General features: G+C 36.9%; 1 protein-coding gene across 4 annotated transcripts; it reads left to right on the top strand.

Moving 5' to 3' along the window:
- The first annotated feature begins 3,365 nt into the window (after positions 1 to 3,365).
- Positions 3,366 to 51,122, top strand: SLC19A3 (solute carrier family 19 member 3). 4 transcript variants are annotated; one of them, XM_003766132.3, is made up of 7 exons: positions 24,678 to 24,909; positions 26,954 to 27,111; positions 31,743 to 32,577; positions 39,389 to 39,581; positions 43,459 to 43,600; positions 48,197 to 48,378; positions 49,840 to 51,122. In XM_003766132.3, exons 2-6 carry the CDS (start codon positions 26,965 to 26,967, stop codon positions 48,362 to 48,364), a joined length of 1,485 nt encoding a protein of 494 aa, XP_003766180.1. In that variant the 5' UTR covers positions 24,678 to 24,909; positions 26,954 to 26,964; the 3' UTR covers positions 48,365 to 48,378; positions 49,840 to 51,122. The 4 variants fall into 4 exon arrangements, with proteins under 4 accessions (XP_031813759.1, XP_031813758.1, XP_003766180.1 ...); XM_031957899.1 differs by lacking the exons at positions 24,678 to 24,909; positions 49,840 to 51,122 and adding an exon at positions 3,366 to 3,745 and having other exon boundaries at positions 48,197 to 48,443; XM_031957898.1 differs by lacking the exons at positions 24,678 to 24,909; positions 49,840 to 51,122 and adding an exon at positions 23,460 to 23,590 and having other exon boundaries at positions 48,197 to 48,443.
- Positions 51,123 to 72,089: the final 20,967 nt, after the last annotated feature.

A 72,089-nucleotide genomic window follows, 5' to 3' on the forward strand; every position in this document is an offset into this window, starting at 1 on the left:
TACCACGACCAACCATGATTTCTGAATACCCATAATGAAGCATAACAGAGAGGTGATAGAGTCAGAATGCAAATGTAGATAGAGAGATGTGTGTGTATGTATGTGTGTGTATGTGTGTGTGTGTGTGTGTGTGTGTCTGTGAGTGTATTTGTGTAAAATGTTTGGACATGGCCAACGCAGGAATTTTTTTGGCTTGGCTATAATTATTTTTTTACAAGGACCCTCTCACTTTCCAGAAAGGAAAATAAAAGGGAGAGAAAATGGGAGAGGAGGTTTTTTAATTTTTTTAATTAATTAAACTTCAAAAAGAAATGTTATCTCTTAACCACAGGAAAAAAATTTATATGATAAGATTCTCTTCACATTTTTAATAGATGAACAATAAAATGGGAAGAAGAAATAAGGGCTTCTTAAATTAATTTCTTTTTAACTCAACAAAAAAAATATATATATATATATAATAATTTAGCTAGGCTGTGTTAGGCCTCTTCTCAAAGACTTTCTAGCTTGATAGAACCTGTGAGAGCTTGTGTTCTTTTGGCACAATCTTTGAGAGACCTGGGGCAATTCCATGCCATGGCCAGGTAGGGGAATAGAAATTCAAAAGATTTGTAGTAGATAGTAATAAATCTTTTGTAAACTTCCTTCTTTTTTTTCTTTTTTTCCCCTTCCTTTCTTTTTTCTCTTTTCTCTCCTTTTTTTTTTTTTTTTTTTGCTTTTTTCTCTCTATCCTTGTCTCTTTCTTCCTCCTTCCCTTCCCTTCCTTCCTTTCCTTTTCTCTGATTTGAAAGTTCATGTTCTTTGCAATGTGAAGATGAGAAAGGTGTACAAGGAAGTTTATGTGTTTACACCTTTAGAATATATATTTATTCTTCCTGAAAATATCTTGCTTCACCCCCCCAAAACAAAAACATAACACCAAAAAGCAATGTCAGTTATGTTGCTGAGGGAAGTATATTTGAAAATATAGACATATTGTCATCATTACTGTGAATTCAGGACTTCTGTTTAATGAACATGAATGAATGAAAAAGCATTTGTTACATATCTTGACATATTTAACTATATTGGATTACTTGCCATCTAGGAGAAGAGGTGGAGGGAAGGAGGAAAGGTTTTGCAAGAGTCAATGTTGAAAAATTATTCATGCATGTGTTTTGAAAAGCTTTAACAACAACAACAAAAAAAGAAAAAGCATTTGTTAGTTACTTACTATGTGCTAAAAGTACTTTGCTAAAAGGGTTTCCTTACTGTGAAAGCCCTAGATATTTCTTTAAATCAGAGCCCTCTACTTATGTTTAAAGTATGATACTGAATTAATTGTAATCTCTAAATCATAGAAGGGAGACTGCAAGTATTTACTCTTCTAGAGGCTCCATTCTGTCATTCTCCAGTTGCTATGGAAAACTCCATTCAAAACAAAGTTCAAAAGACATAATGGTTGTAGAAAGAGCAGAATTCTCTCTAGCCTTAAGGGGCCACTCAGGGCTCCAAAATGTGGCATCAGAAGCTGGGATTCCTCACAATCATATCATACCTTAGACTGACAAGGAGAAATACAAAAAACACTTAGTCCTTTTATGGCTAGGGATACAGAGAAAAGTCCCCTTAGGCTCATAAGATGATACATATAGATCTGGAAGGAAATTTAGAAAGCATCTAGTACAACCATTTTATTTTATTGATAAGAAAGATGAGGCCCAGAGGAATAAAGCGCTCCTATGTGCAAAGTCATACAGGGAGTAAGTGAAAATAAAGAATTCAACCAACTCCTCTGACATCCAATTCAGCATTTGTCCCACTGCGCCATCTTATTGTCAAGTCATTAACACTCAGAAATGTTACCTTGGAACAAATTATCAGGAAACCAACAGACTGATGTGCCCTATCACTATGAAAACTTGCCTGTGAAATATTAACATCTTATCTCTTTCAATAGTTTCTCATATTCAGGAAGTAGCAAGGATGCTTTTTTTTTTTTTTTTTTGACATTTCAGAATGCAGGAAGATTAGCATTTCAGAAATGTAGTTCTCCTTGATGGACAATATTTATTTTTGTTTTTCTTTTGTTTTGTTGAGCCCATCTCTTCAGTCTAGATGCTATGGGTAGGGTAGGGTAATAAGACTACCCAAAACTTACCAGACATCAGTTTCTGAATTTGAACCTTTTGCTTGTGCTGAAAATATGGAAGGTGAACATATTGGATATTAGACACAACTCCTCCTCTATTCATATATGACTACCTTGTTATTTAAAACTAAAGAATGACAAGATAGTTCAATGCAATATTTTCTGGGCACAAAAATCAAGAAAATGGTTTCAGTCTTACCTTTGCCAATTCACTAGAGACAGAGATGTGACTAAGGCTTTCAGTGCCTAAGGAAAATTCATTTGGAGAGGCACAGAAGGCAATCTCCTCCAGTTATATATGTGTTGTTAATGTCCTTCAGAAAGTTTGACTGCAGCCCCATCCCCAACCCACTGGAGAAAGTCAGAGAGAGGGGGAAATGAGACAATAAACAAGAAGAATGTAGTGGGGGGAAGATGGACCCAGTAGTTAGATGGGACCCACTGAAAATAGAACTGCATGTCACTATAGAGAAAATTTTCAGTCACCCTGTCATATATATATATATATATATATATATATATATATAGTATGTATGTATATCCATAGACAGGAACAAAATATTCTATTGGCTTCCTACTAAAATATTTTCTTCTTTCCTCTCTGGTATCTTTTGCTCTCAAATTATCTTCCATGAATCCTGTGTAAATCTTTTATGTATATAATTGTTTAGTGTTATTTCCTCCATTGGAATGTAAATTTCTTGATGGCAGGGACAAATTTTGTCTTTCTCTGTATCCCAGTGAGGCTGGTATCTTTGCTCAGACCATTCTTTCTTAAATCCAACTCACTTGTATGTCAAGGTATCACATCTCTACTGTAAGAGAACAAAGGATAAACAACAACCATCCTAATATTAATGCAATGTCTAGTCCACAGTAAGTAGTTAATAAATGCTCATTAACTATTTCAAAGGGATATTATAAAAACCAATAAGTTTATCAGGAGCTAATTGTAAGAGTAGAAATCAACTCTGAATATATTTCAAATGTATCATATATCTGTATACATGTGTATGTGTGTAAATTCAAGTCCACATTGCTATTTCTTGGGGACCAGACCATTCACACTGGCTCACTCTTAAGGAGAATGAAAAACATTGGCCAGGAGCCAGCTGGAAAGCCTTCTGGGCAGTATTTCAGAAAAAAAAAAAAAAAGTTGAAAGCCAAGTACCAGGAAAAAACAGACATGTTAATAATTGGATCAAAGAGGAGGACAAAGTTTTGAACTCCAATACCAAGAGTAAGACATTGGTGAGGTGAGGGAAAAGGGAACCAAGGAAGAGAAGAGAGCAGGAAGAATTTCAAGGGCCCCAGTCCTTAAGGTTAACTGTGGTAGAAATACAGACATTTGACATTTCAGACAAAAAGAAAGCTTGGGACCACTACAAAGCAATCACCTCATAGCTGCTGGCTGGAGAGTTCCTATGTCAGGGAAGAGATCAGGACAAGATTACTATGAGATGAAGGGGAACAAGCAGTAAAGCCTGTGGCCAGATGCATTGAGGAAACACCAGAAAAATTAACGCTGGACCATGTCGGATTACAAAAGAAGCCCTGATGTAAATATGGGAATTTTTTTTTTATGAGAAGAAAAGTAATTTTCTCAAAGAAAAGGTAGGAGATTTGTTTCTAGGACATGTCAGTTATATTTCAGTCTTGCATTTCAAACTGGGCAGGGTTTTCCTTATCTACAAAGCTTCCTTCTATATTCACACTATTCCAAAGAGAAGACAATCCAAAAACTTTTCAAACTTGGGGACTCTCTTAATACGTGTGATCATACATCACATCAGTGACACTTGTATATTGTTTTTGGTGTGTGTGTGTGTGTGTGTGTGTGTGTGTGTGTTTCAAGGAAATAAGACATTTGTGCCCCAGGCACTGATTTGCTCAGATAATTTAGGAGGCAGATATTGGGTTTAGTTTATAGATGGAAAAGTGAAACCTATATCTAACATAATGGTGCCATCTTTGTGGCTAGGCAGAGGCGGAGCTCAGAACTTAGCATACTGGCTAGTGATTTTTTTTTTTTTTGGTCTCTCAGCACTCACCCTGCGAAGGTTGTTCAAAGTTCATAAGGTGAACAGTACTGAAACTTTAGCTGACACAAGTGCATTTGTGCTTCCATTGACTCCATTCAATATCAAGCTTGATATTGTCTTTATCCTTGACTCCCAAAGTTGTAACTAGCAATTTTCATTCCTAGGGCAAGAAACAGAAATATGGAAAATAATAAAAGAAACCACAGTACAGAAAATAATAAAATCACAATACGGAAACATGTGGAAAATAATAAAAGCAACTACAATATGGAAAATAATGAAAAAAATCAGAGGAAAGGGGAGAGAATTAATTACAATAAAAGTTTATAGAAGAATATATATGGCAGTTGACTATTCTTAAAACTAGTCACAAAAAATAATTTTGCTAGTAAATACATATACTACATTCTCACTATTTTATATTTTACTATCTTTGGCCCGAGCCCAAATCACCCCAACCTAGTTACAATCAACATCACTAAGTTTCTTCTCTTTTGGTCAATGAGAATTTTAGTTCTACTGTTCCTACCATGTTAATTTTTCCTTGAAAGCCCATCCATAGATAGAGCTAAGTGCTAGATTGACAGAAATCTTCCTACAACAGGGATCAGAAGGCTCTGAAGGGGAAACTGAGGCAGGTGACCTTGCACAGTCCTCTGTCATTTAAATGTAATTCACTTGCATGCCATAGCATCACCTCCCTGAAGTCATGGTTTTCTTTGAGAACAAAGGACAAACAACTACAACCTTATCTCTGCAGTAAAGAAAATCTAAATGAAAATTAGTGATTTCATCTTTGTTAATCCTCCTCTCATGCCAAAGCTTTATTCAAATGAAGGCAATGAAGCAGATGGCAAGGAAGAAAGAAGGAACTTTCAATAGTAGGAAGGAACCCAGTTCACCTCTTTTCTGGGTTTCAGTTTCCTCATATGTGAATTGAAGGTGTTTGATTGACTAGAAAATCCTTAAGATTTCTTCTTCTGTAAGACTACAGAAAATCCTGTAATCCTACAGGAAAATAGACAGAAATAACAGCATAAAATCAGTAAGCAACAGAATCAGCTTTTGCTTGTAGCCAGAACGCTCACAATAAATACACAGAGAAGCTGAATGCTCTGAATTTATATGTTTAGTGAGCAGCTATTAGGAGCATGATACTGCTGCTAGTGCGGAGGTCTCCAGAAGGAGGGATAACACCAGATATGCAATGAGCATCATCAGTAAGAAAGTTCTCCTTCCATTCTTCAGGGGCTTTTAATGGGAGCATCTGAACATACAAAGCCAAGAGAGAGGGGGCAGCAACTTCTTAGAATTGGAAAGTCCTGGATACTGAACACGGCAGAGTCCCCAAAGCAACTTTGAAACAGTGTACAAGCTGCTCCTCCCACAGACTTCATGCCAGAAGAATGAACAGCCGCTACTTAATGTTTACAAAAGTATCCTTGGCAGGAAGGGTAGATACACGCCAAGTTATTCTGCATTTATTAGGGATAGTAGCAAAAGAAGAACTATTTGCACAGTAGGACATCTTAGAAGCTAGAAAGAGGGATATCAGTAACAAAAGATGAGAAAATTTTCTTTTATAATATATATGCTTTATGTTGTATTATGTGGCAGCTAGTGGATAGACCACTAAAGTCAGGAAGACTCATCTACATGAGTTCAAATTTGATCTCAGACACTTATCAAGTTGTGCCCCTAGGCAAGGCACTTTACCCTGTTTGCCTCAGTTTCCTCATTTGCATAATGAGCTGGAGAAAGAAATGGCAAAGCACTCCAGCATCTTTGCCAGAAAATCCTAAATGGGAGTTGAGAAGAGTTAGACATGACTAAAAAAAAAAATGACTGAATAACAGAAAAATTATGTTAGATAGATGTATGTAATATATATTCAGAGATGTGAAGTCAATATAATATAGATTGATGCAATCAACAAATGGCTGGATTTAAAATCAGATGTATGTAATATCTATGCAGGGATGTGAAGTCAATGTAATATAAACTGGGAGGGGGGGAGGTCAATAAATGGCTGGATTTGAAATCAGGAAATATGAGATCAGATACTAGTTATATGACCATTGGCAAGTCATTTATGATCTAACAGAATCTCAAACTTCTCAGAAAGTGATACTCAGAAAATTTACCTCACAAGGCTATTGCAAGTTCTGAATAAGATAATCTGTATACATTTTTTAAAATTGCTTTCATTTATATAATGCTTTGCTAAAGTTAGCAAAACACTTTATACATGTTAACTCATTTGATCTTCAGAACAATCCTAGGAAGTAGGTACTAGTATTAACCCCATTTTACAAATAGAGAAACTAAAAGTTAGGTGATTTGCTTAGTGTCTATTTTGTTGGTTTTTTCATAAAATCAAATCTTAGTTTTATTTATTAGTTCAATAATTTTCTTAGTTTCAATTTTATTAATTTCTCCTTTGAGTTTCAGAAGTTCTGATTTATTATTTAATTAGGGGTTTTTAATTTGTTCTTTTTCTAGCTTTTTTAGTTGCATGCCCAATTCATTTATCTCCTTTTTCTCTATTTTAATCATGTAAGCTATTTAGAGATATAAAACTTCCCCTGAGAACTGCTTGACTGTATCCCATAGGTTTTGGTATGTTGTCTCATAATTGTTATTCTCTTGGATGAAATTATGGACTGTTTCTGTGATTTGTTGTTTGACCCACTCATTTTGTAGAATTAGATCATTTAATTTCCAATTGGTTTTTAGTCTATCTTTCCCTGCTCCTTTATTGAATATAACTTTTATTGCATTGTGGTCTAAAAAGAAACTATTTACTATTTCTGCATTTCTGCATTTGATTGTGAGGTTTTTATGTCATGATCACTTTTTGTGTAGATGCCATGTACTGCCAAGAAAAAAGGTGTATTTTTTTCTGTCCTTATTCAGTTTTCTTTAGAGGTTTACCATATCTAGGTTTTCTAGGATTCTATTAGCCTCCCTAATTTCTTTTCTGTTTATTTTGTGATGTCTGACTGTGAGAAGGGAAAGTTGAGATCCCCCATTGTTGTTTAGTGTCTAGCAAGTATCTGAGATAGGATTTGAATTCACATCTTTTTAACTACAAGTTCAGCATTATCTATCTACTCCATCACTTAGTGCTCTTAAAGCATTCATTGTCAGTTGTTATTAGCCACAGTATAGAGGCATAATGGGAGAGTGAATAAAGAACTGATTATCAAAATTTTACTAAAATTTTCAGTTGAGTGTGTACATGTGTGTGTGCAAAAGAAAGAGAGAGAGAATGTACACGTATGCACACACACATCTAGATAGATAGATGGATAGATACATATACATTTATTTACAGAGTATATATACTTATGTGTGCATATGAATGACTGCATATAAACAAGCAAATATATGTATATATCTAAACTTTATTTATTGATAGGTGGGCATATCTTAGGTGGCTAGACCAGAAGAATTTGACAGGTATTGGTAGATTATTGCAGACTGAGAGAACCAGATGCTCATCTCATACTACCAGCCAACAGACAAGTAACAAAGGGAACTTACCATCTGTTCAAACTAGATGGCTAGAAATCTACATAGGATGAAGTTAAAATTTGTTGTTGTTGTTGTTGTGTCCAACTCTTTATAACCCCATTTGAGGTATTTGGGGCAAAAGTGGAGAGGTTTCCCAGTTCCTTCTCCACCTCATTTTATAAATGAAAAACTGAAGCAAACAGGATGAGGTGACTTGCCCAGGGTCACACAGCTAGTAAGCATCTGAGACCGGATTTGAATTCAAGTCTTCCTCATTTTAGGCCTGGCATTTTATCTATTGTACCACCTAGCTGCCCCATTGAAGTCAAAATGAACTTCATTAAAGTGGAAATAACCTGTCTTAAAGGACTATAGTTTTTATTTCGATTCCTATGTGTCTTAGGAGTTAGGGGAGAGGGAGAAAGTATTGTGGGGAAAGCATATCTTGGGAATCTTCCTTGAAAGAATTAGCCTGATACTTTTGTTGTCACTATTGGGATGAGCATCCCAAAGTAGTTTTAGCAGATACTATTCATTCAAGACCAGCTAATTACATGACAATTTAGAATAAACAGTTATAAAGAGTTAAGAACAAAGAGATGAAGTAGACTTTTGTTTGACTGGATCAGTCACTGGATCTGTAACATGAAACTAGGCAGTAGAAGGACCTGAGTAGGGCCTGAGAAGTCAACATTCTGAAAGATTAAAAGTCAGACAGTTGAAGGTGTAAAATTCTCTAAAATTTGCAATAACAAAGCAAGGATGCAAAGAATCCAGGAGCTTCTGATGCCTTTAGCAATTTGGACCTATCAGTTCAACTCTGACCATGTAGATTTCAGTGAACCAATTCAATTCAACAAAGATTTAGTAAATCACAGTGGTAGACAGAATACAAGACATTACAAAGTTTAAATTAAAAATGGTCCCTGAAGACATTTGATAAAGTCATTTCTAGTATTTTTATGGATTACATAAATATGTAGAGCTCAGAAGTGGTTAAATAATCAGACCCAAGGGTAGTTATTAAAGGCTTAATGTCTACTTAGGGTGAAGTAGATTTCTGCTTCAGGGTTCTCTCTTAATTATTTTTATCAAAGGTTTTGATGAAGACCTTGATAACATGCTTAACAAATTTAAAGGTAACACCAAACTGGGAGGGCAACAGACCTGTTGGATGTCAATCAGGATGGGAAAAAACCTGTCTTCCCAGGGTAGACTAAACAGACAAATGTAACTAACTGAGATTTAGTAGGAAAAATGAAAAAAATGCCATACTTGTTAAAACAAAAAATTAAATTAACAAGTGCAAGATAGGGAAGACATTCTAAGGCAAAAGTTCATGTGAAAAATAAAATATCTGGTCATTTTTAATTAAAAAACTATACATACATATATATATACACACATATACACACAGAGATAGATATACATACAAAGATATACATATATATATATGTATATATAGATATATTGATATCTAACTACCCTCCCCATGCTTGTGAGCCTGGTTTTGAATCCAACTATAAGACATTATAATTAAGCTTATTGAAAATCATCTTTCATTTACCCAATGTTCTTATCTAAGATTCTTTTGGATTTGATGTCTTGGATTCTCCCCCATCTTTGTGCCATCTACAAATTTGATAAGGACACTATCTATGCTTTTTTTCAAGATAACTAAAAAAAAAAGGGGGGGGAACAGGACAGTACTTGGTGGACTATATATATATATATATATATATAGAGAGAGAGAGAGAGAGAGAAAGGGAAGGAGGGAGAGAAAGAGAGCATTATGGATTAGAATAGGGCTTCTTAAATTTTTTCCACTCATGACCCTTTTTTGCCTGAGAAATTTTTATATGACCTGAGGTTTTAAGAATAGAAAATAGATATACAAGTCAAACATTTATTGATAACAAATAATAATTTTGTGACCCTCATGTTCAGTTACACAACCCCAGATGGAATTATGATCCACAATTTAAAAAGCTTTGGGTTACCTTTTAGTGTAATTTAGTGGATTAATAGTAAAAATATATGATGCTCTGTGGCTTATGATGGGTTATGGTTTAATAGCCAGATCCAAAGAGAAATAATTGGAATTCTCTGTTGTGAATAGCTTGGTATAGTATATTATATAGTATATAGTATATGGTATTGTATATAGTATATATAGTATAGACTAAAATCAGAGGATTAGGATTCAAATCTCACTTCTGATTCTGGGAGAGTCACTTAACATCCCTGAGCCTTGGTTGCCTCCTTTTTAAATTCAGGCATTGGACTAGATGATTCTGAGGTACCATTCAATTCAAAATCTGATTTTATTAATGAACATCTCCACTAAAATGTCCACCAAGTACTGTTCTGTTCCCCCCCCCCTTTTTTTAGTTATCTTGAAAAAAAGCATAGATAGTGTCCTTATCAAATTTGTAGATGGCACAAAGATGGGGGAGAATCCAAGACATCAAATCCAAAAGAATCTTAGATAAGAACATTGGGTAAATGAAAGATGATTTTCAATAAGCTTAATTATAATGTCTTATAGTTGAATTCAAAACCAGGCTCACAAGCATGGGGAGGGTAGTTAGATATCAATTTGTCTTTAAAAGGTCTAAGGGGATTATTGGATTGAATGTCCCATTTGAGCTAATAATGTGATGCAGTGGTCAAAAACATTAATAAGATCTTGAACTGCATTGAAAAAAAACATAATTATCAGGAATAGGGAGATAATAGGCTTGCTGTATTCAGATATGGTGAGGGGGGGGAGAGAGAGAGTTGATAGACAAATGAACAAAGAATGAATGAACAAATAAATAAATATGTTTAGTTTTGAGTGACATATTTTAAGAAGGATATTGATGAACTAGAGGACATGTAAAGAAGACTGACCTAGAACAATACAATTCAAGCCAAATATGGATCAGTTCAAAGAACTCAGATTATTTTGCCTAGAAAAGAAAATTCTTTTACTTTAAGGGACATAGAAGCTATCTTCAGTCACTCAAAAGGCTATCATATGGAAGGAAGACTACATCTAGACTATTTGTCCCAGAGTATCTATCTACATTGGAAGGAAGTTACAAAACTCCCTGAAAATCGGAGCTAGCCAGAAACAGAATGAGCCAGAAACAATCTCATTTGGATTCCTTTGAAAAAAGGCTGTATCATCACTTGTAATCTTGGACGTTCTTGTTCAGGTATGGATTGGGTAAAATAGCTGTTAACCTCTTTTCCAATTATGATATTCTGCAATATCATGGCTATAAGTCAATAGTGCAAGATACTTAAATGGATCTGTGATCTTATAAATTTGGAAGGTCATGCCAATGATACAGACTGCAACTAATCCTTTGTCTTCCCATCTGTGTGGTGCTTATGTCCTTGCCTGAGTTCACCAAAGGACATCTGCCTACTGTGCTAAATGTTTTAAGAATCACACAGCTTTTAGAAGATCTGTACAATATAAGGACTAAAACAGCAAGTGAATTTTAGGCTATATAAAAGCACAGCACCTAGAAGCCAAAAGTGATAGTACCATTGTACTCTTCTCTAGTCATATCATTACTGAAATATTGTGTTCAATCCTGGGGACGATATTTTTGAGGAAAGCTGGAGAACAGAGGGTGACCAAAATGATGGTGAAGGGAACTTGTCACACCAGGAATGTAGCTATAAGAACTAGAGATATTTAGCTAGTAAAAGAAAATAAGGGAAATGTGATAATCATCCTCAAGCATTTGAAGAGGATTATGACTTAGATTTCTTTTGATTGGTCCTATTCCATTGGTCTCAACTATTACCAATGAATGGAAGATTCTGAGAAATCAATTTAGGCTTATAGGAAGGAAAAGCTTCCTAGCAATGAGAGCTATCCCCAAGAAGAATGAACTACATAGGAAGACTGGGTCCCCCCCACCCTTTACTACACGGACAATTCTTTAAACAAAATGGTCTAGATGACTATTTGTTGGGAAATTGTAGATAGAATTCTTTTTCAAGGGATTATGTTGTGTTGTTCTTTCTGTATAAAGGGCCCTGAGCTTGGAGTAATGATTTGTAGTAACAAAAAATCTAAATTTGACTCCTAAAGATGCCAATCACTGGCTGTGTATGCTTTCTTGTCCTACAATTTCTTATTTGTGAAATAAAGGGATTAAAAAAATGACCTCTGAGGTCCCTTCCAATTTGGAGACTTTGATTTGAGGAGCTTACTAATTAATAATAATAATAGCATTTATATAATACTTCATGGTTTGCAAACTACATGTTATCTCATTTGATTCTCACAATAAGATCAAATGATCAGACACAAATACACATAACTATGATATGTAATATTATATGATAAATCTCTTTGTGAGGAAGATGAAGGAGGTGCTAAAAATAATTTTTGTTTTAATAACAAACTCCAGGGAGTGGGTGGGGAGATGCATGAAGAACATATTTTTTAAAGTTTAATCTACATTATTAACATTTTATCCATCATTTTCCCAAGTTTAGTCAATCGAAAAAAGAATAAATCAAGTCCCAAAGTGGTGTCCTCAATGATTTCTGAGGTATTAATGATCATACTGAGAATTTAATCATTTGTTCTCTTAAAATCAATATAGGCTACTTCCAGCTCATCAATTCAATTCAGTAAATACTTAGTAAGTATCTTGTATGTCCTAGCATTGTCCTAAGTCCAGGGGAGACAGATAAGAAAAAGAAAGGCAGTTGCTGTCCACCAGGAACTTACAGTCTAGTAAGGAAAGACAATATACAAGATGAAACAGTAAAGATGGAGGGAGTGTCAGGGAATGCTAAGAATCAAAGAGTCAAAACCAAGTAGAGACAATGAAAATCAAAGAGTTAACCTGGAAAGTTCTGAGCCTTCTTTAAAGGAGGGTTCAGAAAGAATTATTGCTCTGCCCTTCAATCAGGGAGGAGAAGTAATTAATTGGAGGTCCTGAGGAGGTATTGAATATCAAAAACTGATATTGCTGCAGAATGATGAGATTTCAAAAGATCAGCTTCTCCTGGAGGTGGCATGAATTTCAAAGAAGAAACTGAGCAGAGCCATAGATGGAAAATTGACAGAGAATTGGGTAAAGACCAACTGAGATTATGGTGTCTTGGACCACAGGCATTTAAATTTGTTGAATTAAATTGAATTGGATCTGAGGAGTTTGTGAAGGGCTTGGTCTAGATACTGACTGGCTTCTGTATAATCACCTCTTGTAGAAGGGGTACCTTCTCTGAAGAGAGAGAGAAATTTAGAAGACTACCTAAATATGCCTTGATCTTAAAGGTTTCAGTCTTCTCCTGGTTTCTAGAATATCTATTTGTGCTTAGTTTTCTCCTCCCCTTTGGTCTGACAGTTTGACAACTAAAAAGGTCACAAAAGGAATGGGAAAAAGAGTCTGGAAGGAACTATTTGTCCCCTGCCCCATATCAGCAGTAGAGAAAGACACCAGTCTCCTACATTGCCCCAACTGCTTCAGTCCTTTCATTTCTTCTTCCTCAGTAAGTCAAACCAGAGGTCTACACAGTAGTATAAGGTGGGTTGTTGCCACCTTATTCTGCCTATGGTCACTGGTTTTTAAATAAAATCATAGAGAAGTAGCCCAAGGAGAATAGAACAAGGGTGAGGAAGGCAAAAATCTCTAAAGGGTAACAGTGGAAATGATTCTCCTTTAAGCAGTATGCATGAAGGTTATTAAATAATAAAAATGGCTAAAGTTCTGAAGGTGGCACAAAGATAGCAGAGTAAAGCAAGAAAACTGCTCAAGCTTTCCCAGGTTCCCTCAAAAATCCTATGAAACCAAGACTTTGAACAGAGTCTGGCAGAATGAAACCACTCTCCAGCTCAAGATAGATTAGAAGGACTTCAAGAAAGGTCAATCTCACCCAGCTTAGATGGCGTCCAGGAAAGTCAGTGAGAGGGTCTTAATCACAGCAGAGCAGTAACTAAGATCCTCTGCCCTGGCTCAGTAGTGGAGCAGACCAGTGAGGCAGCCTCTAGTCCCAGCACAGAAGGCAAATTGCCATCGCAAGAAACCAAATTTTTGCCCCTAGTAGGGCTACCCACTGCTGTGAGCAAGACACCAAACACAAGGGATCCCATGTCCTTAGAGCCAAGGTTCAGAGTGGCACAAGAAGCTTAGAATGATGCCCCTGTACCCTAGGAGCAGAGCTTGACTTTAAAAGTTACAAAGTAGAGAAAAAATAAAGAAAATGATCAAGAAACAGAAAAGAACCTTAACCATGGAAAACTACTATAATGGGGCAGCTAGGTGGATAGAGCACCAGCTCTGAAGTCAGGAGAACCTGAGTTCAAATATGACTCAGACACTTAACACTTCCTAGGTATATGACCCTGGGCAAGTCACTTAACTCCAATTGACGCAGGGGAAAAAAAAAAAAACACTTTTTTTTTTAATGGTTCAAATTTTGCCTATAGGTTTTTGCAGCATTGAGACTGAAAATACATTTCAGCAGAAGACTAACCCAGCTATAAATCAAAGTGAGAAGAGAGGAATAACAGGAGTGGAAACATAGCCAATGTCCACCACTCTGCAGAGATCACAGTCTCAGATGGCACCATCAATTACCTCCTCAAACATTATGGCCACATAATGAACTTGTAGTGAACAGGAAGAGAGATGCATCAAGCACCCAGATATCAGCAGACATAAGAACAAGGAAACATTTTCTGAGAATCCCCTGTGGGTCAGGGAGCATCACTTCTCAGCTATCCATGGGCAAATTATTGGCATTGCCAGCATAGCTAAGGTCTGCAGTAATATTAGTTTATGATTCTTAGTGACTCAGTCATCCATTCTACCTAAGTAAGGATGTCATTGACATTCACACAGCTGGTATTTACTCTCACTGGAAAGGGAGGGAAACTTTTTAATTACTAGTAACTCTGGTATCTTTAGATAGGTTTGATCTGCCCAAGAGTAGGAGTGGATGGTGTAGGCAATGGACTATGTGGTGGGATCTAGGAAGCTACTCCATTGGATACCTGGAATTCCACTATTAATGATTCATTTCTTTGTGTTTGAGAGTAGGAGTGAAGTTTTAAGTCAATAATACCTTAATGAAAATGACTTTAGCTAATACCTTGCTAACTGATAAGAAAGAGGCAAACACTGGAGGGAGGAAAGGAAGGAAGGAAAAGAGAGGAAATAAGCATGTTTTAAGCATCTGGTTACCTGGTTTGGTGCTAAGTGCTTTACAAATATACTTATTTAGGAAGATCGATAGGAAGCTGAGATAAGATAATTGATAATAAAGAGGGAGTTATAAGCCTCAAAAGAAAAACTCTAGGGGATACCAAAGACCACTTCACAATTTAATTCAGTTTGTAGATCATTGGTAATATGCAGGCATTAAATATATATATATATATATATATATATATATATATTTATAAATATATATATTAATAATATCAAAATATGTATGAGGGGATACATAGAAGTGTTAAAATTGATTTTACTGTGAAAATTTGAATTTATATGAAAAAATTGAAACTTGAATAGTATATTTGTATGTGAAGTGGAAGAACATGGTTCATAGAAGCTTCTGTCCAGATAGGCAGAAAGGAAAGATTGTGGTTAATCCAGTTATCTCCTTGCTTTAGAAAAGATGTAATGCAGCACACAATTATACTCCTGCCCCAGTAAATGACAAGGACCATCAAATTTCCTGAGAAAAACTAAGATTTGATTCCTTCGATAGTCTTAGAAGTGATACCTTCTCTTCCCAGAATGAAGGGGCCACAGGAGTGTCAAGATTAAGAAGATGAACAATTAAACCATTACTGGCTATTTCGGCACTTTTACCTGAATGAAGCCTCAGAATATTAAAGAAACTTATATTCAAATATAAGTATAGAAAGTCTTAGTTTTGGGAGAAGAGGTGTTACTTGCAGTTTGGGATTACTTATGCCATTCATTAACAAGGAAAATTAAGAGCAGGCTGTAATTCTCCTAATAGCATCGACTGACCTTGCTTTACATACTTCAAATGCTTTGCCAGGCTTCCATGCCTAGTATCAATTTCTAGTTGGTCCAATAGTGTTTATAATACAATTTCTCAATCTTATACTTGTCTCATGACAGGAAGCTAGACCAGCCATTGATTAACTAGCAAAGGACTGATGGCAGTAAGAAATACTGGCAGATGATTAACTTGGAGCTAGTTAGCTGGCTTGGTCAAAGCATGATACTTAGGACTCCAGCTCCTGGGTCACTTCTCACAGAGGAAGAATCCAAGTTTGATGCTATCTTGGTGGGTTCTTCCTCATTGGAGATCCCCAAGTAAAGACTGCAAGATCACACTGATTATGTCATTGAAAGGATTTTTTTTCAGGTAATGATTGAACTATATAGCCACTGAGGTCTTTTCTCACTCTGAAATGTTTTGATCTTGGCCCTCTATTACCCTATTCCATGCATTTTCATGACTGTTCCCCTTACTCTATCATTTCTTCCTTCTCATCTGGCTTCCCAGTTTCCTTCAGGTCCCAAATAAAATCTTATCTTCTATAAGGAGTTTCCCTCCACCCCGGTTCTTAATTCTATTGCCTTCTCTTTCTCTTCAATATCTCCAATTGAATTTATATATCGCTTTTTTTGTGTAGTCTTCCCTTGCTAATCTGTCAACTCCCTGAGAAAAGGGAGTTCGTATTTTTTTGCATTTCTTTATATTCCCAGAATTTAGCACAATATCTAGAACACAGCAGCTACTTAACAAATTCTCCTTAACTAGACCATTCATGGTGTTCTTCATCCCAAATAACCATCTTACAAATACATGTCCCACTTGATAGCAGGGTCCAGGCTGGAAGAAATTCACCACAATCTGTCACCACAATTGAAAAATAATTCAGAATGTGTGTCTTGTTAATCATTGCCCAAAGACTGCTGTAATTTCTTTCGAATGACAGGACAGAAATTCATCCACTGAGCAGTCTCCTCTCTGTCACTAACCAGCGGTGGGACTTTGGCCAAGTTTCTTCATCTGGGACAATGAAGGAGTTGTTTAGGCGTGAGGGACTATGGCCCCTTCCAACCCTAACATTTTATGATTATAGGGTACAGGGGAAATAATAATGACACTGGAATCGGAGGCCCTAAGTTCAAAAGTTGCCACTGACTCAACTCTGTGAGCTTGAACAAGTCATTTACCTTCTCTAGGCCTCAGTTTCCCCTTCTGCAAAATTAAGTATGCTGCTCTGGCTGACTTTCTTAGGTCCTTCTATTACAATTCTGGGATGAAACAGGGCCGGCCCTGTATTATTCTTGGGGTCACGCTGCCCTCTAGTGTTGCACTTTGAAAGAATCCCTAAAATCTAATCTAAGAGGTCATTTCAATTTAGGATCAAAGAGATAGAAATAGGAAGGAACTTTAGAAAACATCGAATCCAGCCCTTTTCTTTTCCAAATGAGAAAGCTGAGGTCTAAAGAGATAAAATTAATTTATTTTAAACAGGATATTATATTTAGTTTAGGTGCTGAAGAATGAACATTAATTCTAGTCAGAGGCCACCTGTCCCAAAAATCCTTACTAACTAACTATGTGATCTTGGACAAATTACTGAATCTTCCATGGGCCTCAATTTACTCATGTGTATAATGCAGACCTTTAAGCCTATAGCCTTGGCAGTCCCTTTCAGTCCTAAATCTGTGCTCCATTCTGGATAAACTTCCAAGTACTATCCAAATTCTTTTGACACATTTTGAATCAAATCTGTATCAAAATTGGTGTCAAATATTTGCTGATTGTTTTTTTAATACTTTTGTAATTCTTTTGTGAATATAATCTTTTTTAACTGTAAGAGTGATACATATTAGGTTGGGGGGAGGGGACTCAACTTGGAATCAAGAGAGACCTAAATTCTAATCCTGGCTCTAATATTTACTACTGTCCTGAGTCTGAGCAAGTTAACTCTGAGACTCAACCTCCTTATCTCCAAGAAGGAGAAAATAATACCTGTAGTCCCTGTAGATAGTCATGGCAAAGGCATGGAGATAGGAGATGTGTGAGATGGAGCAAGTAGCCCAGTATGGTTATCAGTGTTGAAGGCAGGAGAAGGAGAGAGGCATGGGGAAATAATGGACAAGAGTGGTTGTAGTTGTTCAGTCATTTCAGTCCTGTCCTATTTGGGGTTTTCTTGGCAAAAATATTGGAGAGGTTTCCCATTTCCTTCTCCAGCTCATTTTACAGATAAGGAAACTGAGGCAAATGTGTACAAATAAAAGAGCCAGGAGATGAAGATTTTTAAATGCCAAAGGATTTTATATTTGATACTAGAGACAAGAGGTAACATCTAGAATATCTGGAGCAGGGGCTAACTAAAATCATATTTGGGATTTAAGAAAAATTACTTTTGCAGCTGTATAGATGACTAGAATGGAAGGAGATTTGAGGCCTGAAAACTAAATAAAAGGCCAAGGTCTGAAACATAATAGAAGCCCATGGTAGCTAGGAGACATACACAAAAACTACTGTAGACAGAGAAGTGACAATATCTCTTGTATATGGGGAGATTGAGGGAAAGGACATTGTCAAAGCAGGGTACTAGGACAATGGTGGTATCCGCCATTATAAGAAGGCACTATGAACAAAGGATGAATTGGGGGAGGGGGAAGTAATAAACTTTGTCTTAAATCTGTTCAATTTGATGTGCCTGTAGAACCATGAGATGAGGAGGTAATTAGAGAAATGACATTGGTCTAGAAAAAAAACCAAAGGAAAGATAAGTAGATCAGAAGGTCATTTGCATGGAAATAGTAATTGAATTCGTGGTGATTAGATGACCATGTCTGGGAGAGCCTTGGGGGATAGACTTAGTTGAGGGGAGTGACCCAGTTGATAAACTGATAAAATCGATTGAAAAAGGAGTGATCAGCTAATTTGGAAGGTAAAGCCAGAGAAAACTGTCACAAAACCTCAGAACATCCTGAAAGAAAAGGCCAATTACATCAAAAACTGCTGAGGTCAAGAACCTGATAAGAATAATTATGGCACACAGGTCATTGATTCAGGTATCATGCACCAATCAGCTTTGCTGTTAATAGTCAAAGGTGGCTTCCCCAACCCTACTGGGTCTCCATGTCTATTGTTTGTTATACTTTTTAGGGGCAGCTGAGGGGAATAATACTGTAGTGGTCATGAGTAGCTTTTCTTATGGAGAATATACATGTATGCAAGTGGTTTTCAAAAGGTTTCTGGGAATCCCCACCTCTTCCAATAAAGAAGAGGTTTCAAGGGTAAATTAATGAGATGAAGTTGTGTTCTTGTCAACGGCAGCGAAGGATAAGATGGTGACAACTTCAGAGAACTGAGGGGGTGATGAGACGGGCTAATGAGGCAACAGAGACTGCTCCCTTCCTCTAGAATGACATGATGACTCCATCTGCCTTCCCAAGAATACTTATCTACCTGCTCTACAGGTGGAGGGAAGTTTATGTGAGGCTTGTGTCTGATCTTCCTGGAGGAGGAAGGAAACCCTATTGTTTTTCCCTTTTTAAAAAGGCTCAGACGTGAGTCCCTTTCTTTCTATTCACGATATATGCAGAGAAACTGAATATCCCTACAGGAGAGAGAGAATCTAAAGCAATTCAGATATTCATAGGGTTTCCCTGAATGGAGACAGGATTATTGACAAGGCTTCAAGACTGAACCTTGTAATGGGCTCCAGAATACATTAAGAGCATCAGTGATATTTATATGGCATCTTAAGGTTTGCAAGTTCTTTATATACCTAAGCCCATTTGGACCTCCCAACAAGCCTGCTATTATTGTCTCAATTTTGCAGAAAAGTGAGATAAAAGTTGGTGATTTGCAGTCACATAGCCAGTAAGTGTCTGAGGCAGGAATTCAATGCAGCTCTTCAGACACTCAGCCTCGATTAATTGATTAAAAACTCTCAAAGAAAAAAATAAATAAGGAAAAATGAAAAACTCCCCAAAGAGTTTATTTCCAAATCATCACCATGTTAGTTTTTGATAGTAAGTCGTTGTAACCAGTGCTTGAGAAACTGAATCTAAACATTCAGTGCAGAGCTGAGACAGTCAGAATCAGAGAAGGGCTGAGAGGAAAAGGTAACTTGACTCCAGACATAGCAGGGGCTGAACATGATATATTCCAGTGACTCCTTGGGCAGATAGTTGGTACCATGGATAGAGAGCTGGACCCGCAGTCCGGGAGGCCTGAGTTCTTTGCTTTTCACCATTATGAGTTCACATTTCCATCTTTTTTGTTGTTGTGTCTTGATCTTCCTTCTCCTCCTAGACTGTAAATTTTCTAAGTGGGTGGAATACCTTCTGTTGAGCTTTGCATCTCTGCTGTTGTCTTGGGCATAATAGTCACCTCATGAATTTTTGGTAGATGCTGAGGATATATGAGGTTTCTAAAGAATATGTGGGGGCAGCTAGTTGGTGCAGTGGATAGAGCATCAATCCTGAAGTCAGGAGGACCTGGTTCAAATCTAGCCTCAGACCCTGAACACTTCCTAGCTGTGTGACCCTGGGCAAGTCACTTAACCCCAATAGTGTCAGGAAAAATAAAGTGACTTTATCAATGTGTGGGGCTTCTTGATGTGGAGATTCCTTCTATCAACCCAGAGCTGTGTTGCCCAATTGACCAGTTCAGTTGGGGCCTCTGTCTGGCAGAGATTGTTGTTTGTCCTCTGTTCTTGAAAAGGACCTAATTATAGCTGTACTAGAGGAGATGTCCTTTACTTTAAAAAATAACAAAAGATATTTATTCAAGGATGTTATTCTCTTCCCTGTCTAAAATCTTTTATATCATGTATTCATCAGTTACTGAGTATCTACTGAATGCTCTGCAATATGCCAGGTTCTATAGGAGAGGGAATTTTAGTAATACTTTCCTTCCAGGATCTGAGATGAAGGGAGAAAAGTCTGGAAGTCAAAAGGTTTGACTTCTAGCTGTTGTTCTTGTTAGTTTTGTGATCTGGACAAGTTATTTAATCTCTTTGGAACTTGGTTTCCTTTATTTATAGAATAGGACTAATCATAATAGCTAGGATTTATATAAAATATATATTTGCAAAGTGCTTTTTTTTTTTTTTTTAACAAACATTTCCTTATTTGGGGCAGCTAGGTAATACAGTGGATAGAGCACCAGCACTGAAGTCAGGAGGACCTGAGTTCAAATCTACCCCTAGACACTTAACACTTCCTAGCTGTGTGATCCTGGACAAGTCACTTGACCCCAATTGCCTCAGAAAAAAAAAAAAAATTCCTCATTTTATCCACATTCCTTGGAAGGGAATTGCTATTATTATTTAAATTTATAATATTATATTATTTTTTATATTTTCCAGATGAAGAAATTAAGGCAGACAGCAGTTAAGTGACTTGGCCAATTATACATAGCTAGCAAGTATAAAAAATCAAATTTGAACTCAGAGCCTTCCTAATTCCACATCCAGTTATTTGTTCATTCATGATAACATACATACTCCCTGTCCACATAGGGTTGTGAAGAAAGCACTCTGTAAACTCAAATCACTAGAAACAGGTGATATTATTAGCCACCTTGGGAGTAATTAGGGGGCTTTGTGAATAGAAAGCTAAATTTGAAGATAAGAAAGACCCAAGTTCAAATCCTGCCTGACAATGCCATCTGCCTCAGTTTCTTCAGCTGTAAAATGGAGATAATAATCAAGGCTGTGGTGAGGAGTAAATGAAGCAATATAAAGCACTTTGTAAATCTTAATTTTAGCTGTCATTATTATTCAACTAGAAAGATGAGACACCAATCCAAAACAATATTTGTGGGTAGACCAACCAAGAGGAGACATCACTGTAAGTGAAAATGAAGTAATCAGGGCAGACTTCATGGAGGAGGATTTTTAGGGAGTCACACAACTAGAAAATGTTTGGCGTTGAATTTGAACTCAGGTTTTCCTCACTCCAGCGCCAGGGCTCCATCCACTGCATTGCCTCTGCTCCAAGGAGGTAACAACATTTAGGCAACAAAATGAAGGCATTCTAGCAAGAGAAATGTTATGGTTAAAGGTTCCTAGGTAGAAACCAGCCATCAGGATTTACAGGCAGCAGGAAGCTGACAAGTTTGGGGGGGAGCAGCAATGAGCTCACATGTTGGAAAGCTTTGAATGCCAGACCACAGTTTTTAGAATTTCTGTGCTAAGTCACCGGGAGACTTTGCAGATTTATGAGGGTAGAAGTAAGAATGTTCTTGGAGGATGAGTTGGAAAGGAGGAAGGGAAAGAGTAGAGGCAGGAAAGTCAATTAGAAAACTCTTGCATCATCAAAGCTTGAGGTGACATTCTTGGATCCTGCTTCTTTTTTTAATCTTTTTTCCTGTTAGCTTAATCAGGAATGCCATTTAAGGGGAAGTTTCCTTTGTTTTCAGAATGAATTCCTATCAGCCCAAATCATGGCCACCATCACAGCCTCCCAAGCCCCCGAGGGACTTCATCCTCTCCAGGGTCATGGACCTCCTCACCATCCAACAAAATCAAGAGCCTATTTTAGTCTTCACCAGTTTGGCAATAATTGCCTCATGCTGGCCTGGTACAGGCTCGTGGAGGTCAAAGGCTTCTCATTCCTCCCACAGAAGGCAGAGGTTCATTAGCAGATGGAGACCAGTTAAAGTTGTATGCTATCCCCAACCTGGAAAGAGCAGAAATCCAGAAATATTCACACAGACACAAACTGAAGAACTAGGCTTTATTTTCTCCACTTAGTTACTAGTCTAAAGCAGGAGAAAATGGAAGCCCCCAGATAGAAAGAATTGCAAAACAGAAAGGTTTGCACAACTGAACTGGGCTCCAAAATTCTCTGCCCCGTCCTAAGATTTGTTTAATGACAATTAGTTGCAGTTCTCCAAATATCAGGCAGTTAGAACTGGAGTTGGGAAGCTTCAAATTCAACCTCAGACACTTGTTAGCTGTGTGATCCTGAGCAAATCACTTAAACTATCTGTCTCAGTTTATTCAGCTGAAATTGGGGATGATAATAGTACCTATCTATACAGTTGTTGGGAGGATCAGATGAAATAGTATTTGTAAAGTACTTAGCATAGTGCCTCCACATAGCAGGTACTTAATATTTTTCCTTCTTTCTTTCTTCTCTTCCTTCCTTTCCTTCCTTCTTTTTTTCCTTTTTTTTCTTCCCCTTTCTTTTTTGATTCTTTTTCCCTCCCTTCCTTCTTTCCTCTGTCCCTTCCCTTCTTATTTCCTTCCTTCTTTCTTTCCTCCTTTCCTCCATTCCATACTTCCTTCCTTCCTGCTTTTTTCCTTCCTTTTTCCTCCCTTTCTTCTTCCTCTTTCCCTTCTCTTTCTTTCCTCCCTCCATTCCTTCTTTTCTATATTTCATTCCTTCCTTCTTCCACTCTTTTCTTTTTTTCTCCTTCCCTTTTCTTCTTTCTTTCCTCCCTCCTTTCCTTCTTTTCTGTGTTTTATTCCTTCCTTCTTCCATTCCCTCTTTCTTTCTTTGATTCCTTTCATTCATCTTTTCCCTTTCCTTCACTCCCTTCTGGAGCTCAATGTAAAACGCTGTCAAAATGACATAAGCTTAGAGAAAAGGTTCTAAATGAAGGTATTCACCCTAATGAGGAAGTTTTTTTTTTTTACTACATTCACCTTAGTTTCTGCTAAAACCTAGGAAACAGGATTACATTTTAGTCTTTCATGTTTTTCAAATTCACTTTCGTGGTTTTTAACTGGCTTTTACTTATTCTTCATGATTCATAAGGATAGTCATTCATTTGAACGAGAAGAGATGGGCAGGGCAATGACTAAGTAAAAAATACTGTTCTTCACAAAGAAAGAAGGGATTACTCCATCTAAATTGGGCAAATCGATTCCACAGATTAACTTGGCAGGGATGTATGGAATTCTCAGCTGGTGAGTAGTCTAGTACCAGTCTATCACTTTTACTGGTCCACCATTTTCTGAAACTCCTACTTCTTCCCTTGGGGCAGGACTTTCTACTTTAGCCACTTCTTTGGCTCAGTCTTCCACTCCGGAGGAGTGAAACCAGACTATATGGTAAAAGTGGAGATCTGCCTGACAATTTGAAATAAGATAGATTTGAAATTAAAACTTGAGATTTCTCTAACTGTGGGTAACTTCAGGTCTGCTAGAAGATGCTGTTTCTCTCCCTTGAATTCTATCTGCATAGTTGAAGGAGGCATTATTTCTAGCTTCTCAGAACTTCTCCAAAAACACTTTGAAGACAAAATGGTTTTTTTCTGCTTTCTTTTATTTCTAAAAAAAATTTGCCACTGGACAGAGTGTGAGTAGAACAATGGACCAGGAGTGAGTTGTTCTGTCATTTTAATGAGGGTTTTCTTACAAAGATTCGGTTCTCCATTTCCTTCTCCTGCTCATTTTACAGAATAGGAAACTCGCCTAAGGTCACACAGCTAGTAAATACTCGAGGCCAGATTTGAATTTAAGATAAGTTTTGACCCTGCCCCAGTGTTGTAGCACCCTGTTATTTTTGGAGTAAGGAAGACTTTTTAAATCTAGCTTCAAACATTTATTAGTTTTGTGATCCCTTGAAACGGGCAAATCACTGAATCTGTTTGCTTCAGTTTCTTCACCTATAGAAATAAGGATAATAACAGCACTTACCCCCCCCCCCCCCCCCCCAGGTTATTGTAAGGGTCAAATAAGGTGACTTGTGCAAAGCACAGACATTTGTTTCCCTTCTTCCTTGCCTCGTCCCATTCTATTCTCTATTTCTAAAAAAGAATCCCACAAAGTGACATCTGACAAGATATAAGACCATATGACAGATCACATTCCATATTCGTAACCCTTAGCTCTCTACAGAGAAGAGATAGATGTTTTTCCTTATATAATTCACCAGTTTGTCTGCTCCAGATGTACCTTTGGAAAACAAGGTAAACATAGTTCAGCAAGTTTAAAACTTAACAAAAAATTATTAAACAACTAGAACAATTTTTAAGACTTGACTCTGATTTTCCTTGACCAGAAATTCAACCCATCTGTAGCTAATTGATAGAAACTTCAGTTTGACCCAAGATGATTAGTATAACAAATGCACCTGATTGAATTTAGGGCGTGGCTTGTGCTTTAGGAGAATTACTTTGACTGCTAAATGGGAATAGATTGAAGTGGAGAAAGACTTGTGGCAGCTGGACCAACTAGACAATATCAGAGGAAAGAAGGGGATACGTGCAAGAGAAATTACAAAGGTAAGTTCAGCATGTCTTGGCAACAATTGAAGATGAGAGGAATCTAGGACAATTATAAGCGTAGGTGACTGGGAGGATGGTAGTGCCCTTGATAGTTACACAGAAGTCAGGAAGAAGGGAGGACTTGGGAGGGGAAAGATAATGAATTAGGTTTTGGAGATGTTCATTTTTAAGATTGTCTATAGTGCATCTGGTTTAAGATGTCTAATAGGCAGTTGGAGAAGGGAAGCTGGAGGTCACTAGAGAAGATAAGGGCTTGACAAATTTGAGAGTCATCTTCATGGAGGTGATAGTTGAATGTATGGAAGATAAGATCACTAAGCTAAATAATAGAGAAGAGAGCCGAAGACAGTCTTGTGCAGAGTCCTGTGCTTCAGAGAGTAGGAGGGGAATGAGAAAATAGCAGCATCACAAAAACCTAAATTAAAGCGTGGTGTATAGAAACCTGGAGAGAAGAGAGCATGGAAAAGAAGGTGATTGCATAGAGTGTCAAAGGCTGCAGAGAGCTCAAGAGAGATGAGAACTGAGAAAAAGCTGTTGGGTTTGGCAATTAGGAAACAGTAACTTTGAAGAGAGCAATTTCTGATGAATGATGAGGTCAGAAGCCAGAAAAAAACAAGAGTTAAGGGAAATGAAGAGGAACAATTGTCGTAGACTGTTAGCTTGAAGATATTTAGTCACAAAAACAGGACAGAAAAAGATTTTTTAAAACGATTTTTTTTTAATTGCAAAAATGGATGAAATGAAAGGTCTTTTTGAGGTTGGGACAGAAATCGGCAAATTTATAGGTGGCTGGGAAGCCCTGAGCAGACAAAGAGAGACTGAACATAAAAGAAAATGTAAATAATAAAAGGAGCAATCTACTTCACCTAGGAAAGTTAGCCTTGCAAATGAGAAGGACCACCTTTTTTATGCTAGACAAGAGTAAAGGAGGAAATAGTGACTTAAAATCCTTAGATTAGATATGAGATGAAGAGGAGCCGAGAAAAGGAAGCTCTCAGAAAAAATGTTTATTTTTAGTAAAATAAAAGGCTGGATTCCAGCTCAGAAGATAGGGAGAAGACCCATGGAAGATTTAAGGAAAGATGAAAAAGTTTGAAAGAGATACTATGGTGAGTGAGATGGTTAGTTAATTAGGGAGGTATAGAAGGATTGCTTTGCATTGGTGAGGGCACAGTTCAGATTATGTAAAGATCCACTCCTCATGGAACTAATCAACAGAGTTTCATGATTTTTCCAGATTCATGTGTAGGAACAAAGATAGTAGATGATGGCAGTAATCTGAAGACTAAGGCTTGTCAGGCAAAATTAATAATGTGGATAAGGGGGAGAAGGGACTTGAGAGAGGACAATATTGAAATGAATTAAACTCGCCAAGAAGTCAGGTTGGGGAAAGGAAGAAGGAATAGTTAGAGCAGGAAAGATGACCCGGGAGAAAATTAACGGGTCAGACAGAAAGCTTACACAGTACACCACACTCCCAGGATTTCGAAATCAAGGAGTAAGGCTCCAGTTGCTGCTTTGTTTGAGCATTAGCTTATTATCTTTCTTCTACATGAGTTTTCTGCCCTAGAAACAGTACACACTGAGCATTACACAAAAGATCTATATTTACTCCCTGTGTGACCTTGGTGTCCTATCATTTTAACTACTGTCTGCTTTTTAACTTTTCGAATGAAGAGATTGGATTAGATGATCTGGGTGGCACCTCCTTTTGCAGGATACTTAAAGTTTTATGATGTTATATATAAGGGAATAAAAGGTACTCAGTTTGGTAGTCATCACTCCTCAGAAATCTGCTTCTACTCTAGCTGAGGAAGCCCTCAATGTTGTGAAATTGCTATTTGTTTCTAAAGAGTGAGAAAGAATAATCTCTTTTTTCAATTTCTATCCTTTGATCTTGAGTTGATTCCATTATTGAGGCAAAAGGAAGATGGCAGCTTGGACAAGTAATCCCCAATTTTTGCAAAAAGTAATTTAGCTTTATCCTTAAGGGAGAAACTTCAAGCATCAGTCTCTGTTCATGGTCTTTGCTTTGTTCCAGCCTGAACAACCATGGATTGCTGTAGAACAATGCGTCAGTCCTGGATTTTCCCCACCACCATCCTCTGTATCTATGGATTTTTCTCCATGATGAGACCATCAGAACCATTTCTTGCACCTTACTTAACTGGACCAGATAAAAATCTAACCCTCAGTGAGGTAAGTCAAATGACAAGTTAATTCAGAATCAAGAGCATGTTTGTAATATTGGGGGCCGTGAGAGTTGCATATTTTATATGGACTGAATTTCATCTGCTCTCCAGTTGCAACCAGGAATCATGGCCATTTAACTCAACTTGAAGTAACGCTAACAAATGAGGTGGAAGGATATTTATTGAGGGTAAAATTTAGTATCTTAACTCCTCAACTCCTTCCAAAAGAAGCATTGTCCAAAGAACTCCAACATTGCCATGCCTCTAGGATTTCTTCCACAGTCCTCCAAAAAGTTTACAAGGATAATGTACCAGCTTCCCTTGGATTCTATTACTCTTCACTCCAAAAAAAAAAAAAAAAAAAAAAAAAAAAAGTCACCTTCCACTTATCTAACCTGGATAACAAACACTGGAAAGAATTTTTCCCAAGGAAGAAAAGAAAGGAAGATAAATCTGTTAATCATTTTCTATTATGTAGAAAAAATATGTTAGTTTCTCTACTGTTTTATAAACAGGAAAAGATAAAAAGAAGCATTTCTTTCCTTTAGACCTTAACAACCTTTTTTAGAAGGAAACAAAGAGAAGTTTAAATTCTTCTCAGGGCCCTCAACAGCTACTGATGATATCTTAACTTATGCATTGTTTTTAGGTTGCAGAAAATTCCAAAAAAGAAATGCCATGCTTATCTTCTTAGGATGGTGGATCTAGAACTGGGAGGTAGCTTAAACATAACTTTATCTAGTACAACCCTCCTTTCCCTGTTTTACTGGTGAGGAAATGGAAGCACAGAAAATATAGTTTGTACAGAGTTGCACAAATGGACCTAGGATGCCAACTCTGGAGTGTTAGGATTTCAGCTTTAGCTTAAGCCTTGCAGTAGGTTCTAAAATAATAACAATGATAATAATGACAATAGCTAATATTTCTAGTGTCTACTATTTTCTGGGTATTGTGTTAAATGCTTTACAAATATTATTTGATCCTCACAACAACCCTGAGTGGGAGGTGCTATTATTATCCCCAATTGATGATGGGAAAACTGAGGCAAATGGAGCTAAGTAATTTTTCTAGAATCATATAGCTAGTAGGTTTCTGGGGCCAAATTTGAATTCAGGTCTTCCTGATTCTAAGTCCACCATTCTATCCACTGTACACTTAGCCACTTCTGGTATATTAGCCATTAAAGAGTTACTATTTGTTATTAGGTACTTCAGGTACCTGAAAGGATGTCTCTGCTTTATTAACTTTTAAGAGACTCTTAGGACTTGGAAGGAAAAGGAAAAAGTAAACAGACCTGCCACAGGTTTAAACATAGCTAGGGCACAAAATATGTGAACAGGTACCATAATGTTAGTAGAAAGAACAAAATGCTCAGAATTGAATGCTGCAAAAATAGAATGAAGCTTGATCCTAAAGGAGAGAAACATAAAAAGCACAATCCTTCTGCTCCCTCCCCCAAAATGAGGGACTATGGGTAAGGAACTCTACAGGTAACTTCCAAACTGTTCATCTTTCTTATTTTCTCCGGAGGAGGAGGAAAACACTGGGAAATGTGCATGAGAGAGAGTGATAGAGACTAGAACTCTGATTTCACTTTCTCATTCTCTCTACCAGTAATTGCTGTTATTTTCTTTACAATTGAGAGATTTAAATGTGTTGCCTAGAGCACTGAGAAGTTAAGTAATTTGCCCTGGATCATAGTCAATAAATCTGCACTTCACCCCACATGCTTCTGGATCTATAACTAGATAGCTGTCTGTTGTGCACAGCTATAATTTCTTATGCAAATCAGGTACCTTAGCTTTTTTTTTCATCTCAAGAATCCCTTTGATTGTCTGAAGCCATGGACTCCATATCAGAATAATATTTTAAACGTATAAAATAAAATACAATACACAGAATTGCAAAGGATGTCAATTATATAGAAATAGCTATCAGTCTATATATGGCTACTTTTTAAAACGTTTACTTTCTTCAGGCTAAGAACATCATGTATTTGATATAAAAACCAAAAGTTAACAATGAAAGTTTATCTTTGTATACATATACATAGAGAGAGAGAGAGATGTATATATAGATATAGGCACAATTCAATATAGAAATAAATACATATGTATAGATATATAGATAAATTTCTATATGCCTCCTTATTTGTACATGCATATATATACATATGTTTTTATGTATATGTATAGGTAGATACATGTGTAGTTCCTAATGATTAGGGCAAACCAGGATCTATAAAAAGTCTAGCAAATTAGTAGAAAACCACTTTTATTTTTTTAAAAGATAGCATCTTATTCTTAGAGTGGTATAATCTAGGCTAAGCTATATCACAACAGGGCAGGTATTATCTTGCAGGGTGCAGCTTTTACCCTATGGTTTCCTATCTTTTTTTCTATCCTTTGCTCCTAAACAAATGCTGGGTGCTATTTGCCCATCCAAGCAAGATAATTTTACAGCAATCCAATAAGTACTTATCAAACACCTAATGTATTTTGGGCATAGGGGTAGTTCTGTGTAGAATACAAAAACAAAAATGATATATTATTATGTCCTCAGGAAACTTACATGGGGAGCAGGGCAGAAGGAACTAATAGGGACAATATGATAGAAAAAACTCCCAGAAAAGTCAAGCTTTAAAACATAAGGTTAGCCTCAAAAGAAGTCCTAGTCAATCAAGAAGGCAAAGATGATGAAGAAATTTCTTCAAAGCATGAGTAACAATGGCCTGTGCAACTAATGCATTGTTTGTGGAGTTGTGAAATGATCCAACCATTCGGGAAAGCAATTTAGAACTATGCCCAAAAGTTGTCAAACTGTGCATACTGTTTGATCCACCAGTACTACTATTGGATCTGTATCCCAAAGAAATCATAAAAGAGGGAAAGAATTAACATGTGCAAAAATGTTTATAGCATCTCTTTTTGTGTGGCAAAGAATTGGAAAACGAGTAGATGACCATCATTTGGAAAAATAGCTGAATAAGTTATAGTATGTAAAAGCAATGGAATATTATTTTCTATAAAAATGATGAACAAGAGGATTTTAGAAAGATCTGGAAATATTTACATGAACTAATGCTGAGTAATATAAGCACAACCAGGAAAACATTGTATACAGTAGCAGTAAGATTGTATAATAATCATCTATGACAGTGGTTCAGTGATTCAAGACAATCCCAATAAACTATGGATGGAAAACGCCATCCGCATCCAGAGAGAGAACTATAGAGACTTAATGTAAATCAGCACGTGTTATTTTCACTTTTTTTTCTTTTTTTCCCTCCCATGGTTTTTCCCTTTTGTTCTGATTTTCTCTCCCAATATGATTCTTAAGGAAATATGTTTCACAAAAGGTCAAGAATTTCAAAGGAACTAATGAAAAAAAATCAAATGAAGGTGGCCTTGCTGTATCGGATCTAAAACTATATTATAAAGCAGCAGTCATCAAAACCATTTGGTACTGGCTAAGAAATAGATTAGTTGATCAGTAGAATAGGTTAGGTTCACAGGACGAAGTAGTCAATAACTCTAACAATCTAGTGTTTGACAAGCCAAAGACCCCAGCTTTTGGGATGGGAATTCACTATTTGACAAAAACTTCTGGGAAAATTGGAAACCAGTATGGCAGAAACTAGGCATTAACCCACACTTAACACCGTATACCGAGATAAGGTCAAAATTGATTCATGATCTAGACATAAAGAATGAGAATATAAATAAATTAGAAGAACATAGGATGGTTTACCTCTCAGACCTGTGGAGGAGGAAGGAATTTGTGACCAAAGAAGAACTAGAGATCATTACTGATCACAAAATAGATACTTTTGATTATATCAAGTTAAAAAGGTTTTGTACAAACAAAACCAATGCAAACAAGATTAGAAGGGAAGCAATAAACTGGGGAAACTTTTTTATAGTCAAAGGTTCTGATAAAGACCTCATTTCCAAATTATATAGAGAATTGACTCAAATTTATAAGAAATCAAGACATTCTCCAATTGATAAATGGTCAAAGGATATGAACAGACAATTTTCAGATGAAAAAATTGAAATTATTTCTAGTCATATGAAAAGGTGTTCCAAATCACTATTGATCAGAGAAATGCAAATTAAGACAACTCTGAAAGAACACTAAGTGTTTTTTATTTTATTAATTTCAAATAATATTTCATTTTATTAATCTCAAATAAGACAATATTTGTAAAGTATTTAACATGCTGCTGGCATTTAGTTTATGCATTAAAAATATTTGTTGGTCAATCATTTCACTTGTAACTAATTCTTGGTGACACCATTTTGGAGTTTTCCTGAAAAAATACAAAGATGTGTGTACATTTATGTATCTATTTGTTTTTGTCTATATCTATGTCTATGTCTGTATCTACATTTGTGTCTATATCTGTGCCTATGTTTATGTCTGTCTGTATTTGTGTCTATGCCTATATCTGTGTCTATGTCTATGTCTATAGCTATGTCTGCATCTATATCTATGGCTACACCTATGTCTGTGTTTATATTTTTGTGTGGATAGATAAAAAATATCAGCTAATTATTAGTTCACTGTCTTCCATGTGCTTGAGAAACTTTTGAGTTGCCTCATCATCATGTTATGCATTTCTTTTGTATCCCACAGGTCTCCAATCATATGTTTCCAGTTTGGACTTACTCTTATTTGGTGCTGCTGTTCCCTGTGTTTGTGCTGACTGATTATCTTCGGTATAAGCCCATCATCATCTTACAAGGAATTAGCTTTCTGATTACCTGGTTGTTGCTTTTATTTGCCCAAGGATTATTAGCCATGCAAATTGTGGAATTTTTCTATGGGTTGGTCACAGCCACGGAGGTAGCCTATTACTCCTACATTTACAGTGTGGTCAGTGTGGAACACTACCAGAAAGTAACAAGTTACTGTAGAAGTATCACGCTAGTGGCCTACACTACCGCTTCTGTGCTGGGACAGCTCTTAGTCTCCCTAGCACACGTATCTTACTTTTATCTCAATGTTATAACCATGGCTTCTCTGTCATTGGCATTTGTTTTCACACTTTTCTTGCCAATGCCCCAGAAAAGCATGTTCTTCCATAAAAAGTTGGAAGGAGGAAGTCGTCAAGGGTCACTAGACAAAGATGTCGCAGAACTAGAGATGCCTGATAATGGAAACAGATCATTCAGCCAAGAAAACAGCATCACTTCAGAATCATTGGCCAAATCAGAAAGACAGCAACAAAGCCAGTCAACTGACCATCAACAAAGAAACCTAGTGCTGAGAGTATTTCTGCAATGTTGCCAGGATTTGAAGGAGTGCTACCTAACCAAACATCTTCTTTTCTGGTCCATTTGGTGGGCTTCTTCCACAGCCGGCTATAACCAAGTATTAAACTATGTCCAGCTTCTATGGGACTACAAGGCACCATCTCAAACCTCTGGTGTTTACAATGGAGCTGTAGAAGCTATTTCAGCATTTGGAGGTGGGTAGACAAAGCTGAAACTTCCTTTTTTTATACTTACAGTCAATTAACAAACAATAACAATGTCAATCATTGGAGATATAAAGGAATCTAGGTAATCCAGTGGATAGAACGTTCAATCTGCCTCAGTGTCCTGAACTGTAAAAATGGGGATAATAATAGCAGCTACCTCTCAGAGTAGTTGTGAGGATCAAATGAGATAACATTTGTAAAGTGCTGACACAGTACCTAATACCTAGTAGGAATGATATAAACATTAGCTATAAATAGCTACATAAAGACAAAAGTGAAATGGCTCCTATATACAATGTGCTATTATTTATATTATTTTGACTATTTCAACATATTGATGTCTATAAGTCAACCAAAGAAGAAAGGGAGGAAAGGGGGTAGGAAGGAAGGATGGATAGATGGATGGATGGAAGGAGGGAGGGAGGGAGGGAAAGAAGGAAGAACTGAGGGAAGGAAAGAAGGAAGGAAGGAAATTGTTACTATTATTATTCCCATATTATTCAAGTTCATTTCAAAAATTGAGGAAGACTGCACTCTATCCACTGGACCACATATCTACCTAAATAAGCAATAAGAGCAATTGTCAGCATGTATTGCTAGAGAATATCCTTATCAGAAATTTTCTATATCAATGAAATCTGAGGTTTAGGTCCAGATAGATGGATGAATAAAAATAAATAAGCTCACATTCATAATAGAGCTCCAACATTTACAATGTTTTCTGTGCACCAATTAATTCTGGGAGATAGTGCTAAGAATTATCCTTCTTTTGTAGATGAAAATACTGAAGCTCAGTGAAGTAACAGGGTTTTCCCATAGTCATATTGCTAAGTGGCAAAATCATGGAATTAAACTCGGATTTTCTGATTTCTAATTTCAAGTTTTTGGTTTTGTTGCCGTTTTTCTTATCAACAAGATCTTGAAGGGGAAAAAAAAAGCCTCCTTAACAAAGAATACTATTTAAAAGACTTGGATGCAGAATGGAGCATAATTCCCAAGGGATATATTCATTTTTCAGTGAACTTTTAAGGGAACTAAAACACTCAAGGAATTGACTCTGCTTCCAAATTCTTACTGAGTCATTAAGGATTTGATTTATATGGCACTTCCTCTTTTGTGATCTCAAGGTACTGAACAGCATATTTCCAAAGATATACCCTTCTTAGCACTTAACTGAGGAGGAAGAGAAAAGAATATGGATTTGGAAGAGCTTTCATTTTTGACCAAAATCAAATCAGAAAATCTCAGGGATTTTAGGAAACTTGGAGATCCAACCTATATATATAAACTGCCTTCTATAAGACAAGACCCTCAACAAGTACTATTTCTTCCTAAGCTTAAATCCCTTTAGTAATGTAGGAAAGCAGAAAGCAGTAAGCATTTATATTTAGCACTTAACTATGTAATAAGCACTGTGCTAAGTACTTTAGAAATATTACCTCATTTGACCCTCACAATAACCCTGTAAGAGAGGTACTAGCATTATTCCCATTTCCTAGATGAGGAAACTAAGGCAGGCAGAGATTTAAGTGGCTTGCCCAGAATCACACAGCTAGTAAACATCTGAGACTAGGTTTGAATTCAAATCTTTCTGATTCCAAGACCATTTGCTTTGGCTTAAATTTGCTTTTGTTTATAGGCATCTACATAAATACTCCCTGACTGTTCACTCCCATTTCTACTCCTCCATCTTGATTTTCCCATCACTTAGCTTATTTTTATATACTGAAGTCACATTGCTAATGCTGGTTTTCCTAATGAAGAACTGTCTCCTTCCATGTGTGTATCTACTTTGGGACATCTTCATTTTCTAGAAACTCTTCCTTATATTAAGCCTAAATTTATTGCCATTTCTGTCCATAATTCTTAGTATTGCTCTCTGGGACCAACTAACACAATAAATCTACTCATCCCCGTGTTTGATCTTCTGGCTTCCTTTAAGACTCCACTCACTGTAGCAGACCTTTCCCAGTCCCTGTCCCCAGCTGCTAATGCCTTACCTTTTCAGATTACCTTCCAATTATTCTGTATATATCTTCAATCAATAAATAAGCATTTATTAAGCATCTACTATGTGCCAAACATTGTGCTATCTTGTATGTACCTAATTATTTACATGTTGTTTCTCCCATCGAAATGAAAGCTTCCTGAGAGTAAGGAATCTTCTTGTTTGTCTTTGTACACTCAATATTTAACCCAGTGCCTGGCACACAGTGGTTATTAACTGACTAACTCTTCCTCTTGATAGCCATTCAGATGTTAAAAAAAAAAAAAAAAAGCTTTTAGGGAGTCTGCCAATAAATTCCTGCTGTTTCCTTATATATAATATTCAGAAGATCTCAGACCACAAGTATTTAGAACCCTGAGTTTTGTATTTCCTGCTTGGATTAATATGTTCCTTGAGGAAATAATGCTTGGGGTCAGGTGGATCATTATCCATCTGCCCCAAAGAAAACACTTTCTATCACAGCACAAAACATCCTCCACACCTTGTTCTCATCCAAGTGGATGAGAACATCCAGTCGATTTCAAGCCTCCTTCACCTATTGTTCCTATCCTTAAACAATAGCTGGTCACATTTATCACATTCCTGAAATCTTTGGATATCATGAAGACCCCACAACATACCCCTTCAACCTGATTCCCATTCCCATCTCCCTCAACCTTCTCACTCCCAAGTTTCATCCTAACTCCACTCAGGTCTTCCACTATGCCCCATGGAATGCTTATTCCAGACCCTCAGGTCAATCCCCTTCCTTCCTCAATGAGCTTTATACCCAACTTAAAATTTTTTCTCTCCTCTTCAACTACTGCCCTCATACTTCAACATACATATTGATTCCTCCTCAAATACCCTCAAACTACTCGCCTCCTAAGTACTCCATTCCACGTCAGCTACATACAAAGGTCATACCTTTGATGCTGCCCTCCTCCACATTGCTGATGCTGGTTTTCCTGATGAAGAACTGCCTATTTCCATGTATATTCTACTTTTGGACATCCCCTGTTTCTAGAAAGCCCTTCCTTACATTAAGCTTAAATCTGGTGCCATTTCTATCCATAATTCTTGGTACACCTCCATGTTCAAGAATTCTGAAATCCCCTTCTCTGACCAAAAATTATTGGCTCTTCATCTCTACCTCTGCCTTCTATTATAAAACTCTGTTCTTTATCTGCACTGTGACCTCTCAATTCTCTTCCAGGCTATGTCCCCTATCTTAGAGGCTCCTCTTCTAAATGTCTTGATTCGGTGGATTCAACTCTATACTGTCCTCCTCTCTAGAATCTCTAGTACTCTTATATTGCCAATTATACTTAGCCAAACCTCATCATTCCCACAATTTGTCACCTTTGTGCCTCCACACAAGCTTCTGAACGAAGGTGGAGAAAATCATGGGACCATTCTGAGTCCATTACAAATTTATGTTACACAACTTCAAATGGGCCTTCACTGCTGCTAGGTAATCCTATAATACCTCTCTTATCAACTCATTAATCTGCTTTCCATAGTTGCCATTCCAGACTTTTGATTTCCTTGTCAAACTTCTCATGGCTTCCCATCCTTCCTCTCTGTGAGCTGAGGACTTTGTCTTATCTCTTGTGGGAAAAAAAATTGAGGTCACCCACTGTGAACTGCATCTTCTCCCCTCTTTATCTCCATTCTCAGGTGCCTTCTGCCCTTTCCCCTCCTTCACCCCTGTTTCATATAATGGAGTGGCCTTAACCTTATCGAGGTGATCATCTTCAAGGATTCCCATTCCATCCTGTTTCCTTCAACAAGTTAACCCCTCTGTCCTTCCCCTATCACTTGTTTTCAATTTCTCTCTCTCTTCTGGCTCATTTACTGCTCTCTACAAACATACCCACGTCTCCTCTATCCTGAAAAGTTCTTCATTTGATCTCTCCATGTCGGCAGACTATTGTCAGATATCTCTTCTGCCCTTTATAGCAAAACTACTAGAAAAGACCATCTACAGTGTCCCTCTCTCTTCTTTCTCTTTTCTCACTCCCTTTTTAAAGAGATGTGGCTATCCCCCAGGCCTAGAATTCTCCCTTCTCCCTTGCCTCTTATCTTCTTAGGCTTCAAGCTAAAATTCCAGCCTTCTGCAAGAGATCTTTCCCAATTTTCTTAGTACCTTGCTTTCTAGGTTACCAGCAATTTTTCCATGTATTTATCTTGAACATAATTGTTTGTCTCCCTCGTTTCTGTGAGCTACACATGAGGGTAGGGATTGGTTGTTGTTTGGGGTTTGGGTTTTTTGGGTTAGTTTTTTTGGTTCCCTAGGTATCAGACCTGGCACATGCGAAGTACTTAATAAATACTAGTTGACTAATCTGACTTTGGAAGTTAACTCAACAATAGAGACATTTGTTTTCCTAATTGAAAATCAAAGGAGACTTTGAAGATATTTTTCTAGGAAGTCACATGGTTCCACACCCATGTCCTTATTGAAATGTTCAGGAAATCCACTGTCAAATTCATTTTCTTTCTTCTTGGAGAATCTGGTTTGAGCCTTAGAAGTAGAGAACTGTTCTTTCTGGTTGCTTTACTTGAGCCCATTTCCTTTCCTTTTGATTTTCTGTACCTGTTTCTGGACAGCAGCCATATATCCATTTTTCCCCCCCAGACATTAACCTGTGTTTAAACAGGGTCAGAATTTCACATAATCATAAAAACCTGTCGCTAAAGGTTCCCAGTTTCTAAATGTTTTTATTTCTTTGTATAGAAAAGAATTCTATTTTCAATTTCCTAAGCAAACTGTGCAATATGTATATGTATACTTATGGGTATCTCTGTGTCTAAGGGTGTAAGATGGTTTTTCCAGTAGAATGTAAGCCTATTCAGGTCAGGAACTTTCTTCTTTTGTCTTTATCCTGAGCACCTGGCACCATGACTGGCACATAGTAGGTACTTAATAAATGCTTTTTGATTGATTGGCAGACCTAAAATAGCATAAAAATTGGGACACATCTATCACGGACCAAGCAGAAGACTAGTAATAATTTTATCTAACACCCTAGTGATACCCACAGTCCTGGAAATGGTGTTGGATGTCAGTAACTGTGGTTACTGAAAATGAAAGGGAGAGAGAAAGTATAGAGGAGATGTACTTGTAAGAAACCTATGGAGAGGGGAGGGAGGAAATGCTTTGAAGCTTAGGTATAACAAAAAGGCATTTTAGATCCAGCTAGAACTAGCTTGGCAAATCTGATTATTAAATTTTCAGCATGAATGTTTGCATCTCAGAAATCAGCACATGCTATAAATCAGGGCTTGATTTATTGTTTCATCAATGTCTAGATTTAGAAAGTGATGGAGAAAATATTAGTAGTACAAATTAAAATTTGAAAATGTATCCTGTTACATTTTTTTTCAGAGCCGGTTGTTAAACATTTACCAGCACACTGTAGATGTCCACAGTCTTTGCTGAAAACATAGAAAAATTAAAGTTCTTAATTTTTTCCAAAAAATTCTCCCTGGAAGAAGGAAAGGACTGAATGGAATAATAAAAAGTAGAACAAGCATGTCACCGGGAGAGTAGGTGGCCTAAATTTTTTGTTTTCATTTTCCTCATGTGAGCAGTGGCGGTCCTAGACTCAAAAATAATATCACTTTCCAACCTCAATATACCCTGGAACAAAACTTCAAAAGGAGCATTTCATTTTTGACAAGAAAAATATATAGGAATTTTTAGCAAAGTGGCAGATTTTTGTCAAACCAAAATCTCAAAGGGATGTTCCCTTTATAACAGTCTGGTTCTACATTCCTAATTTCATAACATGCATTTATTGGTGTTGTTTTATAATGCTACATTTGATAAATTATACTTATATAGTAAGAAGTGTCAATAGTCAATATGAATTCAAAAAAGCAAACTGCTCCAGGATTATGAAAACAGTAACACTTGTAAAAGTAAGCAAGGTTGCATGAGATTTCATTTGTGAAAAATAAATCATAATTTTTCCACAGTCTGTGGAATACATAGGGTAGATGTTCCACAAAAAGGGAAGATGAGAATATCCTGAGCTGTACTTGGTATGAGATCAGAAAGACTGCAAACAGCACAAAATGGAACTCACCCTCAAAGCCCCATATCCCAAACCAATACAGGTGTCTTCCCTTTTCCATTCCTGTCCTAGAACTCATTCAGCACCTAATATGGTTTCTAGAGTATAAAACTGACCATGCTTTAGTGTTCCAAGTCATACCAAGATTTTTTTTCTTTTTGTTTATTTGGTTTTATATATAAAAGAATTGCTAACATTATCTAAACTTGGGTCACTTTGACCAGTAAGGCTATTTTGGGGTCTCTTACATATCTGAGTAAAGTACCTTCTTGGGAAAGTTAAAATCCAAGAGAAGAGACAAACAAAACAAATTTTTTTTTTTTAATAAAAAGGGCCATAGGAGGCATCTTTCCATATCTAGAATGTAATCCCGCTTCACCTTCATCTCGTAGCATCTCTCGGGACTTTACAAGCATAGGTTAGCTGTCACCTCCTCCAGGAAGCCTTTCCTAATCCCCCTCATTGTTAGTATTCTAGGCCATTGGAAAGTGCAGAATTCAGAATCATATTAACTGGCTTTAAATATTATCTCTTTACCTATTATTCTTTGCATATATGATTTCTTAACATTCCTTGACTTCATCTATAAAAGAAGAACTTCCCCAAACTTTCTTTGACCCTTCCAATAGTAGAATTATGATTTTATAATCCACAAATTATTAAACATGATTTCTGATTTTTTTTCCAAATAGATGTTTCCTACACAAATAATATTCTCTTTTTTTTGCAGGTGCAGTGGCAGCCTTTGGGGTGGGATATGTGAAAATCAATTGGGATCTTTTGGGAGAGTTGGCTTTAGGAATCTTTTCAGCCATAAATGCTGGATCACTATTCCTCATGCATTTCACCACTAACATCTGGGTGTGTTATGCTGGCTTTTTGATTTTCAAATCAAGTTACATGCTTCTCATAACCATCGCAGTGTAAGTATTATTGTGTATTTCTCTCAAAATTGTTTAGTTTGTAATTTTAAAAAACATCCTTCTCATCTTTGGATAGCTACATCATTTTAACCACTGAGTTTTGAATGCTTCTTTGTTTTCTTGTCAAAAACAAGGTAACAATTTGCTTCCTATTTTTTCTAAATTTTGCTGAGGTTGATGAAACTAGGAAAAAGTCATTCGTGCTAAACAATAGGTTTGGTAAAGATGTTATCAGGTTTTGATTTGATTTTGTTTTGTTTTGCAAATTATTATAAGAGGATGTGATTCCATTGTGGGCTCACTGCTAAGGTTTCTTTCTGTCTTGATCTCTTGTTGGGCAATCCTAGTATAAATACCTCTCTGTGAAACCAGTTTTAGAAATGTTCCCAGGAAAGTGAAATAAAGATACCCTGTAGAGACCTAGATACAGAGATTATGGAAAGATCAAAATCCCACAGATGTTTTTGAAAGCCTGTCCTGATTCATAAAGTCAAAATATGCTATCAGGAAATCATTAAAAGAGCTACAGAAGATGAATACTCCATAATGTGAGGAAAAAAACACCTGAAGGGATGAAGCATTCATTGCTCAAAACTTCCGATTTGGTAACTGATTGGAGATAAAATAATAAACTGAGAATGAATAGCATCCTGGCTCTACCACTCGTTGATTTACGTAATGTTGGAGGATGTAGGATACACCCTTCTAGCTCAGAACCTATAATCTAATTACCTTCCCATGATCTTCTCTGGGAAATAAAGTAACATCAGCCTTTATTCATTTTCTCCAGAACTGCAAGGTCTGTTCCAAAGCTGTGTGGATGACAGAACCCTCATTTAAGCTTCTGCAGAAAAGACAGAATCAGATTCACATTTCTGTAAAACCTTTCATAAGCTTTATCTCTGAAACTTGAGGCTTCCTCAGCCTCTAATCTAATAATCACAGAACCCAGCTGAAAAATAGCAAAGAAAGAGAGTATATTCATGCTTACTTCTGGCATTATTCAGTTCTTTGAGTGAAATTATGAATGGAAATTTATTAAATGCTTACCATGACTATATGGTAGGGATCTAAATAATTCAGGTACTTCTTAACTAAAGCTTTAGTGCTGTGGACTTTTCTGGCAGTCTAAATTCTATGAAAAACGTCCAGTTAGAGCCCAGTTTCTTAAACTGTCAGTCATCACCCCATTTTGGGACTTGTAACTGAATGTGGGAGGTCACAGAATTATGATTTATCATCAGTAAATGTTTGATTTGTATACCTATGTTATATACCTATATACCTGGGATTATGTAAAAATTTCTCAGGCCAAAAGAAATCACAAGTGGAAAAAGTTTAAGCCCTAATTTAAAATATGAGCTCATTCCCCAAATATTATATAGAAGGGAAACTATTATTATAAGATCACAAATTAGAATCGCACACATTCTCAAAGGTCATCTAGTTTCCATATGGTTTGCAAAATGGTTGAAGTGATTCATTGCTTGACCAATAGGATATAAATATGTCAGCCAACTGGACAGGCGTGAAATGAAACCGAAAGGGTTTCTTTCACATTTCTCATCGCGTTAATGATTAGGAACATTTTTTATAAGATCTTTGATAAATTGACTACTTATTGATTGGCGAATGGCTCTTGGTCCATGGGGCAGGTTGATAGCACAATGGATAGAACTTGGAAGTCAAATCTGAGTTCAAATCTAGTCTTAGGCACTTGCTAAATGTGGGATTCTGGCCAAGTCACTTAATCCCTATTTACCTCAGTTACTCATCTGTAAAAATGAGATAGAGAAGGAAATGACAAACCATTCCAGTTTCCTTGCCAAGAAAATCCCAAATAGGGTCACAAGGAGTTGGAAATGAATGAACAACAACATCTTGATCTTATAAATTCAAGCAATTTCCCCATCTATCTTGGATATCAGAGTTTTTATCAGTGATTTTCCAATAATCAATCTTACACAAAAGTTCAAACATGACTTTAGTTTGTAAATTCAAGGTTTCCTTACCCATGCAACTTAGAGCACTGAAAATTATCCAAGTGTTTGTTCGTATTTAGAGTTAACTACAGCACAGAGCCTGTATGTGAAGACAAAAGTTCTGGTCAAGGTTATGGCATTCTCTCCCATTATATTCCTAACACCCCCACACACACACATAGGAGGGAGCCAAATTAACGATCCTTCAAGGGAAGGTATGATAGTAAGGGATTTCATTTATTTAAAAAGAAAAAGAAAAAAAAAAGTTGGTCACTTCAGTGCCTGCCTACTGATAAGTATTCATAAACCACTGCCTTTATAGATCTTGTCTAAATCTGACAAAGTTTAAATGTCCAAACATGTATACAATATGAACCAAGACCCACAAGGGACAATATGCAAGCCAAGAGAGTAACTTGTTTGTTTGAGCCCCAACCCCTAAAAAGCCATTCTAATAATTGTTAATTGAGTATTTAAAAAACTAGAAAATGTAAGTATAGTGAACATATCTGATCCAATGGATAGAATATCAGATGTGGAATTCAAAAGATTTGAGTTCAAATCTTACTTCTGGCACTTAATGCATGACTGAACAAATCACTAAAATTCCTACCCAGCTACAATCTACATCATTGAAGGTGGTTCCACCCTGAAAGCTATCCATGGTAACAAATCATAGTTTCTTTAGAAGTCTTATTTAATAGGACATCTGTGAGTGAGGCTTCATTTTTGTGTTCTGAATTTTGTGATTTTTCCATTGGGATTATGTACTCTGGTTCAATTGTATACTTCCTGTATGGTTTGATTTTTGTTAATTTGAGATTATAGTTACTTCAATCAACAAACATTAATAGCTCCTTTATATATAGAACTGAGTAAAAAGCAAAGAAAATATGACATTTTTTCCCAAGAAGCTTACAATCTACTAACATTGTGAGACTTAAAAAATAAATAGAATAAATATTAGAATGGGAAAAATGCTTGTATTAAGTATTATCAATAAAAGACTGACACCCAAATACATGGGGAATTAAGATAAATATGCAACACCAAGAGCTATTTCTCAATAAGTAAGTAACAAAAGAATAGGAACAATTTTCAAAAAAGATTTTGAATATATGAGTGATCTTTGTTTTCAGGAAGACTCCTCCTCTGAGCAAAATATAATCTATAACTTAGTAAACAAGTTGTAAAGTAACGAGAAATTAAATGACTTGTGTCTTTGAGGGATTTTGAACCAAAAAATATCCACAATATATCCTGTGTTACTAGTTCTTAGTTTTGAGTATTTTTATTTATTTCTTTTTGGGAGGGTGGGGGGGACTGGTTCTCCCTTTCTTGCCCAGGCTTGAAGCACAGTGGCTACTCATAGCCCAAATTCATTACTGAACAGAATGGGATCTTTGACGTGCCCACTTCTGACTTGGGTTGGTTTGTCTTTCTTTATTCAATTTAATAGACCCCCATTCCCAGGGGTTCACTCTTGATCACAGAAGAGTAAATAGCTTTAGCACTACTATAGTTCAGAACTTCCAAGCTCAGGAGATCTACTAGAATCAGCTTACCCAGGAGCTGGGATTTCAGGCATGTGCCACCATATTGGACCAAAGATAAGGAATAAGGCTTTAACAGCTGATCCAATTTCCCCCCTCTTTTCTATTCCTACTCTTAATTTTTCCTTCACATCATTTTCATTGTTTCTAGAAAAAGATGATTAAAATTAGAATAGACCTCCCCATTAGACCAATGATTTATCTCCCCCAAAGGCCATATGTATAAGATCAACAATGAAATCTGTGTCCATCTTCTGCTCTTTCCTTTTTTGTGTTTTAATAATATCTTGATAATGGTATTTTGATATTAGTGATATTTATTGACCATTTATATCATGTTAGATTTCAGATTGCAATGAACCTCAACATGGAGCGCTATGCTTTAGTTTTTGGAGTCAATACATTCTTGTCCTTGGTAATTCAGACCATAATGACATTAATTGTAGTTGATTCCAAAGGTCTGAATCTGCCCATCAGCATTCAGGTAAGTTTCCTTGAACAAGTTCTCCTGGGTACCAATGGCAGGTAGAGTGTTGGACTTGGGATTGGGAACGGGCTGGAGATGGAATTCTGCCTCCTAACTGTGGGGAGAGTCAAGTGAATTAAAATATTAAAGCCCTTTTGCAGACCTTAGAGAACTTTTAAAATGCTAACTACTCTTAATGATTGACTAAATGGAACAATAGGGTCTTTGCCCCACCATATGAGATCCAAAGGGTACCCACTGCAAAGTCCCAGGGAAAGCTTCCTCCCTGTGATGGCTCCATCCTCAAGCTCTGGTCTCATTCTCTCATCACAGCCATAGCCAGGTCACAAAAAAATGCAAACTTGCAGGCTTTCTCAGGGTAATTTTCCCCCACTATAGCCACACTTATTTCATCTTCAGTTATCAAAAGGGAATAAAAAAGGGTCAGCTAGATAGTGCAGTGCATAGAGGACCAATCTTGAAGTCAGGAGGACCACAGACACTTAACACTTCCTGGCTGTGTGACCCTGGGCAAATCACTTAACCCCAATTGCCTCAGAAAAAAAAAAGGGGGAAATAAAAATGTCTAGTTACAACTCTTACATTTCATAAGAATCCCTAAAAAGCATACATTTATAGCTTTAAAAATCAAAATCATCATAGAAAGATGGGAGTAAAGTATAAAGTCCCTTATCCTATTAATTTTTTTTTACTTATTTTATTTTTAATTTATGGAATAAAATAATAATTTTCATAACTGTGTGTGTGTGTGTGTGTGTGTGTATTTTAAAGAGAGAAAAACAAGAAGTAATTTAGTAGAGATCTTGAACTCATTAGATCCTTACAGGAAATGTATCTTCACTGAAGGCAGAACAAAAGGAAAAGGTTTTACTTAGGTGTAAATGAATGAATTTTCGTTTATGTATAAGAAAATACAAGGTCTTCTAAAAGAAGCTTTTAGAAAACCTTATACTTACATATTTTTTTATCTTTGTTTCCCATGACTCTTTACTGAATGTGATTTTTAATGTATTGTGATAGGAAACAAATGTCTTAAATATTTCTGCTTTTTTTTTTTTTTTTTTTTTTTTTTTTTTTTTTTTTTTTTTTTTTTTTTTGATTGTGAGGTTTTTTGTTTTTACCAAATATCTGGTCGATTTTTGTGAAGGTTCCATGTATAGCTAATAAAAAGTTATATTCCTTTCTATTAACATTCAATTCAGTGAGTCATTCATCTCCTTAATTTCTTGTTTATTTTTTGGTTAAATTTATCTAGTAAATATCTCTAAGAGGAGAAAGTTGAGACTCCTCATAGTATAGTTTTGTTATTTTCTCCTGTAGCTCATGTACTTTTCCTTTAATAATTTGGATTCTATGCTATTTGGTGCACGTGTTTAGTATTGATATTATGTTATTGCTTTTTGTATATCCAATAGATATTTCATGTTCAACCTGTCCAAAACAGAAGTCATTATCTTTTCTCCCAAAGTCCCCTTTTCCAACTTTCCTATTATTAATGTTCTTCTAGTCACTCCAATTTGCAAAACTGATATCATCCTTGACTTGTTATTTTTATTCGTCCTATCAGGGATGGTGATGGATATTTGCTTAATCTTGTTTTTTTTCTTTTTCCACAAAATGTCTTAGATATTTTCCTTTCTGCTCTCACATCCAGTTCAGAACTTCACCTTTTACTTGAATAATGCAGTCTCTTCTACTTGGTCTCCATTACTTTCAAAATCAAATATAATTTGGCACAACCTAGTCCTTTGCATATTTTTCCAGCCTTATTCTACTTCATCCATTCCATACAGTAATCATATGTTCCTCACACAGAATGCTCTGTCTCCTTCCCTGCCTCATCCCATGTCTGGAATATTTTCCCCATTTCTGCCTCATATTATTCCTATATCTCTTCAAGACTCAATTCAAATGCTATCTTCAGCAGGAGGTCTTTCCTGTTCTCTTATTTGCTTGTGCCTTCCTCTCTAGGTTATTTTTCATTTATTTAGTATGTCTCTTTAATACAGCCATTTATGTATTTGTCTCTTCCATTTGAATGGAAGTTCCTTGGAGGCAGGGACTGCTTTTGCTTTTGCTTTTTCATTCTAATTCCAATACTTAGTGCCTAGCAGTGTTTATCAACTGAATGGGAGATCCACTGGCATTTGGCAGGCATCTTATTCTCTGTTATCCCATCAGCCTTACCCCCAGCTCAGAGATTTTACTCTCGCTACTCTGCTTTTAGCTTTTCTCTCAAAATAAAGTGAGAATTCCAAATTAAAGAATGAAAACAAAAATGAGGTGACAAAAAATAGAGATAAATTGTGGCAAAGTGTTTCTTTGACACGAGAACAACAGCTGCTCCCATTTGGATGGTCCTCTGAGGGTAATGTAGATGGGTGCTCTCTGTGACATCCCTAGTCCCACTTGGCATCAAACCATTGCACTCAATCTTTAGTAACGAAGCCAAATGAGCCTTGAGTTGCAGAGTCTATTAGATTAGTCATCCAATGATGGATATTTTTGTTTTTATGTTAAACCAGATAAAAGCAAAATGCATGAAAATGAAAAAATAATTCCTAAGAGAGGCTATCTATAGAAAGATATAATGTACTCAATGCATGGAATAACAGAGTGCTTTTCTTTTTTAAATAAATAAAGTGTAATTCAACCATGGATTGGATACTCCATCACACATTTTTCTTTTTTTTAATGGAAACAAGCTCTATTTTTATTCTTTCTATGATCTTAGCTAATACCTTTACCTGCCTGGTCCTGTTTCCTCAAATACAAAATTAGGAATTGTATTGAACCAAGTGACTTAGAAGTCACTAAAATCTTGTCCTAAACTATTAATCACAAACATTGATTTTTTTTTTAATGGGATTTAAAAAGTGATGTGCTGGTAAATGTTTAACAGTGAGTTCTCTGGGGGAAAAAAGGCACAGCCTTTTAAGTTTAATCTGCACTATTAACATTTTTTTCCATCATTAAGTTTAAACAATCTACAAAACAATAAATCATGCCATTATTTGTAGCAGTTGTGGATCTCCAAGATATTAATGTTCTCACTGGAAATTTAACCACTGACTCTCCTGAGCTGCTTTAAATTGGTTCTAGCTCACTCCTAGGTTTAAGGCAATTACCAGAATTCCCTATACTGACAAGGTATTGAAAAGCAAACTTGTTAATTTACATATTCAAATATTCACATAATTATATATTATACACTATAAATAAGTATCTTCAGTGGGGACTTTATTTTTCCCCATAATCAAAAACCCAACCTGATAAGTGTTCTCCTATGCCCCAAACTCCATTTTTCTCTGAGCACTTAGCCCAGACATGGGAAGAGACCAAATGTAGGTCTCTCCCACAACTGGAAGTATTAGGAGCAACACAGTTCATTTTTATTACTTCAAGTGGTCTATAACCACATAATCTGAGGATAATCAGTCAACTGGGCAAGATTTCAGTCAGTCCTTCCTATTCTGTGAAATTAATATTAAAAAACAGTGATGTGGGAGTGGGGAGGACAGGGAGGATGTCCTTGGACAAAAGAAAGAAAAAAAACTGCTTTCACTTTCCACATATTTTGATTTGGATTTCAAAGGAGGGGGGATGTGAGCTTTGGATCTGGAATCAGACCATCTAGGTTCAAATACACTTCTGCTTCCTCCTTTTTGTCTTTAAGTAAATTATTTAAATTCTCTGTGGCTTTTGCTCCCTCAACTCCAAAAATAGGTATTTGAAATAGATAATTTCCAAGGTTCTTTTCTTCTTTAACTTTCTATTAAATCCAGTGAATATTATAGATAGAAACTTTATATTCAGTAATATAATGTTCTACCAATGAAAAAACTTACTCTAGGATTTTTTTCCCCCAGTGTAGTGATGACTTGCACTTAGCTATTTCTCCTTGTCTTTTAGCTGGCAATGTACTCACAGAGCAACAAGTTTGAATTAAGAAACAAATCCTATAGGCTTTGGAGATGAGGTTCTTTTTGGCATTTAAAGTCCTTAACAATCTGTTTCTTTCCTACTTTTCTATTTTTATTACCCTTTATTCACCAGCCACATACTCTATGCTGTAGCTAAATCTGGTACTCCTCACATGAAACTCCAGCTCCCAACATTGGGCTTTTTTCACTGTTATTAATACTTGGAAGCCCCTCCCACCTCAATTCTATATCATGGCTCCTTGGCTTTCTTCAAGACTCGGGTTAAATCCTAAATTCTCTAGGTAATTTTCTCTAGTTCCTTGCTGCTAATTCTTTTCCTCTGAGATTACTTTCGATTTGTGCTATCTGTATCTTCTGTGTACATTATAATTCACATGCTATCTCACTAATAAAATTTGATTTCCTTGAGGTTAGGAACCCTGTTTTTGCCATTTTTTTTTTTATCCCTTTTACTTAACATAATGGCTTAGAGTAAGCATTTAACAGTTGTTTATTGAGTAACCAAATATGATGTTCTAACCGTGCTTTGAAAAAATCTCATATGTGACCTTGTTCATCTAACCAAACCAAAAGCATCATTATGCTTCAGCAGGGTAAAGCACTGGCAATATGTATGTGTGCGACTGACTAAATCTGTTTGTTTTTCCAGTTCCTAATTTATGGAAGCTACTTCTTAGTCATCGCTGGAATTTTCATAGTGAGAAGCATTTATATAATCTATTTCGCCAAATGCAAAAAAAGGGAAATGGATATTATGGCCAATCCAAACTCAAATGAAGCAACACCAGAGGAACGTACCGAATCAACACAGTTTTAGCTCTGCCCACATCGGTCTGTTTTTTTTTTTTGTTTGTTTGTTTGTTTGTTTTTTGGGGTTTTTTTTTGTTTTTTTGCAAAAAATTATTTTGACTGAAAATTTTTGAAAACTGGTTGATTGCCATGAATCAAAAGATATGAAGTGACTAGATATCGGTGAGCCTTTTCTAAACCACCATTAGTCTCAGTCCCACTGGACCAGGTCTTTATTTGACCTCAGTTCAAATTGGGTGCTCCTAAGAGATTCAGTCACTGATTAATCCAGCCTTTCTACATGGACTCAGTAAGAACAGAGATCTCCCAATCCCCAATGCAGCACTCACAAGCCATGGGGTCAGGACAACTGAAGCTTTTTGACAACCTAAGGAGCTGATATGAGCATTCTCTCTATCTTCATAAATTTCTAAATGGAACAGCCAGAATTTCCTCCCAACAGATGTCTGCTTTTGCCAAAACAAACAACTCCCATGAAAATGTTCATCATTGCCTCATTCTTCCTCCCCAGTAATTAAGCACACTCTCTGCACTACTTGTAATTCTCCTGGAAAATGCAGTCATCTATGTTTGTGTCTAAAGGAGACTCCACTAAATCCTGAAATGTTGCTCAGAAACTGTCACTCCAAACAGTTGTTCCTTATCTTATCTATCAAACTATGTTGTCAAGAAACTAAAGCACTGGGACAGATTTCAGAAACTCCTCAGGATGCTAGTCCTGGCCCTGATCTCAGCATCCACTGTGACCTATAAACCTCAGTTGCATTCTCTTTCATTTGACAGGGAGTATATCATTATCTTATTGTTATCATTTTCTAAAAAATGAAAGGATCTTTCTAAAAAGAAAGGACCTACTGGAAAAGATTTCTGAAATCTCTTTATTCTGCTCTCCTTCAAGAGAGGGAGATTTCCAGAAATCTTCTCCAGTGGGTCTTTAAGAATATTGTCTATTATTTATTAATTGAACTTCATTATCAAATGTCTGTTGGTGCTAAATAAATGGTGTTTTTTTTTATTGTGAAAAAGTTCTATCTAACCATCTGTGGATAATTTTTATTGATCATTAATGCTTGTTCCTGAAAAGCCAGCATGACAAATTAAATAGGAAATTTCTAAAACAGCGTGCAACTGTGAAAAGAGAGACCCCAATGGTAACTTTAAGGTCAAATTATCCCTCCTGCTCACCCCAAAAATGAACCCAACAGTCAGGATGATGATTAGGTAGTTTGAAAATACAAAAATCTACTATTCTTTAATAAGGGATTTATAAAGTCAAAAGCTATCTACTTCCAAAGAAAGAACCGATTTAAAAAAAAGAAAGTACAGCTAGTATGGTTTTTATATACATTATAAGTCTGTATTAATTTGTGACCTTGTCTAGTGCAATGTGGGGGGGGGGGGGTGGAAAGGGAGACAGTTCAGAACTAAAAAATTTTTTTAATTAAAAATTTTTTTCTTAATTAATTTTTTTTTAAATTTCAGGTTAAAGTCAGATTTCCCTGACTTATATCGGGGAGGAGGACAGTCATTGGGCCTTAGAGGGAAGTGAAAAGGGCTACTTCAAGATACAGTGGGATTCCCCAAGTTGGAAGTCTTCTTACAAAAGCTGCATTACCAATTGCTGGATACAAGTTACAGGCTAATGGGGGAGATAATATACAACAACAACAGCATAAAAAAAAAAGCTTAAAAATAAGAGAAAAGGAAAAAGGAAGCTATTCAGGGGCATGATGGAACATGTTGGGATGGAGAAATCCAAAGGAGTGCAAGAGGGTGGGAAAGGAAGAATTGGCTGGTCTAGGCAGAGGAGGAGTAGAAGAACAATTATGATGACAAGTAATGTCTTCTAAGCAGAAAGAAAGGGGTGAGGCAAATTGTAGGAGATAAACAAAAGAGATGAAATAAGGCTTGTTAAGAACTTAAACAGAGAGCTAACAGGAGTCTTTTTCGACCTCTTTACAAACTTGGTCCGCTAAAAAAGTCACTTTTGTCCAGTAAATCCTTTATTCTGAGATCTCCTCAAATGCCCCTCCAAGATGGAGGGGGAGGAATAGATTAACTCACAGTAGTTATACATAATACCAAAATACATGAGTCTCATAATGTTCTACTTGTCTGCTTTGTGAATTGGATTGGCCCTTATCCAATCCCGGTGAAAATAGATCAGTGTCTATGTCTCCATAGGCACTCTGGTTGCGGGACTTCACAGGGAAAGGGAATCTGGGCTGTTCTAGTATGAAATGGGATGTTTCAGCAAGAAAGAAGCTTCCCATTAGCGCAATTCTTAGATCAGCAGAATAACCACCTATCTGTGATGCTACAGAGCAGATGCCTGTGTTGTTTAGAACTCAGACCAGGCAGCCTTAAAAGACCTTTCTACCTCAAGATTCCATATTTCTCTTTCATTAGATGATCTCTCAAAGCCCCTTTCAGAATATAATTCAATGAAAAAGAAACTGGTTACTGCAAAGGTGAGGAAAGGTAAAAAAATATTTAATTCAGATGCTTTTAAACTAATATGCTGATTCACTTTTTCAAGAAAGGCCATTGCCTCCTGAGAATACTGTGATACTTTGTCATTTGGGTAAATTAAATCAAGGATTATGGAAAGGGTTAAGACAAAGAACAGAAAAAGGAACAATTTCTTTAGTGAAAGCTAGCAATTTCTTATCGAACCCTCTCCTGTTTCTGTGTGTATGCATAAGTCATTTCATACTCTTGGAATGCTTTCTTTCCTTAAATCTCTCCTCCTTCAAAGCCTAGTTCAGATACTGTTTTCTTCATTGAGCTTTTTCCTACTTCTTTCCTCCATTCACTGTACTCCCACACCCATCCCAGCTAAAAGTGCTTTATGTCTCATCAGATTTTTCCAGAGCATTTTGTTTGTTTATTTGTTTTTTTTTAACCTATCACACTCTACTTTGTATGTCAAGGATGTAGTAGTAAATATTTAACAATAGCTTTCTGGAAGAAGAGATGGAAATATAAGTCTGATACACTAGCAGATTTACTCTATATCTTTAGCATTTTCTTCACTTTCTGAGGTCCAGACTATCAACAAAATGATAAGCCAAATTTACAAAGTGTAAATAATCATACTGAAGTTTTTTTTTTTTTTATTACAGCTTTTTATTTACAAATATATGCATGGGTAATTTTTCAGCATTGATTCTTGCAAAACCTCCCATTCCAACTTTTGCCCTCCCTCCCCCCATCTCCTTCCCTAGATGGCAGGTAGTCTCATACATGTTAAATATGTTAATAAAGTATATTTAAATACAATATATGTATATATATTTATACAGTTATCTTGCTGCACAAAAAAAAAAAAATCGGATTTAGAAATAAGGTAAAAATAACCTGAGAAGGAAAACAAAAATGCAAACGGACAATAACAGAAGGAGTGGAAATGCTATGTTGTAGTTTACACAACATAGTTCCCATAGTTCTTTCGCTGGGTGTAGCTGGTGCTGTTGTTCATTGAACAATTGGAACTGAACTGGATCCTCTCATTACTGAGGATGGCCAGGTCTATCAGAATTGATTATCATATAGTATTGTTGTTGAAATGTATAATGATCTGGTCCTGCTCATTTCATTCAGCATCAGTTTATGTAAGTCTCTCCAGGTCTCTCTGTATTCATCCTGTTGATCATTTCTTACAGAACAATAATATTCATATACCATAACTTGTTCAGCCATTCTCCAATTGATGGGCATCCACTCAGTTTCCAGTTTCTGGCCACTACAAACAGGGCTGCCACAAACATTTTGGCACATACAGGTCCCTTTCCCTTCTTTAAGATCTCTTTGGCATATAAGCCCAGTAGTAGCACTGTTGGGTCAAAGGGTATGCACAGTCTGATAACTTTTTGAGCATAGTTCCAAAGTGTTCTCCAGAACGATTGGATACATTCACAATTCCACCAACAATGTATCAGTCACACTGAAAACTTGACAAGTTCCCAGAGACCAATTTGAGCTGATTCCAGCATGTCCTATACCAGTAGCTTGTAAATTTGAGGGCAGAGACTGTGATGTTCATTTTTGTCTAGCTGTTGCATAGCAAAATACCTCATATATGGTAAGTACTTCATATGGGCAAGGGCAGGATTTGGGGAGCGGGGCATTGTTGGCCATGTGGCTAATGGGTGTCTACATCATTAAGCCACAGGGCTTAAATGGTGGTATAAAACTTTAGATTCTCCTTCTCTAGTCTTTCTTCAAGGGACATTTTGATTCCTTCCAGGAAGAACCGAGAAGTTGGCCACTCTGCTCTCTTCAGAGAGTTTGAGAGAGAGTGTTAGTCTAAAATCATATCTATCTGCCCCTAATTGTTAGACTAGGAAAAATAACTTTTAAGTTCAAGCTGAGGTCCTTAATTACTGTCCCTTAATAAGAAAGGAATGATCCAAGCTAAATATTCAAGTTTTGACTTCCCACTAAATGGAGTCTCATAAAGAATGTGTGTAGCAAATAGCAAATATATCCAAGCAAATAGAAATACCAAAAGATATACAGATGAGAATATGTGCCAGACAATGTAGAGAATGAATAAGCATTCACACTGGAAATAAGTTATTTCTACTCAACCAAGATTAAGAGAAAATACTGGAAGTCACTCAAAGGAAAATGTCCCAAAGTCTTTAATATCTAGAAGTAGGGACATGATTGAAGTGCTGAGTCCTCTACATGATGGCTAGAGTCTTTCTCTCCCTTCAGGAGCCTGAAGAGAATCTGGAATCATATATATTTTTCCTCAAAGCTGAAACTCAGATAACTAAGATCTTTCTTCTCTCAAATTCTTGCCAACTTTAAGCCTGTAGCACTGAGTAATAAATCTCCACCAATGAGGATGGCCCCATGCAAATAGATTTTGAGTTGTGGGTTACACATGTTTCTTTAATATGATTGAATTGAAATAAATTAACCCCTTTGTTTTCACCAATCTCTGTTCTTATATTGTACTTTGGTTATATTCACAATTGCAACTCATTTTATGTAACTTTCTAGAGTATATGATGAGGAGAAATGACAATTTTCTGTCCTCCAGTTTACATTCTCCTAGGATGACACAATATGAATAGAAATTGGAGTTGCACTAATGAATTATCATTTTTATGTATACCTGGATACCATGGTGAAAATAAATCCAAAATGCCTGCTTTTACTATGTGGTGTTGGATACAATTTACCAAGTAGACTGGGAGTGGCTCTCTTTTTGATGTTAACTGGACAACTAGAGCAGAAAAAAAATGGTGGCCCTCACATCAACTCTACGGAATCCCTTTTTTTCCCTGCTGTGGTTGGTATTCTTAATCAAAGCATTGATCTAATGTTTTAGGGTTTGGTTTTTTGGGGGATTTTTTGGTGAAGATGGCAGACATTTTGAAAAAAAAGAACACAACTTTTAATGGAAGTTTAGTTTATTGAGGAATTTATAAAAAGGTGATCTTGTATCAGTGCATGTTAGCAGTAGGGGAAAATTTATAAAAAGTATAAGGTACATACAAAAAGAATGGAAATACCAGTGTAAAAGTTATAAAGGATTATACATTTCAAAACAAGAAAATGTTAGAAATCATCATACCATTTTGTTCAACTCTATATGTATATATAAAGACACATGTATAAATATATATATATATATATATATGATATAACTTCTCTTATGGCACTTAAAAATCAAAAGATTAATACTATCCTTTTACACATGGAACAAAGCCACAAAATTTTCTATGATACACAACATTTTAAAGGTCTGAATATATAATTATTGATTGAATGTATGTCATAGAGGAGCAGATTTTGTGCAAAAAGAGAAAATCTTACCTTTGTTCTATACATAAGTCTCCAGAAGTTCCTTCTGGGAAGCCAGTCTCTGATCACTCTCCCTTAGCAGCAGCATTGCTTCTTACAACAGCACTGCTGGCAGCAGCATTTCTGTTGGCAGCAGCCCTTGCCACAGCCACAGCACTTACCACAGCCACAGCCACAGGAGCCACAGCCACCACAGCAGCAGGTGCGGCGGCAGCAGACCACTGTCGGGCTGCAGCAGCCCCCACAGCAGCCACAGCAGCAGGGGCAGCAGCCGGAGCAGCAGCCTACACGGCGGCAGGTACAGGTGGTACAGCAGCCGCCGCAGCCACCACAGCCACAGCCGCCACAGCCACCACAGCCACCACAGCCACAGCCGCCGCAGCTGTTGCAGGTGGTACAGCTTCCTCTACAGCCACAGCAACCCATAGTGTCAGTCAAAAGGGTTCAGATGAGATGAGGAGAGAGAGGAATCAGGAAAGGTGAGTAAAGTTTGATGCTCTCTTGCTACAGGGTAGCCCTTAAATACTGTCCTGGGGGGCTACTGCTCAGGACACATGACACTGTTGTTTATTTCATTTTCTATGGGAAACACGTTTTGTTTACTTCCTTATGTGACTTTTCAGCTTCATTAAATTGCTTGTTTTAGTTTGTCCCAAAATAATTTGTTATATAAAAGTATTCAAAGAGTGTTAAAAACCAAACCAAACCAAACCCTAAAATTCTTCATGGCAAAGCATTACTTTTTTTCAGAGATGTTTCTTAAAAGAAAGTCCCAAACTCATATGCGAAATCATCTACCTTGAAATAAAGATCAGAATGGCAATATGTCTTTGGCAATGATTACTAGGGTTCTCTCCCAATGTAAAGCTATCTTCTCTCAAAAGACTTTCAAAAGCTATCCCCTAAACTAGGAAGATGTTACTTTCATTAAAAACCACATCTGAGTCTAAAATGTAGACATTCCAAATGTACACTTTTACAAGTGTTCACTCTTCACATTATATTCATGCCATTCTGTAAACCATATTTATTTTACATTCACTCTTACAAATTCCATTTTCCTCCCCAAAAGGATGATTTTTTTTCTCTTATTTCCATTTTCAAGCTTCCACATATCCCTGAAAAAAAATGGGATAAAGTCCCTGGTAAAGAAAATTTAGGAAATGAATTGTGAAACTGATCCATCATACCATTTTGTTCAATTCAAATATATATATATATATATATATATATATATATATATATATATATATATATAACTTCTCTTATGGCACTTAAAAATCAAAAGATTAATATTATCCTTTTATACATGAAACAAAGCCACAAAATCTGCTCTGATATACAATAAAGTTTAAAAATCTCTCTTATTCAAATATCATATTCTAGATGAGCAGTTTTCATACTTTTTTTAACTTCAAGATCCCTTTGTATTTTAAAAAATTATTGAAGACTAAAGATCTTTTGTTGATATGAGTTATATCTTATATTTATCATAATATCAATTAAAATATTTTAGTGTTATTATGAAAGCAACTATGACCTCTCAATGTAGTAAAGAGGTCTCAAGTTCAATTCTAAAACATATACTTACATATGTATATATGTATATTACATGTTTCTTTAATACATTACATATGTATATATGTGTATATGTATATATAAAAATTATAACTGTCTTCTATTATGGGACTTAAAAATCAAAAGATTAATACTATCTTTTTACACAAAACAGAAACCACAAAATCTGCTATGATACACAATAGTTTAAAGGTCTACAATCAGTAATTGTATGTATGCCAGAGAGGAGCAGATCACAACAAGGCTTTTCCAGACCATACTTTGAGGACTATTGATCTAAAATTTCTTTTTTTAATAGTATTTTATTTTTCTAAATACATGCAAAGACAGTTTTCCACATTTACCTTTGCAAAACCTTGTTTTCCAATTTTTTTCTCCCTTCCTTCCTTACCTCCTCCTCCCCAAGACAGCAAGCAATCCAATGAAGGTTAAACGTATGGAATTCTACTAAATATATTTTCATATTCTTTATGCTACACAAGAACAAGCAGAACAAAATCACAAGAAAGAAAAAATATACAAGCAAACAAGCAGAACAACAACAACAAAAAAAAAAAAAAAAAAAAAGGAAAAATACTGTGTTTTCTGCAATCCACATTCAGTTTCCATGGTTCTCTCTGGATGCAAATGTCTCTTTCCATTCCAAGACTATTGGAATTGCCTTAAATCACCTCATTGTTGAAAAAATCCAAGTCTTGTCCTTGTCCATGGTCTCATCAGTGCATTTACTCTCTCCATTATCAGGTCACAAAACACCTATTCCTTATTCTTTGTGATTAATTTCCAGTTTCTTCCACAAATCTTTCACTGAGATCTTTAATGTGCTAAAAGTCTTTAAGGCCTATAGGTATTTTTTTTTTTAACATCTTCTATGAATAAGAGAGTCCTTGGTTTGTCAATCTCTGGGATTGTCTCTCTTCTCCCAAAAAAGATGTTCCCACAGTCATCAATCTAGAAGTTCTTCCTCCTCAAATTTCTTCAGGTCTTTTGTCCACAATCTATATGAATCCATCCACAAGCGATAAATTTATCAAGTGTCTACCATATATGTGCCTGAGGCAGCTAGAATGCCAGCCCTGGAGTCAAGAAGATTCATTTTCCTTAGTATAAAACTGACCTCAGACAATTACTAGCTAGCTATGTGACTCTAGGAAAATCACTGAATTTTGTTTGCCTTAGTTTCCTCATCTATAAAATGAGTTGGAGAAAAAAATATCAAACCCACTCCCATGTTCTTGCCAAAAACAAAAAAAAAAAAAAAAAAAAAAAAAAAACACTAAAGAGTCAGATACTAATGAAAAATGACTAAACAAAAACAAAACTATATACCTGGCACTGTTAGGTACTAGAATTACCATGACAAAATTTGACAGTCCTTCACTCAAGGAGCTTATATTCTATTGGAACAATCAATAGGTGTATACAAAGTCATATACCTAAATATGTAATTTTAAAGGCATAGGGAAATACTCAGTGGCAAAAAACTCCTTTTACCAAAACAGGTAGTCAATTTGTCTGGATCTTTTAGCCTTAGAAAACCATCAGAGGCACTGGTCATAGGGCTAGCATGTTTCAGGGGCAGGGCTAGAACTCAGATTCTCTTGGTTCTGAGTTAACTCTCTATTGATAAAACCACATTATCTCTTGATAACAAAACATGAGATCACTTCAGGGACAGATTATCATCCAAGAGTGATCAGAAAAGGTTTTATGTAGGAGATCGCAATTGAGCTGAGCCTTGAAGAAAGTTAGGGATTCTAAGGAGCAGAAATTCAGAAAGGGCATGTCCCACATATGGGGGAGCCAGCTTATGTAAGGACACAGAGGTGGGAGGTGCTTATTTGTGTATATGTCCTAACTTTTTCTACAGGAAAAAAAACCTCTTAGAGAACAAAAACAGTGTTGCTAGTCCACTTTGTATTGGAATCTAGCATGTTATAGATGCATCACAAATGATTGTTCAACCAGGTTTTTAAATAATCACTAAAAAGTACATGTATTTCATTATAAATAGCAATAGCATATTTTGAAAGATGTGGCAGAAAATAAAATCTCCTATCAGGGTTAATTAAATACAGGTCAACTCAATCAAGTGTTGGTATCTAAATACCTTTCAACTGTCACTGCAATGAGGTCAGGATTCTGCAAGATTCTGTAACGTGGATGTCACACTAAGACTAATGAGTCATTAAATTAATCCAGAGATTACAAGAAGGAAGTAAATAAGAGTCATCTTAGAAAGTTGTATAAACAACAAAGCATCCCATGTCCCAGAACAAGTCTCCTCAGGAGGGTATATAAGGGCTGCCCTGCAGAAGGGGAGCATCAGAATTCATTCACCTCTTCTGAATCCTCCCTCTCTCCTCACCTTACTTGAACCTTCTGTACTGAAACCATGGGTTGCTGTGGTTGTGGAGGCTGTGGCGGCTGTGGCGGCTGCGGTGGCTGCGGTGGTTGCGGCTGTGGCGGCTGTGGCGGCTGCGGTGGCTGTGGCGGCTGCGGTGGCTGCGGTGGCTGTGGCAACTGTTGCCGCACCACCTGTACCTGCCGCCGTGTAGGCTGCTGCTCTGGCTGCTGCCCCTGTTGCTGTGGCTGCTGTGGGGGCTGCTGCAGCCCAACAGTGGTCTGCTGCCGCCGCACCTGCTGCTGTGGTGGCTGTGGCTCCTGTGGCTGTGGCTGTGGTAAGTGCTGTGGCTGTGGCAAGGGCTGCTGCCAACAGAAATGCTGCTGCCAGCAGAAATGCTGCTGTAAGAAGCAGTGCTGCTGCTAAAGGGAAGTGACGTGCTGGACCTCTGGGAAGGAACTACTGGGGACACATATACAGCAAGAAGGTAAGACTTTCTTCTCTTAGCTTGTGTTCTCTCTACTAAGACATCTTTGGGTTCCAAAGTGTGGAACACTTAACAGCCCTTAGTATCTCTCAGGTACTTAATCTGGAAAGTGCCCATTTTAAAAAGAATGACTTCCCCAATTATTGGAACAAGGCCTCAGTCCAGTTTTCTAAAACTTCATTCATATCACGAGGTCAATAAATAGAATCATGAATTTTAGCATTTTTTCCTCTTAAAATGTCTCTTATAAATGCCTGTATCAGTAAGTCTATTCTTTGGATATTTACTATACATTCACTACCCTTTCTACAATTTCTGTGTTTTTCAATGAATATTTCTTAATAAAATGGACTAAATTTCATTAAAAAAAAAAAAAAAACATGGTTTCCTTTTGTTCTTATTGTTTTCTTGCATCTATATTGTGTATTGATGAAACCTTAAGGAAAGTGATGGTGCTAAACTAATAGTAGCAGCTAAGTGATCCAAAGAAACGAGATCCTAAAGGAATAACTGTAAATATTCAAAAGAGTTTAGATAAAATTCATAAATGATATGTGCATCATAGATTTTTAACAAGGTCACATCTTTAAAATTTTAAGGTAGCTATTATAAAGAGAGGACAGTTGCAAACATCTCTTGTCCCATGTCACTGTCAAAGCCAGAATACTGGCCAAAAAGACCACGGAGCAGAGTTATGTCATAGATTTAGAACTGAAAGCGACCTCAGAGCTTTTCTAGTTCAACCTTCCCATTTTACAGATGAGGCAGAGAAGGATAAAATGATTCACCCAAGGTCTCACAAATAGTGATGAGAAGTTTCAGAATTGAGATTTAAATCCAGGTTCTCTGATTTCAAGTCTAAAATACTTTTCACAATATAATATGATCTTTCATGCTTACATCTTGTTCAACTGATCACTTTGCATCTAACTTTTCTAATAGATGTTTACTCTTTGGTCATGCTCTGCTATCACATTGGCCAACAACCACCATAAATGATAACACAAAAGTCTATTAGTCCCACAATAAATTTCTAAGTATTATATCCCACTGAATTCAAGGCCAACATGTACAAAGATTAGGATCAGGGAAAAAGTATTCCTATTTAGGACCAAAGAGGAAGTGTCCAAGGTGGGAGACAAGCAAACAAATATGGGGAAAAAACCAGGCCAAGTTGATACCAAGATATTTCAGGATCATCAGAGCCCAAGGGATTGAGAAAAATAGGATGAGTGGTTCTTTGGACAAGGACTTAAAGCCCAGGAGCATGTCCCAGAGCAATATGCCAAATGACAGGTACTGTCTAAGGAGCTGATCAGTTGTAGGCCTCAGCCTGTTTTCCCAGATCTTCAGTCTTTCAAATGCAGCTGCTTTTATCTTTGCATAGTCATGGTCTGTGTTGGGTCTCTTTTGAGATGCCCCCATAAGGCCATTGGTCAGTCCGTCAATAAGCATTTATTAAGTACCTACTATGTGCTGTACACTAAACACTTGAGATAAAGAAAGGTAAAAGCTCTCAATTATCTTACAATATGGTGATACACAATAGGCCCCTGAGTACCTCCTTTTGCTTCTGCTGTTCATACAATCCAAGTGAATTTTTCAGGAAGTCTATACTTATTAAGTGTCTGCTACATCCTAGTTGTCTCTGAAAAAATATTTAGGGCAAAGTAAAGGATACTGTGTTGAACGCAACACTGGTCAAGACTTGTCTATGAGCAAAAGCAGTTAATTAAACAAAGGATATGTATTCATTTTCTTACAATATGCCAGGATTCAAAGACAAAAAAATTTACTCCTTAACTTCAGGTAGCTTACACTCGCAAACTATTGGTTTTTTTTTTTAAATTTGATTTTAACATACATACACACACACACACACACACAATCAGAACTCAATGAGGCCAAAATGAATTCATACCTGTTCATCAAAGCTCCCATATCTGACGTAAACTACACACATGCCTACTTTGTATTCACTATGGACAGCTCATTCTGAACCCCAAAATTCACAGAACTGTGAAGGGATTGACTTTCTTTTACAACCTGAAAGAGACTTGGAAATCAACTGTCACTTGTTCAAGTGAGTTACAGAATCAGGATCAAAAAATGTTTACCCTTATTCTCCAAATAGAGTTCTTTCCACTATACCCCATGCAGTGTATTCTGGAGCCTGCTCAACATGAGGTAGAAAAGATAGAGAAACTATTTACATAGAATAACACAGTGGATCCAATAGTGAGGAAGATTGTCTACTCTCCTTCTTTTTTCCTCTAAGAGATGAAAAGTTCATGTCCCAATTTCATCATCACAGATTTTGGCTAAAGAGGGTCTGTCTAGCAGGCCATCTAACTAGAACTCTAGTAGAAAAGAGACCCAGAAGAGGATTCCGTGATCTGGAAATTTTCTAGAGCTTCCTCCAAGTAGCTGCATGCCTATTTTGCCCAATTTCATCCCTTTTTTCAGAGATTTCTTTTTTTTTTTTTTAATTTTGTGTTTCTCAGAGATTTTCTTGTGATCTGAGCTCCTTTAGACTTTTGATCTTCTTGCTCAAGCCTAACAGGAAGTTTAACCAAGGTAAATTAAATTAGAAAAAAAGAGTGCAAACAGGGGAAAAAATGATAGAAAAAGATCGACTAAACATTTTCAAGAAACTACTTCCCCCTTTGAGGATGTTTAGACCCTAATAATACGGGTCCCAAAGAGCTTATTAAGGCTGGAGAAATGGTATTAAAGAGAGCAAAGATCAGCGATTGCACCAAGTATAGCTAGAATAAATACATGCTGGAGGCAAAGAAAAAATGAATGAAGCATCTATGAGCTCTTTCTGTGTGCAAAGCACTGAGTTAAGAACTTAACACATAGAGAAGACAATACAAAATAGTATCTCTCACAACCACCCTGAGAGAAAGATGCAATATTATTCTCTCTGTTTTACAGTTGAATAAATCTGGGGAAGAGAGAAATCAAATGACTTGCCCAGGATCAGACAACCCCAAGTGTCTGAGACAGATCTGAATTCAGGTCTTCACAATTCCTTCCTTAGTGACCTATCCATTGTACCACCTATTTGCCTAGAAGAATCACAAAACTTGGACTTTATAAAGATTATCTACTATACCATGCCCATTTACTTAGGAGGAATCCTGAGGTCCAGAAAGCTCAGGCAAAGCTCACATGGTGAAAAGAATACTGGGTTGGAGTTAGTAGAGTTAGAAAGTTCCTTCAATGATAAGATCAAAAACCCATCCATGCCTATACATCTTGTGGGAGTCTTGTCCAAAAGTTCATGTCAGGGGACCTGTCCAACATGCTGGAGGTCTTGCTCCCTTTCCCCTGATATTACATCAAGTCAAAGTTCAAGAACACATCATCTACATGATATAGGGGAATTCCCTTCACTTCTCCTAATCTAAATATTCTCATCTGTAAAATGGGAATAATAATAATGATAATAATAGTTGTTACTGTCTATTTCAGCGAATTTTCTAAGGATCAAATGAGGTGGGAGGTGTATTTTGTCAACCATTACATGCTCTGCAAATTGCAAGCTCTTATAATTCATTGTTGTTAATAGGAGAGCCTCCTGATCCTGGCACTGTGTATCTCACCTTAATTCATTATCAATCTCTATGCACAGAAGGGAGAGAGTTGAGCCTGGAGTTAGGAAGATTCATCGGAATTCAGACACTTATTAGCCACGTGAACCTGGGCAAGTCACTTTACCCTGTTTTCCTTAGTTACCTCATCTGTAAAATGAGCTGGAACAGCAAATGGCAAATGATTCAGTATCTTTGTCAAGAAAACGCCAAATGGGATCATCAAGAGTCAGGCTGAAAATCACTGAACAACAACAAAACGCAATGAAAGTCTTATGCTCATAAGAAATCAGCTGCAAAAGTATATGTAGTCTATGGGAGACATAGTAGCCTAGGGTACAGTACCCTCGCACAGCCATCTCACACAACTGAAAAACAACTCAGCTACAACCACCACCACTAGCCACAACTGCCTAAATATTAACAGAATAGCAGACACCTTAGTGAGACACATGGAGGACCAGTGGAATTACTATCCCTCAAGTCATGACCCCAAATCTAAATTGTATGCATTCAAAAAGCCAGAAGATTTCCAAGGGTAGGACCTGGATCAAGGTTCCATGCCCTGGCTCAAGAGGCAGTTTGCTTGGGGATCAAGGATTTAGGAGGAATTTGTGCTTGGGACTCACTTGCAACTCATTTTATTACCACACAGCCAATAGCGTGAGGAAAACTACAGAAGCCAAAAGGGGTTAGGGAAGAGGAAGGAAAGGAAGGGTGCACAAACAGAATCTTGGTCACAGACAGAGGAACACTCAGGTGAAGAGATGGTACAAGGTACAGGATGCAGCAGTTAGCTCTTAGCTTGAAGGTCCAGAAGGCAGATTCTTATAAGATCAAGAGGAAGAAGGATGATGGTCTTATCCAAGCCACCTGAGGATTAGCTCACTTCCATGTGAAGCTTAATAAGAGCCACCTGCTCCTTTGGGTGGGTCACATGGGAAAGTCAAGGAAAGCAACCCAAGATCCCTTTGTTTACTGTGGCCATTGGGGTCACATACTTACAACATTGTGATAAACACCTCCCTGTCCTGTGTGATCTATTCCAATTCATGTGTCTGTCATGTGTCAAGAAAAATAGCTTAATAGCTCCTATATCTTCATTAGGTAATACTCCAAAATAGAAGTCTGGGGAGGAATAACTGTTTCCAATTAGCTGCATCTACAATAGGTACTTTTTCCTTATCTAAATAAATAGCTTTATAAGAAAAAGATAGATTTTTTTCTCTCTTTCTCTGTATCTTCCTCTTTGTTTCTCTGTCTCTGTCTCTGTCTCTCTCTGTGTATGTCTCTGTCTTTCTGTTTCTCTCTGTCTCCTTCTCTCTTGGTTTCTCTGTCTCTGTCTTTGTCTCTCTCTTTCAATTTGTACATTTAAAATTTGATCCTCACACCAACTCTGGAAGGTAGATGCTGATGATCTTCATTTTACAGATGAGGAAACTGAGGCTCAGAAAAGGTCAAGTATTTTCTCCAGGGCCACATGGTTGTATAGCTAATAAGTGTCTTAAGCAGGATTTGAAGTTATAACTTTTTAATGCCACATTCAACGTTTTATCTGCTGCTCTACTCGTATGCCTTAGTGGGCTAGAAATAGTACTCCCTTTCTCTCATCATCAAGAGATGAGAGGGTACCAGAGGAGCATTCTGTCAATTGATCTGTCAAGTGAAAAGAGTTTCTCTGGAGACTTCATTGGTGATGGGGAAGAATAGGAGTGATAGGATTTGGAGTATCACCTGATGAAGATGTTGGAACTATTAAGCTCTTTTTCTTTGTTTCCTTTTTAATTTATTAAAGGTTTTTATTTACAAAACATATGCATGGGTAATTTTTCAATATGAAACCTTCTGTTTCAAATTATCTTCTTCTTCCCCCAACCCCTCCCCTAGATGGCAGGTAGAATAATACATGTTAAATATGTTAAAATATATGTTAACTCTAACATATATATACATATTTATACAATTATCTTGCTGCACGAGAAAAATTGGATCAAGAAGGAAGAAAAAAACTGAGAAAGAAAACAAAATGCAAGCAAACACCAACAGAAAGAGTGAGAATTAAGCTATTTTTCTTGACACATATGAAAAAGGTATCTGCACATGACAGACACATGAATTGGAATAGATCACACAGGACAGGGAGGTGTTTATCACAATGTTGTAAGTATGTGACCCCAATGGCCACAGTAAACAAAGGGATCTTGGGTTGCTTTCCTTGACTTTCCCATGTGACCCACCCAAAGGAGCAGGTGGCTCTTATTAAGCTTCACATGGAAGTGAGCTAATCCTCAGGTGGCTTGGATAAGACCATCATCCTTCTCCCTCTTGATCTTATAAGAATCTGCCTTCTGGACCTTCAAGCTAAGAGCTAACTGCTGCATCCTGTACCTTGTACCATCTCTTCACCTGAGTGTTCCTCTGTCTGTGACCAAGATTCTGTTTGTGCACCCTTCCTTTCCTTCCTCTTCCCTAACCCCTTTTGGCTTCTGTAGTTTTCCTCACGCTATTGGCTGTGTGGTAATAAAATGAGTTGCAAGTGAGTCCCAAGCACAAATTCCTCCTAAATCCTTGATCCCCAAGCAAACTGCCTCTTGAGCCAGGGCATGGAACCTTGATCCAGGTCCTACCCTTGGAAATCTTCTGGCTTTTTGAATGCATACAATTTAGATTTGGGGTCATGACTTGAGGGATAGTAATTCCACTGGTCCTCCATGTGTCTCACTAAGGTGTCTGCTATTCTGTTAATATTTAGGCAGTTGTGGCTAGTGGTGGTGGTTGTAGCTGAGTTGTTTTTCAGTTGTGTGAGATGGCTGTGCGAGGGTACTGTACCCTAGGCTACTATGTCTCCCATAGACTACATATACTTTTGCAGCTGATTTCTTATGAGCATAAGACTTTCATTGCGTTTTGTTGTTGTTCAGTGATTTTCAGCCTGACTCTTGATGATCCCATTTGGCGTTTTCTTGACAAAGATACTGAATCATTTGCCATTTGCTGTTCCAGCTCATTTTACAGATGAGGTAACTAAGGAAAACAGGGTAAAGTGACTTGCCCAGGTTCACGTGGCTAATAAGTGTCTGAATTCCGATGAATCTTCCTAACTCCAGGCTCAACTCTCTCCCTTCTGTGCATAGAGATTGATAATGAATTAAGGTGAGATACACAGTGCCAGGATCAGGAGGCTCTCCTATTAACAACAATGAATTATAAGAGCTTGCAATTTGCAGAGCATGTAATGGTTGACAAAATACACCTCCCACCTCATTTGATCCTTAGAAAATTCGCTGAAATAGACAGTAACAACTATTATTATCATTATTATTATTCCCATTTTACAGATGAGAATATTTAGATTAGGAGAAGTGAAGGGAATTCCCCTATATCATGTAGATGATGTGTTCTTGAACTTTGACTTGATGTAATATCAGGGGAAAGGGAGCAAGACCTCCAGCATGTTGGACAGGTCCCCTGACATGAACTTTTGGACAAGACTCCCACAAGATGTATAGGCATGGATGGGTTTTGATCTTATCATTGAAGGAACTTTCTAACTCTACTAACTCCAACCCAGTATTCTTTTCACCATGTGAGCTTTGCCTGAGCTTTCTGGACCTCAGGATTCCTCCTAAGTAAATGGGCATGGTATAGTAGATAATCTTTATAAAGTCCAAGTTTTGTGATTCTTCTAGGCAAATAGGTGGTACAATGGATAGGTCACTAAGGAAGGAATTGTGAAGACCTGAATTCAGATCTGTCTCAGACACTTGGGGTTGTCTGATCCTGGGCAAGTCATTTGATTTCTCTCTTCCCCAGATTTATTCAACTGTAAAACAGAGAGAATAATATTGTATCTTTCTCTCAGGGTGGTTGTGAGAGATACTATTTTGTATTGTCTTCTCTATGTGTTAAGTTCTTAACTCAGTGCTTTGCACACAGAAAGAGCTTATAGATGCTTCATTCATTTTTTCTTTGCCTCCAGTATGTATTTCTTCTAGCTATACTTGGTGCAATAGCTGATCTTTGCTCTCTTTAATACCATTTCCCCAGCCTTAATAAGCTCTTTGGGACCCGTATTGTTAGGGTCTAAATATCCTCAAAGGGGGAAGTAGGTTCTTGAAATTTTTTAGTCGATCTTTTTCTATCATTTTTTCCCCTGTTTGCACTCTTTTTTTCTAATTTAATTTACCTTGGTTAAACTTCCTGTTAGGCTTGAGCAAGAAGATCAAAAGTCTAAAGGAGCTCAGATCACAAGAAAATCTCTGAGAAACACAAAATTAAAAAAAAAAAAAAGAAATCTCTGAAAAAAGGGATGAAATTGGGCAAAATAGGCAGCTACTTAGAGGAAGCTCTAGAAAATTTCCAGATCACGGAATCCTCTTCTGGGTCTCTTTTCTACTAGAGTTCTAGTTAGATGGCCTGCTAGACAGACCCTCTTTAGCCAAAATCTGTGATGATGAAATTGGGACATGAACTTTTCATCTCTTAGAGGAACAAAGGAGAGTAGACAATTTCCCTCACTATTGGATCCACTGTGTTATTCTATGTAAATAGTTTCTCCATCTTTTCTACCTCATGTTGAGCAGGCTCCAGAATACACTGCATGGAGTATAGTGGAAAGAACCATATATGGAGAATAAGGGCAAACATTTTTTGGTCCTGATTCTGTAACTCACTTGAACAAGTGACAGTTGATTTCCAAGTCTCTTTCAGGTTGTAAAAGAAAGTCAATCCCTTCACAGTTCTGTGAATTTTGGGGTTCAGAATGAGCTGTCCATGGTGAATACAAAGTAGGCATGTGTGTAGTTTACGTCAGATATGGGAGCTTTGATGAACAGGTATGAATCTATTTTGGCCTCATTGAGTGTTGAGTGTGTGTGGGGGGCGGGAAATCAAATTAAAAAAAAAAAAAAAACAGTAGTTTGCAAGTGTAAGCTACCTGAAATTAAGGAGTGAATTTTTTGCCTTTGAATCCTGGCATATTGTAAGAAATGAATATATATCCTTTGTTTAATTAACTGCTTTTGCTCATAGACAAGTCTTGACCAGTGTGGTCTTCAATATTTCTTCAGTATCCTTTACTCTTTATCCTCTTTATCTTTATCCTCTGAGGTCACTTTCATTTCTAAATCTATGACATAACTCTGTTCTGTGGTCTTTTTGGCCAGTATTCTGGCTTCAACAGTGACATGGGACAAGAGATGTTTGCAACTGTGCTCTCTTCATAATATCTACATTAAAATCTTAAAGATGTGACCTTATTAAAAATCTATGATGCACATATTATTCACGAATTTTATTTAAACTCTTTTGAATATCTACAGTTATTCCTTTAGGATCTCGGTTCTTTGAGTCACTTAGCTGCTACTCTTAGTTTAGCACCATTAATTTCCTTAAGGTTTCATCAGTACACAATACAGATGCAAGAGAACAACAACAACAAAAGGAAACAATTTTTTTTAATGAAATTTAGTCCATTTTATTAATATTCATTGAAAAACACAGAAATTGTAGAAAGGGCAGTGAATGTATAGTAAATATCTAAAGAATAAACTTACTGATACAGGCATTTATAAGAGACATTTTAAGAGGAAAAAAATGCTAAAATTCATGATTCTATTTATTGACCTCGTGATATAAATGAAGTTTTAGAAAACTGGACTGAGTCCTTGTTCCAATAATTGGGGAAGTCATTCTTTTTAAAATGGGCCCTTTCCAAATTAAGTACCTGAGAGATACTAAGGGCTGTTAAGTGTTCCACACTTTGGAACCCAAAGATGTCTTAGTAAAGAGAACACAAGCTAAGAGAAGAAAGTCTTACCTTCTTGCTGTACATGTGTCCCCAGTAGTTCCTTCCCAGAGGTCCAGCACATCACTTCCCTTTAGCAGCAGCACTGCTTCTTACAGCAGCATTTCTGCTGGCAGCAGCATTTCTGTTGGCAGCAGCACTTGCCACAGCCACAGCACTTACCACAGCCACAGCCACAGGAGCCACAGCCACCACAGCAGCAGGTGCGGCGGCAGCAGACCACTGTTGGGCTGCAGCAGCCCCCACAGCAGCCACAGCAGCAGGGGCAGCAGCCAGAGCAGCAGCCTACACGGCGGCAGGTACAGGTAGTGCAGCAACAGTTGCCACAGCCACCACACCCGCCACAGCTACCACAGCCGCCACAGCCACAGCCACCACAGCCGCCACAGCCACCACAGCCACCACAGCCACAGCCTCCACAGCCGCCACAGCCACCACAGCCTCCACAACCACAGCAACCCATGGTTTCAGTACAGAAGGTTCAAGTGAGGTAAGGAGAGAAAGGATTCAGGAGAGATGAATGAAATCTGATGCTCTCTTCTGCAGGGGAATCTTTATATACCATTCTGGAGGGACTTGACCCAGGATCTCATGACAGTTCCTTCTTGTTGTTTATCTGAGTTCCCCATGAAAGCTTCTTATTTTTTGGCTTTTGGATGTTTGTTTGTTTGTTTTTCCTTCAGTGGGCTACTTTGCCTTAATTTAACTACTAAATTCAACTTTTTCTTGTTTATCTTAAAGTCACAGTTCAACAGAATAACTTAAGTGATTTGTGATAAACTCATTTTTAGAGAAGAAAAATTCTATATTTGCTTCTGAATTAGCTGAGGAATCCTATAGAAGGAATAAACCCTGAACTGAAAAGGCCCTTTCAGATGCTCATCTGATCTGATTCCTCTTTTTATAAATAAGATTGAAACCCCTACAGGGAGCTGTCTATGATAAAAGGAAAACTATTCCAAAACATCCTTTAGGGCATGGGTTTTGCAGGCTAAAAACACAGATCACGTGTGTAACATGCCCAGATTCATCTACCTATTAGAACAAGATACATCCTTCACATATATCTTTTCAGCAAGTAAAATAAGCAAATCACATTTTCATCAGGTGATTAGACCTCTCTAGTGATTGCTTCTTATGCAAGAATTAGTTGGTAAGCTACTTGTTAGTTCATGTAGCATCTATTGCTCAAACCAAGGTACCTACCATATGTAATGCTTTATGTTCAGCACTGAGGGATGTACAAAAATAGCACAGCAATGTTCCCTATCCTGAAAGGCTTTAGATTTTAGTAGAAAGTACAAGTTACTTATGCAAATATACAATAATCATATAAGAAATATAATGACAAATAAAATAAAGACATACATGGTCACTTATCTTGGAGGCAATGTGATACAGTGGAAAAAACACTGATTCCATTTTCAAATCAATCCCTGGTTTCAAATCCTCTCCAATGTTTACAATCTATATGACCTTAGTCAAGTCACTTAACATTCCAATTGCCTCAATCGTAAACTGAGTGGTTAGACTAGATTATCCTTTAGGAGCTTATGTTCAAACTTCATTAACAAAATGGCTGGTTCTTTTGTGGTGGCAAGGAATTGGAAATGGAATGGATGCTCATTAATTGGGAAATGGCTCAATAAGTTATGGTATATGAATGTAATGGGATATTATTGTTCTATAAAAAATGATGAGTAGGCTGATTTCAGAAAAGCCTGGAAAGACTTGTATGAACTGATATTAAGTGAAGAGAGGAGAACCAGGAGAACATGGTCCACAGTAATAGCAAGATTCTATGATGATCAAGTATGATCAACTTAGCTCTTCTCAGCAATACAGTCACCCAAGACAATTTCAATGGACTTGGGATGCAAAATGCCATCGTCATCCAGAAAGGGAACTATGGAGATTCAATGTGGATCAAAGCATATTTTCCACCTTTTGTTTATTGGCTTGTTTTTTCTTTTTCATGATTTTTCCCTTTTGTTCTGATTTTTCTTTCACTAATAACTAATTTGGAAATGTGTACAATTGGCTGTACATAATCTAGATCAGATTGCTTGCTCTTTAGGAAAGAAGAGTGATAAGGGAGGAAAGGAGAAAAAAAATGGTACTCAAAATCTTGTAAAAGTGAATGTTGAAAACTAGCTTTACATGTAATTGGAAAAAATAAAATATTATTAAGTCAGGGGGGACTAAAGTGGCTGTTTAATGATCTCTATATCACTTACTATTTATTGATAAAGATATGCAGTTTTTTGTGGGTTGTTGTTTATTTAATTAACCAAGGGAGTTTGTTGTTATTTTCTTGCCTTGGTGCCCTGCAGAATACGACATCTTTGCAGGGCTTACTCAGTATTCCCAGTTTCTGCAGATAGCACACAGAAGGGATGGTGCCAGATCTCTATTTGGTCACCATAGTGACAGCCAAGGAGGTTTAGCTCATCAGCTCTTTACTGCCACATGCTACTGCTTCTGGGTCAGATAGATAGCCTAGTAATTGAATCTCACATCCTCACTTTACAGCTAAGAATTCGGGAGTCAGAAAAGGAATATAGCTGGCCCAAAGTTACATAGCTAATAAGTATCCAAGGCAAGACTTGAAGCCTGCTCTTCTTGACTTTCTCTGTCCACCACATCAGGCTGCCTTTCAATGTGTGTCACTATTGCCAAAATAATAAAGAATTCTGGAATTATTTAGAATTGCCATCTTTCAAAATCTATTTATTTCATGGGAAAAAAGAATAACAAAAAGTATTAGCCATATATTTGGGGTTAGATTATATGGTTTCCAAGAAACTTCACATTATACCCATTATTTATAGTCTCATAATGCCCCTGTCTGAAATATTCTAATGAAAATTCAGCCACCCCTCATGAACATTTTCCCTTTGGATTGTACAACGTGACAGTTTCTTGTGAATGTTGCAATATGCTGTTCTTTCCTTTTCTGGAAGGAAAATTTAAATTGCGGACAGGAGTTTCAACATTTATGCTGTAAAATACGCCATAGAACCAACTCCCATCTCTGGCTGATATGGCATCAGTTTCTAACACAGATTCTGCCTACCTTGTTGTGAAGGGGTTCAAGGACTGCCACATCCATGCCCTCCAATCATGTGGATGTCTTTGTTTCAGGAGCTTCACACTGCTTTCCAAATGGTTTGCTAGCAGCCCAGGCTGGCCGGCCCACTCTGTCATCATGCAGATCTGCCAGCACCAACTGTTTCTGCACAAAGCTGTCTCCATCTGCTTCTATGTTTTTCATCTCCTAAGGTTGAAAGAACTCAAGTTTCTGCCAATAAATACACACAGAATATGGGTAGAAGCCCAAGTGGGAAAAGGATAATGAAGTACTTTGATTTTTATTTAGACTCACTCCTTCAAATCATATATTAGAACTAGGTTTGTACAGTGCATTCAGAGGGACAGGAGCAAGATAGTGAAAATCTTAAGATATATTATAGAAGAATTATTGAAAAGAATCCAGATCATATGTCAATGGATTTTAAAAGGACCTTCAGAGGTCATTGAATCACTCTATACTCTCACTGAGTCATTCTCTACACCGTCCCCTGCCCATTTTACATGGGCAAACATTTAAATATCTTAACCATGGTCACACAGTAAGTATCAGAGGCAGGATTTGAATCCTGCTCTTTCAAACTCTGAGTCCAATCTGTTATTACTAAGCCATGTTGCCTCTTGGGGATGTTTAACCTGAAAGCTAGAAGAGGCAAGGATTTATGGGGATTATGGTTCAAATACACTCTTACTAGCTATGTGATCTTGGGCATGCCTTAACCTTGGACTTGGACTTAACCTCAGTTTGCCTCAGTTTCTTCAACTGAGCAAGCAACTACACAATTTAAGAAACTGGGCATTAGATGATGTTGAGAAATCCCTCTCCAGAAGGTACATGTTTATGCCAATATTATATATATATGCACACACACATGTGAAACATATGTACATATAATCAGATTTGACTGGACATTTCATTTCTGTATGACTCTCCTGCAGAGGAACTTCCTGCAGATTAGTACTTCCTTTATAACCTATGATTTTAAGGAGTTACTTGGGGCACTAAGA

The sequence above is a fragment of the Sarcophilus harrisii genome, chromosome 3, assembly GCF_902635505.1.
Source record: "Sarcophilus harrisii chromosome 3, mSarHar1.11, whole genome shotgun sequence".
NCBI lineage: Eukaryota > Metazoa > Chordata > Mammalia > Dasyuromorphia > Dasyuridae > Sarcophilus > Sarcophilus harrisii.

Bases quoted from the DNA above. Each gene is read 5' to 3' on its own strand.
- SLC19A3 (XM_031957899.1), top strand. From the start codon at position 26,965: ATGGATTGCTGTAGAACAATGCGTCAGTCCTGGATTTTCCCCACCACC. The intron at 27,112-31,742 runs GTAAGTCAAATG...TGTATCCCACAG, and splicing joins AAAATCTAACCCTCAGTGAG to GTCTCCAATCATATGTTTCC. The intron at 39,582-43,458 runs GTAAGTATTATT...ATATCATGTTAG, and splicing joins CTTCTCATAACCATCGCAGT to ATTTCAGATTGCAATGAACC.